The 72,089-nt window shown below is 41.4% G+C and overlaps 2 protein-coding genes across 2 annotated transcripts; one reads left to right on the top strand and one right to left on the bottom strand.

The window, feature by feature from the left end:
* The first annotated feature begins 17,322 nt into the window (after positions 1–17,322).
* LOC120312148 (arylamine N-acetyltransferase, pineal gland isozyme NAT-3-like) lies at positions 17,323–18,302 on the top strand. Its single transcript, XM_039352472.1, is given in 1 exon segment — positions 17,323–18,302. A coding segment is annotated over 1 exon segment (879 nt). The 5' UTR covers positions 17,323–17,423.
* An 8,832-nt stretch (positions 18,303–27,134) lies between these two features.
* MPHOSPH6 (M-phase phosphoprotein 6) lies at positions 27,135–38,116 on the bottom strand. The gene is made up of 5 exons (XM_039352358.1): positions 37,285–38,116; positions 30,714–30,826; positions 30,280–30,370; positions 28,977–29,077; positions 27,135–27,790 (listed from the first exon to the last, which is right to left on the bottom strand). Exons 1-5 carry the CDS (start codon positions 37,333–37,335, stop codon positions 27,649–27,651), a joined length of 498 nt encoding a protein of 165 aa, XP_039208292.1. The 5' UTR covers positions 37,336–38,116; the 3' UTR covers positions 27,135–27,648.
* Positions 38,117–72,089: the final 33,973 nt, after the last annotated feature.

The following is a 72,089-nucleotide window of genomic DNA, read 5'->3' as shown; positions in this document are numbered from 1 at the left end:
TTCTATTGGCTTTCAAAAGCCAATAGAATAAAAGGGAGTAACACAGCTAAGGAAAAGGGGAAAAAAATGGCGGACTGCATTGTTTGGAGACCCCCGTGAAATGGTTGTTTGACCCTAAATGGGGTCCCGACCCACAGGTTGAGAACCATTGATGTAGAGATTATTGAAAATCCAGATTATTTTTTTTCAAAATGGTCTCATTATTAAGATGAAGAGGGCAGGCAATTTGGAAAAGTTTGGGCTTAGCTGCAGAGATGACAATTTATTATGGACACTGTGTGTCTTATAATTTTCTCTGTATTGGTTTCATAGTTTTTTTTAATATGGTCATATGACTAATCAACACATTTCTTTTGTTGATGTTGGTAGTGCAGCTACCTGGGAAATTGCCTCCTTTGGGATCCAGCTTCACTGGGTTTTTAAAGAGTTATAACATGAGGTTAAGAACAGATAGATTCTCCTGAAATCAATTGAGGGAAGTTTGTTACGATTTTGTAAAGAATGTCTGTCTGTCTCTGTCTCTCTCTAAATAAAAAATTAAGAGTAAAATTGTTCTGAGACCCTTGTGAAGAGACTGCTCTTTCATATTATTTTAAGGGGAAAATTATGTAGTGGATTTCACACATGGCAAGTCTGTTTACCAAGCTTTTTCCATTGTTCCTCTTGCATGAAAACACTATTTTTTAATCATCTGAAAGAAGGATGAACACACCTTATTTATTTTTAATCCCTTGGCATGATGCCTATGTGAACTGGCATTCTTCCCAAAGTAAGTGAAGAAACCACTCCTGATTTCAGTCATAATACACACCTTATTTTTTAAAAAAGTTCTTTATGGCCCTTAAGTAATTACATGCAAAAAATAGGGTAAAGTTCCATCAAGCAATCACCACAAGATGAATAAGTGCCACTTGTCACTATTCCATAGGGATAAAATGTTGACTTACGATGACTTAAATATGTTGTCTAGTGTCACAAGGAAACACCTATATTAGAAGACCTGACCTTTATGGGTGAGTATAAAAGAAGGAACTATACTATAACATTTAAAAACTGGAACAGAGTTTCATATGATAGCTCAGAAATGTTTAAAATTTTGAAATTTCATGATTGAGAAAGTCTACGTCATAAAATGAAAATTTGCACCACACAAGCTAAAGAATGAGTAACTATTAAATAACAGAATGACAGAGGTGGAAGAGATCTCAGAGGTCCAACCCCCTGCTCAGGCAGGAACCTCTATACCATTTCAGACAAATGGTGGTCCAATTGCTTCTAAAAACCTCCAATGTTGGAGCACCCACAATAGTCATTCCTCTGATTAATTGTTCTCACTGACGGGAAATTTTTCCTTAGTTCCAGGCTGCTTCTCTCCTTGCTTAGTTTCCATTCGTTGCTTCTTGTCCGGCCCTCAGGCGCTTTGGAGAATAGCTTGACTCCCTCTTCTTTGTGGCAGCCCCTGAGATACTGGAACACTGCTATCATATAATCCCCAGTTCTTCTTTTCATTAAACTAAAAATACCCAATTCCTGCAACCATTCTTCATATGGAAGGGAAGGGGAGGGGAGGAGAGGGGTGGGGAGGAGGCATAATTTGTCAACTTGACAGTGAACCTGCTTTTCCATCTGGAAATATTTTTTAAAAATGATAAGAACAAAAAATAAGGAGAAAATAAGTTCTCTCCTTGCTTAGTTTCCATCCGTTGCTTCTTGTCCTGCCTTCAGGTGCTTTGGAGAATAGCTTGACTCCCTCTTCTTTGTGGCAGCCCCTGAGATATTTAAATACTGCTATCATGTCACCCCTGGTCCTTCTTTTCATTAAACTAGACATACCCAATTCCTGCATCCGCTCTTCGTGTGTTTTAGCCTCCACACACCCCAATCATCTTTGTTGCTTTTCTCTGCATTCTTTCCAGAGGCTCAACATGATGACCAAAACTGGAGGCCAGTATTCCAGGTGCAGTCTTACTAAGACTTTGTACTACGGCTCTTCATGCCTAACAACTTCTCCATTCATAATCTGGAAGATCCTTGATTAAACCATTCATGGTACTAATTAGTCAATCTGAATTCCCCTCTTTGGAAAGCCACACCCACAACACCTAGCCCTCTTAAAATTCCCTGATTTTTGGAAAACCCACTTTGTGTTCATACAGCCGGCAGGAGAAAAGGACCGATTCAGGCGCAGGTATTCCCAAAGATTAAGGTTTGTTGAATTCAGTTTTCTAAATCTCTGCTTTCTCTTTCCTTTAAGATCTAAGTTAACAAAGTCAGGGTTTGCTTTCCTTTGGGAAAAAAAATCCAGAATTGTTTAAATCTACATTCAATTCCCATTTTAAGAAGTAACTTATCGTCTCTCCTCAATTATCGCATCTTTATGCGCAAAAATAAAAGAACAAGGAGAAACACACACACCCTGAAAACCCTTAATATTCACATGTGCTATCCAAAATTGTGGGGTTGCGTGTGTGTATGCAACAGGTGAATATCTATATCTATCTATATGCATTTTTTTAAACAAACATTTAAGTCAGTTTACATAACAGGTTGCGGAAAAAGAAATTAAGCATATTTTAGTAAGTGAAATTTCTACGGACTCTTCTGATTAAGATTACCTGCCGTAAAATGCTGGTTTAGGCAGAGAAAGGGAAATAAAGGAGACCATCTGTAGTTCAGGGTTGAAACGAGGGGTCCTTGGTGCTCTCTGAGCTTGGTTGTTTTCTTTCAGACGTTTCATGACCCAAACAAGGTAACATCATCAGTGCTCCCAGCACTGTTGATTTCACCTAGTTTGGTCATGAAACGTTGGCAAGAAAACAACCAAACTCAGAGAGCACCAAGGACCCCTCAAAGCGAGCGAAGTGTTTCGGTCTATTTCCAAGCCATTGCTGTATGATTCAAGAGAACACAGGCATCGGCAAGACCACAGCATAATTAATATGTGAGATCCTTTCTCAGCAAGGAGAGCTACAATGGTGCAGGATCACCTGATGTGAATTAATGTGCCATTTTGAGCACTGCTGCATCCATCTGTTGAATTGTTTCAACCGGCTTGCACCGATGGTTTCAGCCAAGCGTCAGACTACAGGATGCGCATGCTTATCAAAAGATTAATGGAGAGTGCCATAAAATGGGACCACAGCCGCATTGGATCAGCCTTATTACCCAGGATTAACAGGCTTGTAATTTTTCAGGTCAGGCAAATAGGAAGAGTCGGACTAAATGCAATTTGATTGGCTCTGAATTAAGGCAGGGCTCTGAGCAGGCACTTTGAATGATTAAACAGAATTGCGTGGTTTGATGGCGATCATCTTCTCCACCAGTTCGGAGAAGATGGGACATTTCTGCGTTTGCTACTTTTTCGTCCATTGGTTTGCGAATCGGAATGGAATTCTTATTTAAACCATCTTTTCCTATACCCAGACTGATTAGATCAACTGGGTTGTTGTTGTTGTTGTTGTTTTCAAATCAGAAGGACAGTTCACCGAAGAATTGGATTCACAGGATTGCTACCAGATTAAACTTTGAACAATAAGGGAAGAGTTCACACCAGCAGACGGATTCAAATCTGCTGGATGAATCTGAGGATCAATCTATTGTGTGAGTCAAACCTACAAAGACAAACCGGGTCTGAATTTCTAAGGATCCAGGCTGAATTGGATCATTATGGTTAATCCCAGGTCTCCTGACAGCCCATTTATTTGTAGAACCCACAAAAAAATGGGGCTGGTTCCTACTTACCTATACGCAGATGAAAAGGTTCTCAATTTATCCGTCTTTCTTAATTGTCGTGACAGCGTAGAACTGAAGCAAAAGGAATGGGTTTTCTGCCCCTCCCAGCAATATTCATGAAATAATCCAGAAAAAAAGGGGGCTCAACTTCCCCGAAGTGACGAGCTGTCTTAATCCCGAACATTATTATGGTGGTCAAAATGGCTCATGTAGTAAATAATTCCCCAAATCTTCAAATAAACCTCAGAAAGAGAGCGACAAAATGAAGAAGGCACAGCTGGATGTCCAGAGACTGGAAGCTATTATTTGCAAGAGGGTTGCTGGATTTGACATTATTTTGTATTCAATGGAGGCCTGATTAGGTGATAAAGAACTTTGGTCCCTGTTTAATCATTGAGAAGGTAAGTCAACAGAGTGATCATCCTTCCAACTCAGCAATATCAGATTGAAACAATACCCTTTGTTCAAGGACAGCCACTTTGACATCAGCAACAAAATGTCCCAGGGATATGCTAAGAAAGCATGCATTATAAAGCGTGCATCGAGTTTGGAGTTTTCTATAAATGTACGTAAGTATAAAAGAAGAGCAGATGTCTACTTCCTTCTCAGCTGACCTTGATACAGATAGCTCTTGATTGAATATCTACCCAATGGACTCCATCCAGCTCACTAGGCCATTCATTCCAGCAAATCTGGCTCAGTTTCTTGTTTAGCCATAACTCCTTGCCTTATTTTCTTTCCATCATCATCTTAACAAAAAAATAGAATAACAAAAAAGAGAGTTGGAAGAGACTTTGGTGGTCTTCCAATCCAACCCCCTGCTCAAACAGGAGACCCTATATTGTTCCAGATGAATGGTTGCCCGATCTCTTCTTAAAAACCTCCAGGGTTGGCATACTCATAACTTCTGGAGGCAGTGATTAATCCTATGATTAAGGATTACAGGATTAATTAATTCTTACAGTGATTAGTTGTTCTAGGCTGCTTGTCTCCTTGATTAGTTTCCATCCATTGCTTTTTGTCCTGCCATCAGGGGATTTGGAGAAAAGGCTGACCCCCTCTTCTTTGTGGAGACCCCCTTAGATATTGGAAGTCTGCTATCATGTCACCCTTAGTCCTTCTCTTCATTAAACTAGACATACCTAGTTCCCACAATGTTCATTGTAAGTTTTAGCCTCCAGTTCCCTAAACATCTTTGTTGCTCTTCTCTGCACTCTTTCTAGAGTTTCAACATCTTTTTATATCTTGGCAACCAAAACTGGATGAAATATCCCAAGTATGGTCTTCCCAAGGCATTATAAAATGATAGTAATACTTCATGTGATCTTGATTCTGCCCCTCTATTAATGCAACCCAGGACTGTGTTATTTAGAGAAGAGAGAGAGAGATAACCAGAAGGGGGGGAGGTAAATTATGCAGAATTACTGGTTCCTTCTTCACTCTTATGCAAAGTGTTGTTCCAGGCAGTTATTTCAGCAGATCAGAGCAAGGAATTTGGACAGCCATGGTCCCTTAAGAGAAAAGTGCACACCAAATGTAAGAGCTAATTGCAACATGTGCACACCTGCAACCTAAAGCCAACATGCAAAATGAGTTCTGCACACATTTAAAGTTTCCCCACCCTCGACCAAAAAAATAATAAGAATGGAAATCATATACACACCCAAAGTGCATAGAAGAAGTGCAAAGTTTTGCTAACCTTTGCTCTGGAAAAGAGAGAACTTTGGGAAGCCCCTAAGCAGGGGTTGAAGAGGAAAAAACAACAACATTTTAATTGATGGATTGAGCACTTCCACGGAACATTTAGTACTCTGAGCGTAGCTTTCTCCAAATATGGAATTTGTGACCTCAATTGATTTGCGGAAATCAATCTGCTATAACAGTGGTGGCGAACCTATGGCACGTGTGCCAGAAGCGGCACTCAGAACCCTCTCTGTGGGCACGCGCGCCACCACTGCCAGTAGCTTGCGCAGGTCCATTAGGCTGCTGCTGTTGCCCGGGATGGCAGCCGCACCCAGCACAAAGAAGGCGAAGCGGCCAGCTAGCGAGTTTGAGTAGAGGTGGTACATCATGCCCACACCCAGCAAGCCAAAGGCCACCCCGAGCAGGGAAATCCAGATCCTCATCGGTGCCATGGCCCCCCAGTCCCAGCTAGAATTGTATGCCTCCCCCCCATCTATGCTGGGCCTCCTGCCCACCACCCCACTCACCAGAGAACCCCTGGATCTCCCCCAACCCTTCCCGGCCCCCACAGGCATCCCCCCCATGAGCAGCATCGAGGTGGCCATGCCCATCCCAACCACGCCCACCCAATCTTCTATGACAATCGCAGCCATGCCCACTCAGTGGGCCACGCCCCATGCCCCCCCCCCCGAGGGCACCGCAATGCCCTGGCACTTTGCGATAAATAAGTGGGTTTTGGGTTGTGGTTTGGGCACTTGGCCTCTAAAAGATTTGCCATCACTGTGCTATAAATAAATAACAACAACAATGTGACACCAGTTGTGGTTGGTGGGCTTGGTGCCATATGAAAACTAATCTAGAAAAGAACTTAGGTACAATACGAACCGACGGAATCTCAACTCATCAATTACAAAAATCTGTGTTACACCCCTATTACAAAATGTGAATAACAGCTTCCATATCTATTCATACCTATTGCCAAGGTCTTTAACCCTCCTTGATTCTTGGGAAGTATCCTGTAATCAAATGTAATAAATCAAGTTGGAATGAACTGGTAGATGATGATGATGATGATGATGGAGGAGGAGGAGGAGGAGGAGGAGGAGGAGGAAGAGATGAAAGTGAGGAAGAGGATGAAGATGAAAAACTGCCAGGTTAAGATGGCAGAGAAGTCTTCCCAGATTCATCTATAAGTTATTTTTATACTTTTTTTATGACCACTTCAAAACTCAGAACATGTGACTGCAACTCAAATGAAAGAAGTATTAACATTTTAATAAAACAAATTAACAGGCCAACACAAATAAGGAAAGACAAAGAAGCAGAATAACTTTACAAAGTGAGTGGAAAATTCTGTGGCTCAGTGACCTTGGCAGAATGCAAAATTGAACTGTCTCCCTGAGGCAAGCTATGAATTTACAGTATTGTAAATATTACAAGCAATATTTAAAATATTGATGTCCAATCTTCTTTCCAAGTCATCTTCAAATCAAGACTTAGTTCACAGCTCACTCTGATAGCCCTTTCTAACTGCCTGCTTCCCGAGACTTCAAAACAGGGATTGCTATTCTGTTGTTCTTTGATTGCATGGAGAAAGAAGAATCATGGATAATGTGGAGAAGCAAAACTGGCATTCCATTCCATCTGAAGAGGCAGTTGTCCATGGAATATCAGTAGAGAATGACATTTTCAAAGGCTCAAGAGATGCTGGAGTACTGCTATTCTGAGAGGATAGAATAGAATAGAATAGAGCCATGATGGAATGGAATGGAATAGAATAGACGAATGGAATGGAATAGAATAGAATAGAATAGAATAGAATAGAATAGAATAGAATAGAATAGAATAGAATAGAATAGAACCATGATGGAATGGAATGGAATAGAATAGACGAATGGAATGGAATGGAATGGAATGGAATAGAATAGAATAGAATAGAATAGAATAGAATAGAATAGAATAGAATAGAATAGAACCTTGGAGGTCTTCTAGTCCAGCTCCTTGCTCAAGCAGGAGAATCTATACCAGTGGTTCTCGACCTTTTTAATGCCGCAACCCCCAACCGGTCGTAAGTCGAGGACTACTCAACCAGTCGTAAGTCGAGGACTACTCAACTGGTGCAGCACCGTTTGCAGAATGGGACTTTTGGCGGGCTCAGCAGGGCAGAGACAGCCTGGACAATTCCTATTGGCTTTTGAAAGCCAATAGAATTAGACTCTATTCAAGAGAGTCTATTCTATTGGCTTTCAAAAGCCAATAGAATAAAAGGGAGGAGCACAGCTAAGGAAAAGGGAAAAAAAATGGCGGACTGCGTTGTTCTGGTGACCCCCGTGAAATGGTCATTTGACCCCAAATGGGGTCCCGACCCACAGGTTGAGAACCACTGATCTATACCATCTCAGACAGGTGAATGTCCAGTCTCTTCTTAAAAATCTCCAGTGATGGAGCGCCCATGATTTCTAGAGGCAAAGCTGTCCCACTGGTTGATTGTCCTCACTGCGCAGACATTTCTCCTTAATTCTAGGTTGCTCCTCTCTTTGATCAGTTTCCAACCATTGTTTCTTGTCCTTCCCTCTGGTGCTCTGGTGAACAACCTGTCCCCCTCTGCCTTGTGGTAGCCCCTCAAATACTTGAATACTGCTATCATATCACCCCTATTTCTTCTTTTCTGTAGACTAGCCAAACCCAAGTCCTGCAGCTGTTCTTCATATGTTTTAGTCTCCAGGCCTTTGATCATCTAAGTTGCTCTTCTCGGAGTTTTTTTCCAAAGTCTCAACATCTTTTTTTGTGTGTGATATGGAGAACAAAACTGGTTGCCGTATTCCAGGTGCGGCCTTACTAGGGTTTTTATAAAGCGTTACTAATACTTCATAAGATCTTGATTCTATGCCTCTGTTTATACAACCCAGGATTGTATATGTTGAATTGTATTGAGTAAGTACATGAACCCAAGTAGTCCTCTAATCCATATTAATCAGTCTGTTTACTTTGGAGTGAAGGGTCAAATCTCTGGGGTTTTTCAGCGTGAGGGCTCGGCAGTTAGAAACACTGAGCTTGTCATCTGGAAAGCTGACAGCCTGGGTTCAAGGCCCGAGAGCTGCGCAATAGGTTGAGCTCCTGTTACTAGCTTTAGCTCCTGCCCGCCTAGCAGTTTGAAAGCATGCAAATGCGAGTAGATAAATAGGTACCACTTTGGTGGGAAGGTAACAATGTTCCGTTTGCCTCAGTGTACAGTCATGATCACTAGCCACATGATCACTGAAGTATCTTTGGATAACGCTGGCTCCCTTGGCTAAGAAATGGAGATGAGCCATGCCCCTAGAGTTGGACATGGCTGGACAGGGGAAATTTTTATCTTTACTTTTACAGCTCTTTAGCAGCAGGAACTCAATGATGTTTATCAGAACCCTTGGGGACTTTCTCCTTTTGTTCCAGTGACATGCGTAAACATTGTAGGGTGGAAGAACTTTCGTTGCTTCCTTCTAGCAAAGGAGTACAGGGGAGGTGTGGGTGTGGATGATTGTACCGCCTTTGATCTCCACATTAGGCCCCTCAAAATGCCCCCAGGTGCAATGGAAGAAAATGTATAAATATTTATTACAATCACCTGAAAGCTATGTTCATTAACGATATAATTAACATTCATGTTATGGAGCATGCAAGTATTATTATGAACAGTGCAGGAGGAGAAGGGAGACAGTCTAAACATTTTCTCCCCAGCTACATTCTTTGGGCAACCTGTCCTCTCTAAGTAGCAATTAAAATTAGGAGGAACAAAAAAAAAAAAAAACCCCTTACCTTCCATTGGTGCCAATTGGACTTTTCTCCCTTAGCATGAATTCCTGCATTTAATGGGGCACAGCTGTTGATTTTCCTCCCCATGTCTTGGGGGAGATGGTTTAATTAAACCTTCCCTCACATTGTAATCTGATAGCAGTTCACACACTAGCCTGCACACCTGGTATTTAAATTTTAAGAGCCACGCCACAATGGCTAATTATATTAATGAGTGGGTAGGCAATTGGAAACAAACAAACCATTGTTCGAAAAAAAGTTCAAACACTGATTCACGCAACGGCTACATCCATCGGATCAAGTTGACTTACTTGGGCACTATCCTCCATTCTAGCGGAGTGGTAGAAGATAACCAAGGATGGCTGGTCAAACAGGAAGCAACTTTCTTGGCCAACGTTAGAGGAAGACAGAGATAAGGTTGGCAAAGTAAAGCAAGAGAGAGGACATGATGTCTCAATCCTGGGAAAGGTGGGACTCAAAATAATTCTGTCTTAGGGTCCTTGATGGTCTCTGAGCTTGGTGGTGTTCTTTCAGATGTTTCATGATCCAGGTAGGCAACACCCTCAATACTAGAAGGGACTCCTTTGTAACACTGAAGATATTCTCTAGTTGGGTCATGAAACGTCTGCAAGAAAACAGCCAAACTCAGAGAACACCAAGGACCCCACAGTTCAACCCCGAGCTACAAATATTTTCTTCTGTCAATAATCTTACCTTGATGGCATAGAGGTGAGCAGAGAAGAACTATCTTGCAAGAACAAAATTCCACTGATCCTTGTAAAGCTTGTTTCCTAGCCTGGCCTTTGAAGAACTGACAAAGATGACACCATAACTATTGGAAGACCGGTGCATTTTTCTTTCCTTTGGAAAAAAAGACATTTTGGGTTAATCAAAATTGGGAGGGGGGGGAATGTAAGGAAGGACATTCTTCTTTCTTTATGGCTGTATGTCACTTCCTCTTTCTTTATGGCTGTACGTCACTTCTGTGGAAAGTCGTGGCTGGCTAAGAGAAGTGGCCGCCTTTAGAAGTTGTGGGTACTCCATCACTGGAGGTTTTTAAGAAGAGACTGGACAGCCATTTCTGGGGAACTGCATAAAGTCTCCCGCTTGACCAGAGGGTTGGACTAGAACCGGGATCCCCAACCCCCGGTCTGTGGAGCAGTACTGGGCCACGGCATGCCAGCAACCGGTCTGCACAAACAAGCAAAGCCCCATCCGTAGGATGCAGGCAGCACACAAAACCACGCACTCTTTGGTCTGCAAAAAAACCTCTCTCCACGGAAGCGGTCCCTGGTGCCCAAAAAGACCTCTGGATTGGAAGATCTCCAAGATCCCTTCCAACTCTATTAATCTATATTCTATTCTTTAGTAACATTTTTCACTTTTCCTGCCCTAGGAAACTTGAGTTCTTTATGTATCCCCCACAACTGGCTCTGTAGCAAGTTTCCACAGGCTACAATCCACTTCAAACCCCTTCAAGAGTATTGTCCAAACCCAGCCAACATGCCACCGGGTTTGCGTGGCTCACTGCCAAAACATGAAAATTCCCATCAGGCAGACCAAGCATTTTGCTTAAAAAGACTCTTGCGAAGGATTTCTCTGAGATTTGGGGATAACCAACTCTGCTTTGGGCTTCAGCTGGGTTTCTTAACACTAAGCCAACTTTCATCTATTGTTTTAGGTTTCTACACAATATTTTAATTTCATAATTTGTTCCTTATCCCCTGAGTGAGCTTTCCCATGATGTATTGTGGGAGTATAACAGTTTATTAACTGTTTTTACCTCTGTTATACGTGCAGTCCTCAACGTATGATCACAATGGAGCCCAAAATTTCTGTTCCTAAGCGAGACTTAGGAAAAGTGAATTTTGCCCCATTTTACAACCTTTTCTTGCCACAGTTGTTAAGTGAATCTCTGCAATTATTATGCCAGTCACACAGTGGTTAAATGAATCCAGCTTTCCCATTGACCTTTGCTTCACAGAAGGTCGCAAAAGGAGATCACGTGACCCCTGGACACACTGCAACCGTCACAAATATGAACCAGTTGTCCAGCATCCAAATTTTGGTTACCTGATCCTGGGGATGCTGCAACGGTCATGTGAAAAATAGTCATGAATCCCTTTTTTTTTCCCCGAATCATCGTAACTTCCAATGGCTACTACATGAACTCTCGTAAGTCGAGGATTAGGCATACACTGCCCAGAGTCACTCATTTGTAAGATGGTTGGGTTTGTAAGGTGGCTGGGTATGTAAACTGGATTAATAAATAAAAATAAATACTCGAATCTGAAAAATAACTTTCGGGTACCTCAATTCCCTAAAGGAACAACAAACCCTTCAGATACCTCTGTGTGACAATATTTATGACTAAAGGAGAATAACCTTGTAGAAAGATTAGACCTGATGCTATAGAACAATAGCTCTTAGACTTATATTCCGCTTTGCAATCTGGACCCTCATTTTACTGACCTCGGAAGGATGGAAGGCTGAGTCAAGCTTGAGAAGGTCAGAATCAAACTCCAGGCTATGGGCAGAGTTTGCCTGCAATGTGGCCCTCTAACCACTGAGCTATGAGAGCTTCCTTCCTTCCTTCCTTCCTTCCTTCCTTCCTTCCTTCCTTCCTTCCTTCCTTCCTTCCTTCCTTCCTTCCCAACAGTCTGTGCCCTCATTTTACCGACTTCAGAAGGACGGAAGGCTGAGTCAACTTTGAGACGGTCAGGATCGAACTGCTGGCAGTGCGCAGAATTAGCCTGCAATACTGCGTTCTGCTGCCACACCATGGCTCTTCATATACAGTCTAAGGGTCTATCATTTTGCAGGGTTTTGTTTAGTTAAGAAGAAGAAGAAAAAGTTGAATGCAAGAATAATCCCAAACAGCCAGAAGACAGTGTAGACATTTATCAGAAGAGAAGTAGCCCCACAGATTATTACGGTGTTTACTTACAAGATTTGTTCAACCCCATTAAGGCCTGTATTACTTTCCTTGCACAAAACATATTATTTGGCTATCATTTCTGTGCAAAAACTAGAGTTAATGATTCTGTCCAACTCTACACCCAAATGTGAGTTCAATGCAGCGAAAGGGAAATGGCAGCGTGGATTTTGATTCCTGTCGGCTGTCGAGGAGATGGGGTGAGCTGCAGCCTACAGATATGTCACTCACACACGTAATGACCCCATAAAATCTTGGGGGTGGGGTGGGGAATCAGAAAGATTAGATTTCACAAATTGAGGAGCCATATTTTCTACAATTACAGGTAGCGTTTGATTTACAACAGTTCACTTGAAGTTCCAACTGTCACTGAAAAAAGTGATTTACGGCCATTTTCCACACGTGTGACCATCACAGCATCCCTACGTCATATATGATCAGAATTCAGACACATAAATTCAGACACTTTGAAGGTTGTGTAACCTAGAGACCTCAGTCAAATTCCACCAACAGCTAGAAATTGCTAAGGAGAAAAGAAACTACCAATCCATCTGTTAAAGGTGGCTGTAGAAACCTAGGGTTTTTTTTTTCCCCAGGTCTGCAAAAGTGTACATTTTAACACCCCACCGCCATCGTGCATCTGCCTGTAGCGCAGTGTTTCTCAACCTTGACAATTTCAAGGCATGTGGACTTCAACTCCCAGAATTCCACAGCCAGCAATGCTGGCTGTGGAATTCTGGGAGTTGAAGTCCACATGCCTTGAAATTGTCAAGGTTGAGAAACACTGCTGTAGCGGTTTCCATCTGGAAGAGAAGGTGCATCCCTTCACCTCTGATTCAAAGGAAAACTGAAAAGGGGGTCCCCTGCATTAGCTGCCATTAAACCATTCGTGGTACCCAGAAACTGTCCGGTCAAAGGAATTCCTTCCAGAATGAAAGTAAAACATCAATTTTGAAGCTGCCGAAAGGTAACAAGTGACATTATGGTGACATCTGCTGGTCATGAATGTTCTCTTCTCGTCTCGGGAACTGCTGATCTAGAGGAGCAAGAAATCAAAACCGGCAAAAAAAGCAGCCCAAGTCACATCTTAGAGTTAAAGCTTTGCTTTTTTCCCCCATTGGATGCAAGCTTTCCTCCTTGTCGTTAGCTAGTGCGAGAGAAAGTGCTGTTAAGTCCATCTGGCGGTAACATCTAACACTTATCGATCTATTGGGATTTCCTGGCTAAGGCCAGATATACTGTACATCTTATCCTGAAATACATTCCACCAGCATCTTCCATCGGTTCTTCGTACAATGCGCAATATATTGTAAGATTGCAAGTATCAATAAAGAAAGAATATTGGAACTGTGGAATCCTTGATGCTCTCTGAGCTCAGCTGTTTGCTTGCAGATGTTTCATGACCTAACTAGGGAACGCCATCAGTGCTAGAAGGGAGTGGGGTTTGCTTTTGGTTTATATACAAATGGCATGCCTTGTCGGTATTGAGGGAAGTGTTGGTTTCTTGTGGGGTCCTTGACGATCTCTGAGCTTGGTTGTTTTCTTGCAGACGTTTCATGACCCAACTAGGGAACATCATCAGTGCTAGAAGGGAGTGGGGTTTGCTCTCTGTTTATGTACAAGTGTTTTGCTGTGACAGTGTTGGTGGGACTGTGGTTTTCTTCTTGGTAGTTCCTTGATTAGTCTGTTATTTACTTTTGATTGCCTGAATTGGTAATACCTCGATTGGGGCATTGTTTACTGCTTGATTGTTAATTAGGTATTTATCCTGGTGTTAATCTCTGTTCGTTTAGATGCGGATTACTGGTGAAGAAGTGTTTTGATCTTTTTGCTTCCTTTGGGTTTTTTTGACTGTCTCCTATGAATGGTATGTAAAGGTTGTTTATCTCTTTGTGCCTGTGAATGGCTGAGTTGTTTAAATGCCAGAATTCCAAGAATTCTGTATTGTTTATGTGCTATTCAATGTTTTCTCTCCCATGATAGAAGAGAAAGTGGAAAAGATACTCTCAAACTGTGTTCCTACAATACGATTAACTGGGTTAGTTAAAAATCAAGTCACTGGAGTTGCATCGCTTGCAATGCTTGGTTAGTAGTTGATGATTCAAATCCAGAAAGTAAAGCTATTTAATAGCAATTTTTAGTCTTAGATGCTGACCCGTGCTACTCAGAGCCTTTGCCAAAAGAAAGCTGCTCAATTTACCATGTCATTTTTTTTTCTTTGAAGTGCAGGTTTTCCTGGTTGTGGGAATTGGGTGTCTGGTTTAATGAAAACAAGGATGAGGGGTGACATAGGCAATGTTCCAATATCTCAGGGGTTACCACAAACAAGAGGGTGTCAAACTATTCTCAAAGCACCAAAAGGCAAGATAAGAAGCAACGGATGGAAACTAATCAAGGAGAGAAGCAACCTAGAACTAAGGAGAAACTTCCTGACAGTCAGAACAATTAATTGTTAAATGACTTGCCTTCAGAAGTTGTGAATGCTCCAGCACTGAACATTTTTAAGAAGAGATTGGACAGCCATTTGTCTGAAATGGCATAGGGCCTTCTGCTTTTACAGGGGGTTGGACTAGAAGACCTCCAAGGTCCCTTCCAAGTCTGTTATTCTTAATCTGACCAATTCTTGCTTCTTTCATCTTTGATATATGCTTCCTGTGCTGAGAAAAATCCGGGCTGCTTATTGTTTTTCTGGCCAAAAGATGGGGTTGTTGATCACATTTCTGTATCTTCGTCCAAATATATATATATATGTATGTATGTATATATTTTCAAATACAAAAGCACGTTCCTCTTAATGCATGCAATTTTGGAGGGGATAATGGAAGGAAGATCAGAAATCAACATCATCTAGACTCTGATACCAAAGAGGCATATCAATGAAGTTGTAACATTTACCTTTTGATATATACACTGCTTTGCCTTGCATTAAATCTTTTTTTTTTCTTTAAAAGAAACACAACAGTGGCATGTTTGAAGGACATGTAAAACATTGCCAGGAAACAATTTTTTTTCAACACTGCTGGAGTGTTCATTGACCTCCACAGGGTGTTCTGCCTGGATATTTTGACTAACTTTCTTGTTCGTTAATATGAGAAGGAAGGAACAAATTTGGGCTTCCAGGCTCCACTTGATTTTCCTAAAAAAACAAAATTTGAAGAACTGAAATTCTGCCGGTACTTGGGTGGGTGCAACTGTTCAGGGCAAAGGAAAATCTAAAGGAATTGAGGGAGGCAGAAAATTGGCAAATGAATCAAAGCCAAAGTTGAACAGCAAAATATTGTATTGCTATCAGGTTTCACTAAGAGGTAGATAACAAAAGCGAGGTGTGTTCCTATGAAAAGAAAGGAAAATATGCCTGGGTGCACAAACTGTATATGGTAGCTGAAATGTGTGGAGTAGCAAACATTATATTCCAAACGCTCTTTATTTAAATGCCTTTAAAATATGTATGATAGGAGAAATGCACACAAAAAGGTGATTTGCATAGCATCTTTGTTTGTTTGAACTATTCGGAGTATGGGATGAAAACAAAATAATGGCAGCGGGGGGGGGGGATAATACTGTTTCATCCATACCGAAGTCTTACGCAGGTGCAGAGAACGGAACAAAAGCTGTTGATTATACAGAATCCCAAAATTGTTTTTGGAACAATTTCCTCTAACTGTTAAAGGTAAAGGATGACTTTTCTCACAAATTCGTGTCTAATGACACTTGGCCAAATAAATTATTCTATTCTATTCCATTCCATTCCATTCTATTTCTCCGATCCTATCCAATCCAATCCAATCCAATCCAATCCAATCCTATCCTATCCTATCCTATCCTATCCTATCCTATCCTATCCTATCTTATCCTATCCTATCCTATTTCTTCTATTCTATTCTATTCTATTCTATTCTATTCTATTCTATTCTATTCTATTCTACTCTACTCTATTCTATTCTATTCTATTCTTGTCAGAATCCAATTATATTTCATCTCTAGTTATCGACTATGGAAAACCCCATTTCTGCCCTCTCTGGATTCTGTCATACGATGAAGGGAAAGGGAGGTGAACAAAGGGGTTTTATGGCCCTCACTTCCTTCGGTACAACTTCAAAAGGGACTGAATGTGGATACCACCAAAAGGACTAACCATAACAATGGGGCCATCAGCTTTCATCTACTCCTCTCTGAAGTCTCCCTTCCACCGGCAGTGAAGAAAAAGGGGGTGGAAATGTAACGCCTGGGATTGTCGCTGGAAAGATGGTGGGGTGGGGTGGGGCTGCTGGGGACCCCTTAAAACCTTGAATCGTAGGACTTGGGCCCCAGGTCCTGTCTAGAACACCTGCAACCATTTTCTCTTAATAAAGGATGCCTGTTGGAAGAAATATTCCAAGAGTTCTGTCTTCTTATGATGCAAAGTGGGGTGGGTCCTTACAATTCTATTCTATTCTACTCTATTCTATTTTATTCTATTCTGTTCCATTCCATTCTGTTCCATTCCACTCCACTCTCCACTCCACTCTGGTCCGGTTCAGTCCAGTCCAGTCCAGTCCACTCCAATCTTTCAAGTTCTTTCCATTCGTAAAATCAAGGTAAATTAGACAAACAGAAATATGGCTTTAGCAATAGCAATAGCACTTAGACTTATATACCGCTTCACAGTGTTTTACAGCCCTCTTTAAGCAGTTTACAAATTCAGCATATTGTCCCCAACAATCTGGCTCCTCATTTTACCAATCTTGGAAGGATGGAAGGCTGAGTCAACCTTGAGCCGGTCAGGATCGAACTCCTGGCAGTGAGCAGTGAGTTATCTTCCAACACTGCATTCTAACCACTGCATTATGAATTATGCTTTTAATTCTAATTTTAAAAAAGCTTAAGAAATTATCTGCAAATTTTGGAAATCCAAAGCTCACTCCAGGGAGTGGAAATGATGCAAATCAATGTTTTTCAAACTTGGCAACTTTAGCATGAGTGGGTGTCAATTCCTAGAATTCCACAGCCAATTGGGAAATTGACATCCGTGGAGTTGACATTCAAGCATTTTCAAGTTGCCAAGTTTGAAAAACACTGGTTTGCATTATTAAATTTAATGGCGAAACATTAAAAGGCTGAATCATGACTCTTACTCTGTATGACGTCCCAAATTACAAATACAGAGGATAATGATACGACTTTACTTTGCAGGGGTTTCATGTGATGCGAAATAAAATCAATGGTGAAGATACTTTTATACAATTAGTTTAACTATTTGTTTCACTCTGCAGGGAGGAAAAAAAAAAAAGAACCGATCATGAATATTAAGGATTATTTTGAAAGGATTTGTTACAAAGGTTCCCCGGAAAAGATAGACTTAGGTGCCTTAACAGAGGTTTTTCAATATCACATCCGCGCGGTGCCCTTTGAAAACCTCAGTCTCCACTGTGGAGAAACCATTCAGTTGGATTTAGGATCGGTTTATGACAAAATTGTGAAGCACAACCATGGCGGATGGTGCATGGAGAACAACCAACTTCTGTTTTGGGCCTTCCAGACTATGGGCTACAAAGTGAGTCTTTTAGGTGCCCATGTTTATGACCCGGAGCGAAAAGCCTACAAAAAAGATTTCACTCATCTTCTGATCAAAGTCGTTCTCGAAGGTAAAACCTACATTGTGGATGGTGGTTTTGGAGTTGCTTATCAGATGTGACAACCCATGAAGCTGATTTCTGAGAAGAACCAACCTCAGACGCCAGGAATCTTCTGCTTCACGGAGAAGAAGGGAGTGGGGTACCTTCACAAACTGAAGCGCAAGAAATTCAGGATGGATTCCGAGAACAAAATTCTCTGTTCTGATCCTGTAAAAAACGTGAGCTGTAAGAACATTTATTTGTTTACCTTGCAATCAAGGACAATAGATGACTTCCGGCCGGTCTGTTTACAACTCCAAACTGACCCAAGTTCTTTGTTTTTAAGGAAGTCCATCTGTAGCCTCCAGACTACTGATGGATTTCTAGTTTCGATTGGGTGGGTGCTGATTGAAACCAAGTATAATTATAAGGATGACACGGATCTAGTAGTAAGCACTGTCCTGACGGATGAAGAAGTGCAGAAGATATTGAAGGAGCGATTCAAGATCCAGCTGGGCAAAAAGTATGTCTCTCTTAACACCTGTTCCGCAGCCGTGTTTTAATTCAGGTGGGCAACAACTGAATTTGCTCAACAACTCAGTTCAGCCTAAAGCAATGGTTCTCAACCTGTGGGTTGGGACCCCATTTGGGATCGAACGACCATTTGACGGGGGTCGCCAAACAAGGCTGTCTGCCATTTTTTCCCCCTTTTCTTTGGCCACACTCCTGGCACCCGGTGATGTATAAGTGGTTGGGGGTCACCACAACATGGGGAACTGTATTATGGGGTCGCGGCATTAGAAAGGTTGAGAACCACTGGCCTAAAGCAACTGAAATGAAATGGCAAAGCAACTTTTGGAGAATTCTCGCCACGAAAAGATCAGAGGGAAGTTGCACAAACACTTTAGAGAAGAGGATGGTGTATTTTCTTGGACAGATTCAAGTCAATTTAGAGAGCAAATGAAGTGCTTTACGCAAGTTGAACTTGCTAGGTCTAGACTTTGCCACAGGGTTAGGGTTAGCAATGTAAGTCTACTTTAAGTAGGAAAAGGGATAAGAAACCTTTGGCAAGATTATAGTTTGAGTTTTGACTGGGTTTTAGCTATCTCTAACTTCATCATGGTGAGATTTTAAATCAGTATCTTTCCAGTCCTCATCTGGTCTCTACGATATATAGGGAGTTAGATCAGGTTATACAAAGGCGTGGGATCTCCTGTATGTAACTACTCTGACTTTAAGATCATCTAATGAGGTTCTCCAAGAGAGGTGAAGGTGGACAAGGGCTTTTTCTGTAGTGGCATCCCAGCAGTGGAATTCCTTCCTTAGAGATGTTTGCTGGGTACCTGTATTAGCACCATTTTTCCTGGGCTTTTTATGTGGCTTGTTGTTGTATTTTGATTCTTATCTTCACAATGATCACAGTGCTGCTGCCAATTTTAGATGGCGCTTTGTGTGTGCTATTTGATTCGATTGTATGTGTTTTTTATGTCGTTTCTTCTGCGTGGGCACAGGGATTGGATTGTAAATCCCCTGCACAGCTTCGCCTACATGCTAAAATAATAGGAAAGAGTCTTGATGGTTCTCCCAATTAAATATTTCACAAGTGTTTTCTCTCTGTGTGTATGTGTGTGTGTGTGAATTCAGCCTGGATTTTTTAAAAAAAAAATCTGACTTCTTTTAAAAAGGCATCTGGGCTTGCATGCCAGTCATGAAACTATTAAGTCCCAAAGGGTCTGGTATAAAGTTCCTGTGAGAATACAGCACACTGCTGGGCTACGTTGAGAACAGCACTCCTCAAAGACAGCAGCGATTGAAACTGCTAAATCATGCCTGTAAGAGGTACGATTCTCACTATAGTCTTTGCCTCAAATGGCAAATTGAAAATCGCTTCTCATTTTCCAATTACCCAGCAAATTCTAATCTTAACTGAGTTAGAGCGTATTGGCTTATTGCTTTATATCTTGCCAGGAGCCACCTTGAGACCTCCAAGGGGTCAGAGAACATGCTCTGAGAAACCAAGAAGTGAAACTACAGTTCCTCGCTCTGTTATTCTCTGTAATCAAGATTTACTTGAACTGATCAAGTCATAAGTCACAGTCTAATGAAGGGGGATAAAGTGGTGTAACTGCCAAGTTTTGTCCTCCTGTATCTCAAATGCCTCTTGGTGCAGGTGAAAGACCATTTCTTTTGGACCCTGGGAATGATCTGTGTTTCTTGTCTTAGAATGTAGAACATTTAATAATAGGATTGGAAGGGACCTTGAGGTCTTCTAATCCAACCCCCTGCTCAAGCAGGAGTACCTATTGAATAGCAGAGGTGGAGGTCTTCTAGTCCAACCCCCCTGCTCAGGCTGGAAACCCTATCCCATTTCAGACAAGCGGCTGTCCAATCTCTTCTTAAAAACCTCCAGTGTTGGAGCACCCACAGCTTCTGAAGGCAAGCTGATCCACTGGTTAATTGTTCTCACTGTCAGGAATTTTCACCTTGGTTCTAGGTTGCTTCTCTCCTTGATTAGTTTCCATCCACTATTTCTTGTTCTGCCCTCAGGTGCTTTGGAGAATGGCTGACCTTCTCTCGTCTGTGACAGCTCCTCAAGTATTGGAAGACAGCTTCATGTCACCCCAGTTCTTCTCTTGGTTAGACTAGACATACCTAGCTCCCTCAAATGTTCATCATATGGTTTAGACTCCAGACACCTTATTCTCTTTGTTGTTCTTCTTTGCACTCTTCCTTCAGAGAGACTGATGTTGCCCAACTCCCTAGTTTTCCTAAAAAAAAAAAAAAACAGGATAGCTTGCCCCGCCAGTGTTGGTTGCTATTGTAATTCTTCCCAGTTCTTGGATGAGGGTATTGTTTCTGCTTGGTGATTTGTCCGGTGTTAATCTCTGCTTCAGAAAGTGAAGAGGAACTAAAGAGCCTCTTGATGCGGGTGAAGAAGGAGAGTGCAAAAGTTGGCTTGAAACTCAACATTAAGAAAACCAAAATCATGGCATCCGGCCCCCTCAATACCTGGCAAATAGATGGGGAAGAAATGGAGGTAGTGACAGATTTTATTTTTCTGGGCTCCAAGATCACCTCAGATGGGGACTGCAGCCAAGAAATTAAAAGACGCTTGCTCCTGGGGAGGAAAGCTATGGCAAATCTAGACAGCATACTAAAAAGCAGAGACATCACCCTGCCAACAAAAGTGCGTATAGTCAAGGCCATGGTTTTCCCAGTGGCAATGTATGGCTGTGAAAGTTGGACCATAAGAAAGGCTGAGCGCAAAAGAATTAGGCCTTTGAACTATGGTGCTGGAGAAGACTCCTGCGAGTCCCTTGGACTGCAAGGCGTTCAAACCGGTCAGTCCTAGAAGAGATCAACCCCGACTGCTCTTTAGAAGGCCAGATCCTGAAGTTGAAACTCAAATACTTTGGCCACCTAATGAGAAGGAAGGACTCACTGGAGAAGGGACTAATGCTGGGAAAGATTGAGAGCAATAGAAGAAGACGACAGAAAATGAGAAGGCTGGATGGAGTCACTGAAGCAGTAGGTGTGAACTTAAATGGACTCCAGAAGATGGTAGAGGACAGGAAGACCTGGAGCAGTGGTTCTCAACCTTTTTAATACCGCGACCCCCAACTGGTCATAAGTCAAGGACTACTCAACCGGTTGTAAGTTGAGGACTACTCAACTGGTGCAGCACCGTTTGCAGAATGGGACTTTTGGCGGGCTCAGCAGGGTAGAGACAGCCTGGACAATTCCTATTGGCTTTTGAAAGCCAATAGAATTCGACTCCATTCAAGAGAGTCTATTCTATTGGCTTTCAAAAGCCAATAGAATAAAAGGTAGTAGCACAGCTAAGGAAAAGGGGGAAAAAATGGCGGACTGCTTTGTTTGGCGACCCCCATGAAATGGTCGTTTGACCCCAAATAGGGTCCCGACCCACAGGTTGAGAACCACTGACCTGGAGGAACGTTGTCCATGGGGTTGCAATGGGTCGGACACAACTTCGCAATTAACAACAACAATATCTGCTTATCTGGCTGCTGGAGAGGATGTGTTTTGGTCATTCAAGCAAGGAATTACCAAGGAGAAAACCTCTCCCCCATCAACACTGTCAGGGGAAGTGCTGTGTAGAGAGGGAATAAACCCCACACCAATAATGATGACAATCCCTAGCACCAAGGAGCCCACAAAGTCAAGACTTTTGTAGCCTAGTTTTTCAGCACATAGGGTGAATGTTGGCTGTTCTTGCCTTTCCTCCACAATTTTTATTACAAGCCTGTTCTAAGTCTAAGGTAATGGTCTCCCTCTAAGGACGGTGGGATTTTCCAATGGCAAAGCTTGTATGGGATGCTGGAAAAAAAAAATTGCATTTCTACCTTGAGTTATTTGAGCCCATTCTTGCGGGGAAAAAAGTCTTGAATGGGCTTCCTGGAAGGCAAATGTTAAAAGAAACTAATTAACAATGATGGGACTGTGAAAAGCTTCTTGGGCTTATAGAATTCAGAGTGATGTTTCAAAGAAGTTCCAGAGATGAAGCTGAGAACCGTGGCATTAAGGGACCACTTGGCTGTAATTCATGATTTATGAGACCCAGCACTAGCCTTTGGTTCAGACGGCTTTCAGATGGATTCAGACAAATTCAGTGAGAATTCTCTTGGTTCAGAGAGAAAATGTAGTTGAAAGCAGTCTGTGGGGGAAAAGGCTGCAAGAAGGAAACAATTTTTTCCTTAACATTAAGCTTAGGACTTTCCTGGAAACCTCTGTATCCAAGAGAGCTTTCAATCCAGCCTCTGAACTATTTATATATATTTTAGGCCTGAGTGAAAGAAGCATGAAAAAGCAAAAGTAAAAATATAAATGTTCTATTGACCACATTCTTGAACGATGGAGAGCAACCGTCTTGGTTCATCTGTCTTCCTGATCAGAAATTATATATTTGGAACCTTAAATTTATACAAGATGAGAGGAAATGTTCTCCAACCCACATATCACTGGAATAATGGTAATAATTTGGAGGAAATTTCCTTTTCTCCCTGAGAAAATTCTTAGGGAAAAGAGAAATTCAGCATAATTTTGGAGGGCAAGCTTGCTCCCATTAGTGTAAAAGGATTGTATAGTACCTGGTGACATTACGCAGCATTATAAAATTGCAACAAGTTTCACCTTTAATAGCTGTGATAAAATTTAAAAAAATCGGCTGAAACTGGTAATATTTCTTAAGTGCAGGACAATCGCACAAGACTATTTAATGTTTGCTGCCACTGACCACTGGGGAAAGCATAAAAATAACAAACTAAGATATATTGGAGGGCAAAAAGTTAGAAGTATTTAAACGCTTCATCATAGAAGAAATGGCTTTTTGAATTTCATGAAATCACAGAATGTAAGTGCTGGGGAGCAGTTGGCCCTCCAGAAAATCTGAATTAGGGTTCTGAAGTTCCTCAGTTTGATCAAATATTTAACAACTCAAAGATGTAGTGCAAGATCAAAAGATGTGGAGAGACCAGGCTCTTAGAATCACCAAGAGTCGGACATGACTGAATGGATAACATCATCAACATCAGTGTCGGGCCCTTTAAGGCATGGTTGAGTAAACAAGGCACCTCCGGCTGTTCGAACGAGTCCCAAAGTTCTCGGTACTTCTAGCCATGTCCCATAATGGCGACGACGCTGTACGGAATCCAGAGTGAGCCTGACGTCTAACCATGGAACCGTCTTGCTGTTCTGCACATGCGCACAGGCAAAACGGCATACGGCATTCTGCGCATGCGCAGTTGCTATTCGGCGCTTCCGGACATGCGCAGAGCCTTCTGAACACCGCCGCACATGCGCAGACTACTGGACACTTCCGTACATGCGCAGGGACTTCTAAGTACTTTCGCACATACGCAGTGACTGATAGGAGCTGAACTGGCACTCGTGTGCATGCGCAGAGGACACTATTCGGGACAGATCGTCAGCTCCTGGGGAGTTTGTACAGAGCCGGATGGTGGTTTTTTTTTGGGGGGGGGGGTAATTAGGCGAAACTGATTGTTGTTGGCTGTAGGGGATTCAGATGTGGGGCTTGGGTGTGGTTATGTTCAAACGGTATATAAAGGCACTGAGAACGAAGAGTTCTCAGTGCCGACTTTATTCATGCATCCTATTATCATTAAAGCATTGTTCTTCATGCCTGCTGGTCGTTTATTACTGTAAACAAATCCCAGCCCAGGACGTCGTAATAATCAGGAGATACTAGGAATTATATTTCATCCACATTGGACAAGCCACAAGCCCTCAGTTTTCTGTTATAGTCATGGGGAAGCCTCCGTTAGCTGCCCAAAGCTTGATTCATACTTAAAATTATAAACACCTAAATATGTAGCAGGACATGTATACTGAAAGGCACGTCTTCTCGTTTCCTTCGTATTTTTGGAATATTTTGTAGTGATTGCAGAAGGAAACGTCTTCATTATTTCAGTTCTTCAATTCATATTTTCTGGGAGCACAAAGTTTGCAAAGAGCATGTTTAATAAACTGAGCAGGGAATGGAAATCCTGTTAAATCCTTAACAGGGGAGGAGGGGGCAAAGAATGATATCAGTTTAATTAAAAGTGCCAATATTTGCAAAGACTTAATTTCCAATCTCAATTAATTTCTGTTGATACATATTTTGGTAAGAATTAATTGTAACAAAGTCACATCAAGCAACAACAGTGTGTGTGTGTGTGTGTAATATTAAGTTGTTAAAATAATGCTTGAAATTTCCTAAGCTTCCTTTCACATCGTATGTCCATCCTTTTTCACCTGCTGCTTATAGTGCACCAAGGTCATAACGCAGGAAGAAAATTCCAAGGGCTGTTAAAACTGGGCGTGGTTGAGCTAGAATCCACCTCCATGGAAACCGGATCTTAAAATCCGGTTTCTGCAAAGAAAATAAAGAACAAGGACAACAAGCAGACATATTAGGCTTCTTTTGTATAAATGAAATAGAAGAGCATCACTGGAAGAGTCCATCCTCCTTCCTCCTTCGGTTATATATTCAAGATGGACAGTGATTAATATTTATATGCTACTTACATGTAAGGGTGTAAATCTATACCACAGGTCGGCAACCTGCGGCTCCGGAGCCGCATGCGGCTCTTTGAGCCTTCCCCTGCGGCTCCCAGCCTCCTCTGCCTTTGCAGCGAGAGACAGAGACAGAGAGAGGCAATTGCGCTTCCCTGCTTCTCTCTCTCTCTCTCTCTCTCTCTCTCTCTCTCTCTGTGTTTGTGTGTGTGTTTGTGTGTAAAAAAGAGAGTGCACTCACAGTGTTCTCCGAGGAGCTGAAAAGCTTACTGGGTGGAGCTCCTCCCTTTGCTGCATCTCTGCAGGAAGCAGGAAGGGCAGGAGAGAGCTAGCTAGCCCAGCTAGGCTGACTCAGGAATTCTGGGAGTTGAAGTCCATGAGTCATAAAAGAGATGAGGTTGCCTACCCCTGATCTTGTTGGACAACAGCCTGAAGCTTGTCAGGTGAGCAGCAGATAGGAGAGGGGGGGGAGAGAGAGAGAGAGAAAGAGAGAGAGAGAGGGAGAGAGAGAGAGAGAGGAAAGAGAGAGAGAAAGAAAGAGAGCGGGGGAAGAGGAGTGGCAGACCAAGGGCAGATAGGGAGAGAGAGAGAGAGACCCTTTTGACATCTAAAATGAAGATAACACTGTATATATCCTTTTTTTACCTGTGTGTGTGTGTGTGTGTTTGTGTGTGTATGTATATATATATATATAAAAGGAAGAAACAGCTAAAACCACACATTGCTGCTCAAAGCAAGAAGCTAAAAATACCAGCCTGAAGATGACGAATGTGACTTCGTCGAAACGTCGCCAAGACACTTCCAATTTTACGCGGGAGAAAACCCGAACAACCAAAAACCTATATACAAATACCCGCGAAAACCTCAGAAAACAAATATATATATATACATACATATACATATATATATACACACACACACACACAAACACCTATAATAAAGGTAAAAAAGGATATATGCAGTGTTATCTTCATTTTAGATATCAATATGGTTTTGCGGCTCCCAGTGTTTTGTTTTTGGTGGGAAACGGGTCCAAGTGGCTCTTTAAGTGTTTTGGGTTGCCTACCCCTGGGCTATACCATTGATGGCGAAACTTTTAGAGACCAAGTGCCCAAAAACCGGCCCTGCCCCGCCCCCCCCGCCTGCCTGCAGGGCCACTCACCACCTACAGGGCCCACCGCACATCACCCACGCAGCCCAGCAGCGCCATGGCAGCCATGCCCTCTGCCCGCACCCCACAGCATCAACTGTATGCAATGGGGCATGAGGGCAGAGTCTTGTCTACACTGTCTGGCTGCCATGTCCTTGGCTGCACTGCTTTGTGTGGGCCACGCTCAGGGGTGACTCTCCTCCAGGGGAGCTGCTGGTGAGGAGGGGGTCGTGGGGGTAGGCGAGGCTGGGGTAACGGCATGTGTGCCCACAGAGAGGACTCCGAGTGCCGCCTCTGGCACCCGTGCCCTAGGTTCGCCACCACTGGTCTATACATATGTTGTAGTTAGTATGTCTAATGTGTGTTATGCATGTGTACACTTCGAGAGCAAGCAACTAAATTTCACTTGTAATGCGTGCCGTTGTGTCCACAGTAAAATATGACAATAAAGATTATTTATCTATCATGAAGGTGGAGCAGCTTGTAAATTCAAAAAAAGGAATCCTCATTTCAAAACTTTCCTAGGATTGAAACATAAATATCTGGGGGTGTTGGAGGAGGAGGAGGAAGAGGAGAAGACGAGGAGAAGAAGAGGAGAAGGAAGAGGAAGAGGAGGACGGCAACTCTGGGAAGTGTGGATGGGGCTGGGAGCTCTCATCCCAGCAGATCTGGAAGACAACATTGGTGAAGATTGCACAGCCCTTTCCAGAGCTTCTCTCTGCTCTCCTAGTATGCAATATACAGTATATGACCGAGCACTTATAACCATTCGTTTAGTGATGGTTCAAAGTTGCGATGACACTGAAAAATGTGACTTGTGATCGGTTTTCACGCTTACAACCCCTGCAGCATCGCTATGGTCACGTGATCAAAATCCAGGCGTTGGCAACCGGCGTGTCTTCATATGACCCTTGCCCTCTCCCGGGCTCCCGCGATGACCATTTCTAATCTTCCTTAGCCGTCTTCTGGTAAGCAAAGTCAATGGAGGGAAGCCAAGTTTGCTTAACAATGGTACGATTCGCTTAACAATCGTGGCAAGAAAAGGTCGTAAAATGTGATGCAACTCATTCAACCACTGTCTTGCTTATCAACATAAGTTTCAACTGGGGTCCTAAGCCGAACTCTACCTATACTGTGGGCATAAATATATATCTTTTGATTTCGTGTTGTGAACTTCTTCCCCTGGGGAGAGAAACCCAAAGACCCCCACTTGCAATGGAATATAATTATTATTTATTTCTAAGTGATAAAAGGCCTGTTTGGCCGATACATTAGAAGAACCGATGAAGGATTTTTTTTCCCCACCCTGAAAAGAGGCTACAGCAAAAAGGTGCATTTCTTTCCTTGCGTTAACTCTCTTCTTTTGGGGAGCCCTGTTGTCCTCAACAAAAATAATGTTAAGGCACCTGGAGACATCTTCCGAAATTAAAAAGGAATGCCCCTTAGGAACGCATTTCTCACGAGGAAGCAGATAAAACCAGTTCTGGAATTCTGTTTCTTAAAAAGGAACTATTTCCCTACTATTTACCGGCATCCGCTTACATCTGCTTTTGTGCTCCTCAAAAGTTCATGCGCAAAGGAAAAGAGGATGTATGTATAACATCCATTAGGTATCGGGGGGGGGGGAAGGACCAGTCCATTCCCGGAGAGTCAGCGATTTATCAAAACATAAATGGCATTCTACGTTTCTGTTCCTTGTAGGAACACAAACACATTTTCCGACATTAATCCTGGGGTTTTAAAAACTCTTTCCTCACTTTGCTGGGCCTCCTGTTAGTGCTTTCCACCTCCGTAGGATCTTGCAGAACGTGGCGGTCTCTTTTCTTCAAAAATTTCTTCCCAATGGTTCCCACTAACGTGTCGTACCTGTGAACAATCATTGCAAATATGACAGAAACGTTCAAACATGGTTGCAGCCCTTGAGAAGATCACAAAAGAATCGTAAGATGCTCTTTGAAAGCAAACCTTCTCCAGTCTGGCACCTCCCAAAATGTAGAGACTTTCAGATTTCTTTTTGGATTCTCATTTTCTTTTTCACCCCAGTAAGAGAGAGGCAAGACAAGCTTGAGCTCTCCCTGTCGACCCCATCAGTTCAAACAGACAGAACTTCAATTAGTTTAGTTTTACAAATCTTCTCTTTGGCCCTTAACATAACGTATTTTTTGAAAATTTACCCAGAGAAAATGGAGGTTTACGAAACGAAAGCAGGACGTGGAGCAGCAAGGAGAAGAGAGTGAAAGTCTCAGCACCTTCAATAGATAAAAGAGTTTTATCCCATAATAAAGAACAGCCAAAAGGAGATGAGATCAACCGTCCAAAATTACTTGTCACGATAGCTCCATCATCCTTTCCTAACCGGTGTGTTTGAACTAGGGCATGGCATAAATAGCCTTACCATTTTCCATCAAATTTGGAGGGATAATTTCTGCAAACGTTTTTCGAACGAGGGCTCACCACAACTCTGTGAGGTAGCTTGGGCTGAGAGAGAGAGGAGCTGGACCAAAATCACCCAGCTGATTTTCATGCCTAAGGTAAGACTAAAACTCACAGTCTCCCAGTTAGACTAAACACCTTAACCATTACAACAAGCTGGCACTCTATTTTCCACTGAAGATAGCCAGCTTTTCATTTAAAATCCTTCTTCCCACCTCCGGCTGCAGCATCCTGTTTTGCACTCCCCCAGAGCCAAATGCATTAAAAAGAATTTTGAAATAATTTCTCCAGGAACGCCTATAAACATCTCCTCTAATGTTTTCGTTGGCTGTAAACCCAATAAAAAGGAAGAAAGTCAGTAAGTACTGGGGCTGATGTCTGACTGAGGTAGCCTGGAGAAAGCAAGCAAAGCATTTTTATTTGCTTTTTTTTTTTTAAAGAACTCATCAAGTCAAAAGCTTATTTCTGTTATAAAACACTCTCTTGCAAAACAAGTGTTTTGAACATGAAACGCCTGGTCATTGGGGAGAACTTTCATTTTAGACTGGAGGGAGGGGAGGGAGAAGGCTGAAAAACACATCTCGACAACGTTATTTGTGTTATAATGGAGAAGAAATACCTTCTAGCCATTTCCTCATCCGATACATCAGCTTCCTTTGCATTCTTTTCCTCTGCGGGATCTTCTGTCTTGTACCTCGAGTTCATCTGGACCATTAACTTCTGAAAATGAAAAACTGGAATATCACTTCAGGTGTTACACTCCTCGAAAGAAAGAAAAAAAAAGTCAAGGAGACCGATTTGGCAAGAATGAGGGAGATGAATAGAGAAGCAATGCAGACATTAAGCACCTCAATATTTTCTTTCCAGCTGAAGGGCCAAGTTTGATATGACACTGACCCTCAGAGAATATTATTATGGCTAACTGCTCAATTGCAGCATCTTTTCTTTGTGACTTATCGCCCCCGAAGGCCCTCCAGTCCACAGACGCTTATATCCCAATAAGAATGCCACAAAAATAATATTTATGGTGTCATTAAAAATATGTTAATCTTGATAGACCAAGATGAAAACAACTCTCACAATTTTTGCCCCCACAGATGAAGCAAAGATTAAAGCTTCTTATCACATTCTATTTGTTAACCAGTCAATCAATGGCAAGACTGTAAGACACTAACAGTCACTATTCAGAGGTATTGCTGTAATTCAGCTCTCCGGTTAAATTCTGAACAGATCAAAGAACAGTTCTACAGGTATTTCATCCGGAGCCCAAACTCAGAAAATGGTTAATACAGGAACCAGGTTAAGTGTGTTGCATGAATGCAGCTGGTCTGGAGAAGGTGCTTCTGAACTACTCATGAATCCTCTCTGATTTTATAGCTAGTGAATTCATCAAAGCCAAAAGTTACATCCACCCACCCATCCAATCTATCCATCCATCATATGTATCTATCCCTCCCTCCAATGTATGTATCTATCATCCATTCACCCATCCATTATATGTGTGAATGTATCCATCAACCATCCATCCATCCATCCATTCATCCAATCTATCCATCACATGTATCTATCCCTCTCTCCAATGTATTATCTATCATTCATCCACCCATCCACCCATCCATTATATGTGTGAATGTATCTATTAACCAATCCATCTATCCAAAAGTTACACTCACCCACCCATCCAATCTATCCATCCATCTATCCATCCATCATATATATCTATCCCTCTCTCCAATGTACGTATCTATCATCCATTCACCCATCCGTTGTTATGTGTGAATGTATCTATCAACCTTCCATTCAGTTATTTCAATATGGTACAAACTGAATCAGGGACTTCATTGATCTTGAACCGCCTTTGCAAGCCAGATCCCAAAAGGATGAACGAATGCTATAAGCCCCCCCCCCCCCAAAAATAATACCTCGACTTCAGGATTGAACCCTTTGAAGGACATTCTACCATACAGAAGATCTTCACACATCACGAAGCTTCTTTCCTCTCTGATGAGACTCCTGTGAAGAAATCATGGTTTCAAAAAGGGGATCGAACAAGCAAGTTGAGCTTAGCCAACCTCTTGGCAGGAAACCAAAAAAAGCTCCAGACTGATCTCCAACAGCAGAAGGCAATTCTTGTTTTTGGTTTTGTTTTGATGTTGTGAGTGTTCCATTGACGGAGATTTTTTACAAAGAAACTGGACAGCCTGTTTGTTTGGAATAGTAAAGGGTCAGCCGCTTGAGCAGGGGGCTGGACTGGAAGACCTTCGAGGTCCCGCCCAGCGCTATTATTCTGTTACTTCTGCTTTTTATCTTCCCATCTCCTCCCACAGATGCAAAGACGGACAGGCAGCAAACGTACTCTTTTTCTTTCAGTTCTGGTCGATCCAGAAACCAATGTTCTTCACTGATTATTTTCTTCTCCTCTTCCTCAAGTTGCTTTTTGGTTTCTGAATCCAAGCCCCTTTGCATGAACTGAAAGACAAGACGCAAAGGTTTTTCAAAATTTATTGAGGGAATTCCTACGCTGCCCGTCTTACCATCAAGCGACTTTGTGGGAGTTTACAGGTATATACACACACACACGGACTTACAACCATTCGTTTTGCGACTGTTACCCCGGCAGTGAAAAAAGTGACTTGTGATCACTCCTCCAACTTGCATTCGTTGCAGCATCCCCAAAGTTACATGATCCAAATTCAGCCATAGGGCAAAGGGGATGTATTCACGATGGTTGCAGCGTCCCAGGGTCACCTGATCGCCATTTGTGAACTTCCCAGCTGGCTTCCGACAAGCACAGCCAACGAGGGAAGTCAGCTTCGCTTAACAACTGTGTAAGTCACTTAACAACTTTCCCCTAACAACTAAAATGGCAAAATCAGGCAAAATTCACTTAAAAAACTGCCTTGCTTAGCCACAGACATTCTGGTTCCCAATGGATGGCTGTCGAGGACTTACTACCTGCATTGTTATGGCTCACGGACACGATGAATCCCTAGAACAGAAAGGTGACACACAACGAAGGACAAGAATGGCATACTAAAACTGCCACGTAACCTTTTTTTTTTTTTCCCCCTAAAGAAATCTGTCCCTTATTTGGAGCAGTGAAAATAAAAAGGGAAAAGGGGGGGGGGGAAGGATGCCAAACGAAGGCAAGGACTTTCTACCACGTTCAATTAAAATTCTCAGCGAATATTGTTTTTCCCCACACACACACAAAAAAATTATATATCCCGTTAACAAGTTGCTATAATCACCTGAAGAAGATTAAGCACGCAAAAACCCTTGCGATAAAAAATATGTAGCTCCTGATTTGAACAGCTGCGAGGCAAAGGATTAAGAGAGAGAGAGAGAGAGACAGAAAAGAATAATGATGATTTGTTTGCGCTTCCAGGAGGGAGCTTAATCTGGGGCAGGGAAGAGACTGCCTATCAAAGTGTGGAAAAAGGAAAGCCTGCCTGGGTAAAGGCTCCCATCCAGGTGTGCTGCAACCCCAGCCCAGCGCCGCTGCCTCTGCTTTTGACACAAGGTGCCATTTGCAGGGAAGGGAGCCGTGGGTGAGAAAGCAGCGGGGGGGGGGAGGAGGAAGCCAGCACGGGGCAGGAGGCGGCTGCTCATTTGCATATCATCTGCATACCGGCGGGACTGAAAAACAGACAGGCCCTCCTGCTGCCCTCGCAAATTTTTGAAGATTTCATCAATGGTTGGTTGTAACGTACGATTCATGACTGCAACTATGATTTATGACCTATTTATGGCCTATTTCTTCCTGTTTATACATACACTCCGAGCTTATGCACCGGAAACAAATTCCTTGTGTGTCTGATCACACTTGGCCAATAAAGAATTCCATTCCATTCCCATTTCAGTTCCATTCCGGTTCTGTTCCATTCCATTATACCTCTCCTCTCCTCTCCTCTCTCCTCTCCTTCCTTCCTTCCTTCCGTCTCATTCCCATCACCTTCCTTCGTTCCTTCTCATTTCCATCTCTCCTCCCTTCTTCCTCCTTTCCTTCCTTCCTTCCTTCCTTCCTTCCTTCCTTCCTTCCTTCCATCTCATTCCCATCACCTTCCTTCATTCCTTCTCATTTCCATCTCTCCTTCCTTCTTCCTCCCTCCCTCCCTCCCTTCCTTCCTTCCTTCCTTCCTTCCTTCCTTCCTTCTCATTCCTATCTATTATCTCCCTCCTTCTTTCCTTCCTTCCTTCCCTCTTCTGCCCTCCCTCCCCCTTCCCTCTGAAATTCAAGAAGGATTGGTCTTGAACCATGTCTGGGAACGTAAAGACTACCCGTACACACATTCTTGTGAATGTGCTTTCCCCAGGCCTGAAGAAGTCAGTATGTCTCCTGGCAGGCAAATTTATCCAGAATGGGCTATGGCATATTTTTCAAGCAAAAGCAATGTCAGTCAAACAAGGTGAAGTTAAAAAAAAACGCAAATGTATCTTAAGTCATGCTGGATTGTAGCGGAATCCAGAGAAAATAAAAATGAATGAAGGACTGGGATGGTTGAAGACAGAAAGGCAAGGCTTCTAGATGGCGGTCATTTGTATTTGTATTTAATTTTATTTATATGCCGCCCAATCCCAAAGGACTCAGGGCGGCGTACAGAGTTAAAACAATCATAAAACAATAAAATAATACAGTCATACCGCGAGTCCGATCATATCCCGCCTCCCCCCCCCCGGGGACATCAGCCCCAGGCCTGACGGAACAGGAGAGTTTTAACGGCTTTCTTAAAGGCCGGCAGGGTTGGAGTAGTTCGAACCTCGGGGGAAGTTGATTCCACCAGGTCGGAGCCACCGCAAGAAAGGCCCTTCCCCGAGGGCCCGCCAGCCGACATTGTCTGGCCGACGGGACCTGAAGGAGGCCCAATCTGTGGGACCTCACCGGTCTCTGGGAACTACGCGGCAGTATGCGATCCCATAAGTAACCTGGTCCTAAGCCATGAAGGGCTTTAAAGGTGATAACCAACACCTTGAATTGCGTCCGGAGACCCACAGGAAGCCAGTGCAGCTCGCGGAGGATAGGTGACACGTGGGCGTACCTTGGCGCACCCACAATCGCTCTCGCGGCTGCATTCTGAACCAACTGCAGCCTCCGAACGCCCTTCAAGGGTAGCCCCATGTAGACTTAGAAAGTATATCACTCTTCGGTCCTCAAAGATTTTGCAACCAAGTCTCAGCTCTCCTTGCCAAACCCGCTTTTAGCTTTACGCACAGGCACACACACATAGTCACACCTGACTGTAAAGAAGCCCTTTCTTCAAGGGTTGGAATTTGTATTCACCAGGGATGTCTAGCCTCTCTCTCTCTCTCTCTCTCTCTGTGACACACACCCCCAGCTTTGCAGAGAAGATCTGGGAAGAGAGCAGATTGTAGATCTGGAGGCAAGCTAGTCTGTCAATCTTGTTCCCCCACCGAGGGAATGGTTTCCCACTTTGATGCAGTTGTGCGAATGTGTGTGTTTGGGGCAGGGTAGGGGGGCAGGCCTTGTAGCTAGCAAATCGGGGTTGCTGGTTTTGTTCCTTGCCATATGCCTTGTTCGTGCCAAAGTCCCACCAGCCGGGATTGAAATAGCGAAACTTGGCTATGTCCAAACAAAATCTGAAAATGTGTCGCACAGGAAGAACATTAGGAGGAACTGCTAGTCTCCAAGGGATGCTCCATGATGCATTTAAATGGAGCCATCCCTGGGCCTGAGATAAGAACATAGGAACCAAGGCCCCGTACATCGGGCAGAGCTATAGAAATCGGCTGTTAAGTGAATTTTGCCCCGTTTGACAAGCTTTCATGCCTCAGTTGTGAATCTCTGCAGTCGGGAGGTTAGTAACACAACTGTTAAGTGAACCTGGCTCCCCCGTTGACCTTGCTAGCCAGGAGAGATCACACGACCCCAGGACTTTGCAACCGTCATAAATGTGAAGCAATTGCCAAGCATCCGAATTTTGATCACGTGGCCACAGGGATGCTGCAATGGTCATTAAGTGTGAACAAAAGTCCCTTTTTTCAATGTAACTCTAAACGGTCACTAAATGAACTGTCTGTCCCAGGTCTTTTTTCTCCCATCAGTTTTCTGTTTCCACGGCTGAGCCTGGAGTGACTCACTGATCTCAGCTATCCAGAAGACCCATCGATCCGACAGAAGGAAATTCACTTCCATGGGAAAGAGATTGTTAGGGTTGCAATCCTGAATAAAATCCCTTCGTGCGTGCTCAAGCCGCAGGAGAAAAGCCTCCCAACCTTTTTGTGGATCATTTACAGACAACCCATTTTAAATCACCCGTCAGATCTACCGGCAAACGTCTCCGCCAGGTAAGTAACCACTTGAGGGACTTGAGAAGGGAGAGCGAAATAAATAAATGGTGGGGTTTATTTTTGTGTGTTTTTCTTAGATCCTGCTCGGCCTTTGTTTTTTGTTTTTCCTTCTGAAAATATTTTTTTTTTAAAAAAAGCCTACAACTTAATGGCAGTCTCAAAGATGGGAGGTGAAAAGTAATGGCATCCACATCAACTTGAAGCAAACAAACCATGAAGGGCTGGCAATATTGAGCTATAAATATTTGATGAATATTTATGTTTTTAAAAATTAATGGCAATCCGGCTTAGATGGAAAGAAAGAAAGAAAGAAAGAAAGAAAGAAAGAAAGAAAGAAAGAAAGAAAGAAAGAAAGAAGGTTGCTTTTCAAAGACCAAGAAGTCAACTATTTTTTGATCTCTGGTCTGTAACTTTGGAAGGAGATATGGATCCAGATCTTGCACAGACATTGCAGACTATTTCAACAACAACAACAACAAGCTCAACTTATGAATGCCAGTCTAGGAAGGAAGGAAGGAAGGAAGGGAAGAAGGAAGGAAGATAGAAAAGAAAGGAGGGAGGGAGGGAGGGAGGAAGGAAGGGAGGGAAGAAGGAAGGAAGATAGAAAAGAAGGAAGGGAGGGAGGGAGGGAGGAAGGAAGGGAGGGAAGAAGGAAGGAAGATAGAAAAGAAGGGAGGGAGGGAGGAAGGGAGGGAGGGAGGGAGGGAAGAAGGAAGGAAGATAGAAAAGAAAGAAGGGAGGGAGGGAGGGAGGAAGAAAGGAAGGAAGGAAGGAAGGAAGGAAGGAAGGAAGGAAGGAAGGAAGGAAGGAAGGAAGGAAGGAAGAAATCAGGCACTGAATTGAGATTAATTTGGCTCTGAATTTAACACCAGATTCACACATCCAAGGACAACTGCCAGGTTGGGGTTTTTATTAACACACCCCACTCACTGGCCTGGTGCCTTAACGACTAGGAAGTTTTACTGTATTATTTAAATTGTCTTGCATTTTAAATTCTTCGTTTTCATGCTTCTTTTTCTTTTTTTGTTAGGTATACAAACAAAAATCAAAAACAAAGAGAAAGTGATACTTATTATAGTAGAACAAGGGCTGAAGTGCAAATATAAAATTAGAGATAAGACAAACAAGAAAGTGAAAAAAATGGAAAAAGCTTTGTAATATCCATCCACCCCCAAACTGCTAATTTCTACTTAAATATTTTTAAACTGTGTCTTGGACCTCTCTGATTATTGCTCATCTCTGTGTGCATCATTTTAATTCTTTTTCAAACAGTTTTAATCTCTTCGCTGGCCTGGCTATGTAATTTCATGCTTTTTTGAACCGGAAGTTGCCAAGAGTCGTTCTTGCAAATTGCAGAGCCCCCGTGCATGTACTACGTAAACAAATAAGTAGCAAATGGAAAAAGCAGAAAGCGTGAAAGAGACTTCCAAAGGCACAGAGAAATAGGTTTTTTATCCCAGCAAAAAGACCAGTGTTTCTCAACCTGTGGGTTGGGACCCCATTTGGGGTCGAACAACCATTTCACGGGGGTCGCCAAACAACGCAGTCCACCATTTTTTTCCCCTTTTCCTTAGCTGTGCTCCTCCCTTAGACTCTATTCAAGAGAGTCTATTCTATTGGCTTTCAAAAGCCAATAGGAATTATCCAGGCTGTCTCTGTCATGCTGAGCCCGCCAAAAGTCACATTCTGCAAACGGTGCTGCACCAGTTGAGTAGTCCTCGACTTACGACTGGTTGAGTAGTCCTCGACTTACGACCGGTTGGGGGTCGCGGCATTAAAAAGGTTGAGAACCACTGGCCTAGACCCAATTTAGCAACGTCTCCAACTACTTCAGGGAAAATACGACTTGCAAAGCAAAACCCTTCGAAAGGACTATACACTTTTTAAAAAAGTAATCTGCAATGCTTAAACCAGTTTTGGAGACTTTAAGAAGTGGATTTGGAATCCCAGAATTCCCCAGGCTGATTGGGGGAATTCTGGGCGTTGAAGTCCACACATTGTAAAGAGCCCAAGGTTGAGAAATGCTGTTTTAAAGTGATGCATCCACCCCATTACATTCATTTGAGGATGTAAAAAAAAAAATGTTAAGCAAGCAAGCTTAAGCACACGCTTCCCCTTCTTGCAAAATTATGAGTATTGCAGACTTCAAAGCATGCACAGAGTGCTTTCCTTGCACCCTTAAAAAATCCAGGCGAGCAGAAGCCCAGCACAAGCTGGGCTGGTATTCAGGTGGAAACTTTCTTTTCCTACAAGCAATTTTGCCGAGAATCCAATTCAATTCCTTCAAAGATTCAAAAGCAGCATTTCTAGGTCTGAGCATGCGCAGAGGGCGAAGGACTTCGCCACGCGCTCAGCCGGAAGCGCCTCGGCTCCGTTCGAATTGTTTACGAGGCTCCTCGGCTTTCCTCCCGCCCACTTCCGAAGCTCTTCGGTCGCATTCGGCGCCACGCCTCCCGGCTTCAATTGGCGGCTCTTCTCTCGTTCGTCGCGAGCCGAAGCCAATCGGGTTGTCTTCGCCCGCCGCCGGAAACAGTTCGGAAAGAGTCGCGGGTAGCCCCTCCCCTTTCCGAAGGCTTTCGCCTCAGCTCGCCCAGCGAGTCCGTTCAGACGTCTCTTACCTTCATGCGGAGAAGATTCTTGGATAGTTTGCTCTTCACGTCCCGAGCCATGACGACGCCAAGCCGGAATCCCCCCAAAGCGCAGCGCCGTTTACGTTTTTTGTCACTCGCCGTGCAGCGGTCCCTCGTCGTGAAATCGCCACTTTGTGGCGTTGGTAGTGACTGAGCATGCGCGATGGCCGACGCATGCTCGGTAGACCCCGGTGATGCCTTCCTCCTGGCTCATGCCCTTACTTTCTTTTCCTTGGCTTCCAAGTGTGAATGGGACTTTTTAAAAGCTTGATAAATGCAAAGTGATGACTTGAAAAATGTTCCTGGGAAGTTCAAAAAAAAAAAAAGTTTGCAAGAAGGAGAGCCAGAACTGGCAGGTATGGAGCACACTCACTATGTCCAAGTGATGTTCATTTCATGTCCTTTATTGTCTGTACACAGATCATCATAAATGTCAGATGAAAAAAAAAATGGAAAAAAACCCAATATTCTCCTCTCAAAAAAAAAAAAAAAACATGCGTGCCTGATCTTCCTTCTGCATGTCCCAGCCATTTGGCCTCTGCAGATAGACTGCTGCCACATATGGAGGATCTGTATGGAGCTGCCATGGATAACAGGTAGTGCTTGACTTATGAAGATTGCTTAGTGACCAAAGTTTCAACGGCACTGAAAAAAGTGACATGACTATTTTTCACACGACTGTTGCAGCATCCCCATGATCACGTGATTGAGATTCGGATGGTTGATAACGGACTCACATTTATGACGGTCGCAGTGTCCCGGGGCCATGTGATCCGCTTTTGCGACCTTCTGACAAAGTCAACGGGGAAACCAAATTCACTCAACAACCGTGTTACTAATTAAACAGCTGCAGTGATTCGCTTAACGGGGACAAGAAAAGTGGTAAAGTGGGGCAAAACTCACTGAACAAATTTCTTACTTAGCAACATAAATTTTGGTCTCAGTTGTGGTTATAATTTGAGGACTACCTGTAGTAATGCACAAACTTAATCCCATGGAAACACTTTTTCCCCCTCATTGGAGTCATGCCTACAGTGTGGGAACGTTTCAATGGGATGAATATTATTAAACGGTAAAAAAAGAAGAATTTCTTTAACAGCTTGTACAATTGCCAAGTGCTTGATTATGCATTTCATAACAAACATCCTAAAACTCCCTCTTTATCTCTGGAGAATTTTCATCTTTATTCCACTGCTGATTTATGAAAGGCATAATAGAAATCAATATGAAATGACCAGAAAAGAAACACTAAGGCAGGATATGTTTTTGATTCAACAAATAACAAACGTTCCATAATGTTTCAAAGTTCATAGAAACTTCAGCTATGCCTGAACTAGGATGGATTACTAAATTATCCCTAAAATAGCCTCCCTCCAAGCCCTAACCCTACCCCACCAAAATTCTCTTTCCACTTGAGACGAGGCATATGTCTATGATTGCAGACTATTTAGTGATAATAATTAGCAACACATTACTAACAAATAATTACAAAACTCTGAAGAATAGCTGATTGGGAAAGGATGCTGTGAATAATAAATAAGCATTTAATTAGTTCAGGCTAAGTGCTCTAAGAGGAAGTTAGGAAGCTAACTAACTAACTGTCATACAGATCCAGAAAAATAATATTGCCTATGCACAAGCTGAATGTAGCAATTAAGTCTCAAGTTACAGGCCAATTATCTTGGCCAAAGATTTTGGAAGACTGTCATCTAATACATCTGCTAGGTCCAAAAACTAGACTTCACGATTCAGCAGAATCTGCATTTCTAAAGAGATTAGTTGGATGGGACTACTAATCTACTAAAGATGGACCAGGAGTTGGATACTTTGGAATAAATGAATGCTTCACGCATTAGACCATAAAAGTGAACATCCGTAATGCTTCATCTCCAGATGGGGAAAGCAGGTAATTATGGGGGGAAAGAGCCACTGCAAAATTCCAGATGCACCAGATGTTATCCTGAAGCCTTTCCCAGTCAGTATGAATTGTGGTTTCCAAATTGTCCATGCTTAATTTTTTTTCTGTCTCAAGGCATGGGGATGAAATATAATGGTGTCCTGTAGAGCACCTTTCACCCCAAGATTTAAATGGCTCCAACTCTATTTCAAAAAGGTTTAAAATCGTGGATATTTCTTCGGGTGTTGGGCTGGGATGAGGCGAAGTAACGGTGTGTGGAACGGCCTTGGGAGGCAGGAAGAAGTGATGGTACCCAAGGATCAATCAGATAAGAGACAGCATAGCCCTCGGCTGCATCACAGTCAGAGAAGGAAATTCAGAAGGACTTCTCAGGCTGTAAAAGAGACAGCAGGAGCTGTGTACTTTCAGACTAAAAATATTTAGTAAATGCAGCTTTACAACAAAGTGGAATTAGCTCATCTGGTCCTGTTTTCTTTCTGGTCTATCTCTGAAGACTGACAGGCTGGCGATACATTTATAGGATGTTAGTATTTTTGAGGATCTCAACCACATTGTGATAACATTAGTTTTGGGCTTACGTTTACTTGAATTTAGAGATTTGATCATTACTGTTTCTTTTATTGTTAATTGCCGAGAGTTGGGCATGATAAAAAGCACAGTCCTCATTTGTAGATCAGGGGTGTCAAACTCAATTTCATTGAGGGCCGCATCAGCATTGCGGTTGCCCTCAGGGGGCTGGGTGGGTGTGGCCAGGGTGGGTGCGGCCTCCTAAGTGGGCGTGGATGGACTGGGTGTGGCCTACTGGGTGAGCATGGCCAGCTCTACATCGTTTGCGTCAAGGGTGTCGGTGGGGGCCTGGGCAGGAGTGGGACAGATCTGAGGGTCTCTGGCAGAAGCGGTGGGACCAGGGCAGAGCTCATCAAGCTGGACATGTGAAGTAGGCGAGGGCCATTTGCTGGCCACTTCCAGGCGATGGTGCATTTCTTCATTCCTCACAAAGGGTGACACCTCCCCAGCATGCACCCAGGGCGCGGTGCCGACGCAGCAGGGGCTGGTTCCTCGCTGTTTCCAAACGGCCTTGTGGAACTAAGACTGAATGCCTTTCAGCATAGATGGCCACCACAAAATTGTACATTGGCTCCTGGCCGGCCTGGGCCAGGGCCAAGGCAATGGGGGCTGTTCCCTCACTGTTTCCAGGATGGCTTCACGGGCCACATGAAACCACTTTGCGGGCCGCATCCGGCCCCTGGGCCTTGTGTTTGACATGTCTGCTGTAGATGAAGAAGGAATGACCCCTGCGTGGCTAGATTGTCTTTGTTAGATTTCTTTTGTTCTTTGCTTCCTCCTCCCTGTTCTCTCTCTTTTTGCCAAGGTCACCTTTTCCAATTTAAGAGTCTAAATTCCCCTTCTTTCTTTCAGTTTTGTTTCAGCCAATCTGGAAGTGTTCAGGCCATTCAAGGATATCGTGCAAGTAATAATCCCAAGCAATATGCAAAGGGGGAAAAAAAAATCACAATCTGTTTCAGACTGAGACTCTTTTAATTCCTAGCCATATTTCTGGGGGATTCTAAGCTGGGAAACAAGTAAGATTTTTTTTTTTTTTTTTTTTGACCTTAAGACTGAGGACAATCCAAAATTCAACCCACCGGCTTTGCAATTTCTGTAGTGAATACACTGCGCTTGACACTTTAATAAACATTGGTGCTGCAGGCTTATTTCAGAGTGATGGAACCTTCTAAAGTTTATAGGTTATTTTAAGTATTTTCCCCCCTGCAGGAATAGAGGTTGATTGATTAAATTGTCATTTTTTTTCTCTCTCACTTTTTTTTTTAGTTGCGCTTGATTTTTTTTTTAAATTTTTTTTTACCATAGTCGCTGAAATATATATCATATCCTGGTATTTTTAACCAGACAGTTAAAAAAAAAAAAGACAGCTTTGGTGAAAATAAGCCAACAGAGAATTTTTAACTGGAGGAACACAAGACAAAAAAAAGCAACCCAATCCAAGCTCTGGATAAGGAGTTTTCTTTATGCTCTTCTATTTTTTTTTTAAATATTTTAAGAATTATTTTGAATATGGTGAGCAGTCCAGATGTAACATCAGTGGCATACAAATCTACTAAATAAATTAGCATTTATTCATTCATTCATTCATTTACCGTATTTTCTGGCATATAAGACAACTTTCTAAACCATGCAAATTGTCTCCGAAGTCAGGGTTGTCTTATACGCCGAGTCATCTTATATGCCAGAAAATACGGTATATTAAATTTATATGCCAAAAATTTACTCTGGGTAGCTTATAAATGATATAAAAAAATGATTATAGAAACAAAACCTGCTAATACTCTTGAAAACTATAATCCCTCTATCATCCTGATGGTGTGCAATTCCTCTGGATGGGACCCTTATCAGTGGATATACAAAAAAAGCGAGTGGTACCCCAAAAGTTGTTAAAAGTTTAACTAAGTTGCCTGAGCTATTTTTACCAAGCACCGATTCTTCCTGTTTTCTAAGCTTCTACTCTGGAAGAAAAATTGATTGGATGTTGCACTACACGGCTTTACTAAATGTGAAAACTACCGCAGCGAGACACTATGATGGATCACGGCTTAGATCTGTCATGGCAAATCCTGTAGCTGCTAACGCTTGGTTAGTTAGCGGCTCTGGAAATTGCAGCCGGAGTCTGGGGTTTTTATATGGGGAGGGGTGACAGGGAAGGGGGTTCATTCTTTAAAAGAATCCAACTTCTAATAAGCCTAGTGGATCCCCCCCCCCGGTAAATGTATTAGTGATCGTATTGCCATAAAGATCAAAACAAACTCAACATTAGCTTTCATCAAGCAGTGACAGAACACTCTTCTGTTTCTTCCTGGATGATAATGACTGTATTGCTGGAAAAACGGATGAAAAGTTACAAATTCACGGACATTGGAATATTAGACATATCTATTTATTGCTTCCTGAAGTTGAAACTCAAATACTTTGGCCACCTAATGAGAAGGAAGGACTCGCTGGAGAAGAGCCTAATGCTGGGAAAGATGGAGGGCAAGAGAAGAAGGGGACGACAGAGAATGAGATGGCTGGATGGAGTCACCGAAGCAGTAGGTGTGAGCTTAAATGGACTCCAGAAGATGGTAGAGGACAGGAAGATCTGGAGGAACGTTGTCCATGGGGTCACGATGGGTCGGACATGACTTCGCAATCAACAACAACAATTTATTGCTATTGTGTTTGGGTGGTTGGTTGTCTTGAATGCTAGCCACCCAGCGTTCGTATGTTGTGAGCTGGAGAGCCTTGTAAATTGGTGAAAATAAATTAAAAATAAAAATAAAATATGGCGTGTTTTCCTTCTCCATAATGGAAGAAGGCCCAGGGGACTCTTCCCCATCTATGCTACTGGCAGCAGATTGAAAGGAAGAGAGGCAACAAGGCAAAAATGTAAAGAAAGCCCCAACAAGAGCTTTCTGTTAAACAGTGAAAACAGAGGGAAGGGATCGACTTCAAAGCACAGTTTTGTCCCAAATTTCCGTTGCTAAACAGAACAGTTGTTAAGCGAATTTTCCCCCATTCTATGACCTTTCTTGCCACAGTTGTTAAGTGAATCACACGGTTGTAAAGTGAATTTGGCTTTTCCCGTTGATTTTTCTGGTCAGAAGGTTGCACAAGGGGATCATGGGACCCCCCCGGGGACGCTGCCACCATCATAAATATGAGTCAATTGCCAAGAGTCTGAATTTTGGTCACGTGACCACGGGGATGCTGCAACCGTCGTAAGTGTGAAAAACGGTCATAAGTCACTTTTTGCTGTAACGTTGAATGGTCACTAAACAAAGGGCCACCTGTAATGGCCAGCTGGGGGGATTCTGGGAGTTGAAGTCCACACATCTTAAAATTGCCAAGGTTGAGAAACCTTGTCTTATGGTATTTGTTTCTTCTCTGGATTAGCTTGAAGGGCTCACATATTCATGCTATCACCCAATGTCCCTCTTATCTTTTATAAAGACGTCCTTTGTATTGCCTCCAATGGGGTTTAAATATTTAAATATTAAGTATTTAAATATCCAGAGACAGGTAGAAATACGGTCTCCCACCTACCTTGTTCTTCTGAACATTAAAATCTTTAGATCTTTCACTCCCATCCTCCTTGATTCAAAGTCTTGATTCCCAGCCAAGGTGGGGACGACTTCCAGAAGCAAAACCTGGCACCTTATCCTTCACCGTGGCTCCAGATCATTACAGGGATGGTAACGAAGTTATTGTTTGTTCCTCGCGTGCTTAAAAAAAGCAGAGCAAGAGAACTTAAGACATCACTTATGATTAATAGCAACAAAGGGCCGTGATAATTAAAAAAAGACTCTTCAGCAATCCATTGTTTAGGCTGTCATATCGCCTTCCAAATCCCAACTTGAGGTGTGAGAAATGTCTCTTCTGATGCCAAATCGAAGTTTGCAGGGGGAAAAAAATCATATTTTTTTTTAACCTAACACAGAATTTTGACAGAGTCAGGCTGATTAACATTTAATTGGATTATATTAATGCAACTTAACCTTAGAAATAAAATGAAAATGATTGCCTTACAAATAGCAGAGCCTCTTCTATTAATGCCCATGATTTGACCCCATTATTATGGTCCATCGCACAATCAGCCAGATGTTTAGATTGCATTTGGCACTTTTTATCCACCTTTCAAATCCTTCCCAAGGACCTTGGCGTGAACCTTTTTGGAGATAATTGTGGCAAAACAAGTTGTAAAATGGGGCACTTCTCATTTAACAACAATCTTCCTTTGCAAGGGAAAATTGGGGCTGAGCTGCAATCATAAACCAAGGATTACCTGTACAACAAGTCCAGAATTTCAATTTAGTAAATGTTTTTTTGCTAGCAAACATGGGAAGTATCCACCAAAGCTCATGTACAAAGCAGATCAAACTGTTGGACATGGCAGAGTTTCTTGGGAGTGACCCATCATGTTGAAATCTGTACTGCACCTCATTTAAAAATAATTGACACGAACAAATGCTCATTCTTCATTGCTGTAAAATATGTACAGATCCCTTGATTTGGCAGAGAGCTCGGCCATCAGTAATAGCAAAACTTTAATTTCTCACTCATCGTTATCTGCCGCTCTCAGTCTGCTCCTCAATTCTTGTGCAGAAAACAGTATAGTGAAAAGAAAGGAAAGCGGGGGGGGGGGGGAGGAGGGGAGAGAAAAGGGATTTTCAACAGTCTTTTCAAGACATCCACCAGTATGTTGGCTCCTTTCTCCAGAAACATTTAATCTAGGTCTAAATGTACCCAAACTTGTTCATTTTGTCATTCACAGATAATGAAGGTAATTGGGACAAAACTCATTAAGCTGGTGGCACCAATCCCAGTTTTTTGTTTTTGTCGGGGGTTTTTTTGCAACAGAGGCCAAGTTCGTCGTGTTGTTATATGGCCACGTTTGTGTTTTCCCCCTTCCACAGCTTCCAAGAGGGATTTGCACATTGCGACATTGCAAACTTGTCGATTTTTCATCTCAAGAGACCATAGCAGTTCCAGAACGGGTTTTAAAAGAAGAGGATGATGTCATGTTAGTCCAATAAGCTGGTTCTATTATTTTTTTCACCCATGCACCCCCTAATCTGTGAATTAGCAGATTGATAGCTGAATATACTGAGACAGCATCTCACGTGGTGGGTTTCTAGTTGAGAGGCAGGCATGGGACAACTGCAAAGGTTATATTTAACAACGGTGGCAAGAAAGGTCGTAAAATGGGGGCAAAGCTCACTTAACAATCGTCTCACTTAGCAACAGAAATATTGGGCCTCAGTTGTGTTTGTAAATCAAGGACTATCGGCATTACTTGGAAATAATTCGCCAGCTAGTCCTGATCTGTCCTTGGTCCTGAATGCTCAGCATCCAAACATAGTTAGAAGTTCCTCTGCTTCTAGGAAAATTTGAAGCCCAGATTCAACAGTGATAAAGTAATCAAAATAATGATCAAAATACAACAACAAAGTGAATTGAGCATCCTGTCATACAGCATCACAGTCTAGTTTGGAAGCATCCCTGCTTCAGACAGGAAGGCGGTGCAGAGAGTGGTGAGGACAGCGGAAAAGATCATTGGAAGTTCCCTCCCTCCCATCCAGGACATAGCACAGAAGTGTTGCTTGAGCAGGGTCCACAAGATTGTCTGGGACACGACACATCCTCTTCACAACCTGTTTTCCTTGTTCCCTTCTGGGAGGGGGGGGCTTTGTGGTATCCAAAGCAGAACATGCAGATTCAGCCAGAGTTTCATTCCATACAGCATTAACCTTGTGAACTCGCAAGCTTCCTCTTCCGTTATGTATTCAAGATGGACAGCTATTAATATTCATTTGTTATGTATATATATAGGGTTCTGGGTTTATACATATGTTGTATATAGTATGTTTAGGTGTGTGTCATGTATGTGTTTCACTTTGAGAGCGGGCAACTAAATTTCATTTTTGATGTGTGTCGTTGTGCCCACAGTAAAAAAATGACAATAAAGGTTATCTTATCTATGAATAGTCTAAATATGTTATTGTACACATTTCCTGCGGCTGTTGGTCGAGGGGACACATATATGTAACTTCAGTGATCATAACATTTCTCTATAACATTCACAGCGCCTGATAGAATATTCCCTTAAAGCAATGGTTCTCAACCTTTTTAATGCCGCGCCCCCCAACCGGTCGTAAGTCGAGGACTACTCAACTGGTGCAGCACCGTTTGCAGAATGGGACTTTTGGCGGGCTCAGCAGGGCAGAGACAGCCTGGACAATTCCTATTGGCTTTTGAAAGCCAATAGAATTAGACTCTATTCAAGAGAGTCTATTCTATTGGCTTTCAAAAGCCAATAGAATAAAAGGGAGTAGCACAGCTAAGGAAAAGGGGGAAAAAATGGCGGACTGCGTTGTTTGGCGACCCCGTGAAATGGTCGTTCGACCCCAAATGGGGTCCCGACCCACAGGTTGAGAACCACTGCCTTAAAGAGTAAAACATGCATCTTTGAATTATTCATTCCTTTTTACATAAGAAATGCATCTCTAACAACACAATAAATTTCTATATAAATGCTGTATACTAGAAGAATATATATTTTTTTCTGGTATGAACTACTTTCCTGGTATTTGTCAGGTTTTAATTTCAGCTTAAATAAATAACGCATGACAGCAAGCTGGAAGAAAGATAAAAGGTGACTTTCATATTCTTAATGGAATTAATAACTGCTTTAGTCAAAACTAAATTTCCAATTAGTTTCGGTGAAACAATATTGTGCCTCTTTTTTTTACAAGCATGATAGCTCATTTTGAAACCTTGTTTTGATAATATTATAAACATTTCCAGAACTGTATTATGCAATGGAAGTATCATAGTTACTGATTTTGCTATTATGTCTGAAGGTTCATCTGGAGTGAAATAATCTTTTCTTAAATTATTTGGTTGTATTTTAAACAATAAAGGGAAAGAAAGAGGAATCAATTCATAATTATTCTCAGTTGAGTTGACTGTCTGGAAATTTCGTGTTCAACAATTGGTTAATGACCAAAGGATATGGTCTGCTAATGAAAATACTTTCTAAATTATTACACTTCATTTCAGAAAAATAACAAACCTGCATTGTTTTCTTCTTCAAGCTACTCATATGATTTATTCTGTATAAATATGTTCAAAGCAGAAGGAGAAGCAAGATGGTAAAGTGCTTAAATCGGGTTCAAGATTTATTTATTTTTTTACATTTTTGAGAAGGAGGGAGAGAGGGAGGAAGGAAAGTAAATGAAATCAGGAAGGAAGGAAGGAAAATGAAATCAGAGGAGGGAAGGAAGGAAATTAAGTGAAATCAGAGAAGGGAAGGAAGGAAGGAAGGAAGGAAGGAAGGAAGGAAGGAAAATGAAATCAGATGAAGGAAAAGGGAGGAAGAAAGGAAGGAAGGAAGGAAAATAAAATCAGAAGGGAGGGAAGGAAGGAAGGAAATTAAATGAAATCAGATGAAGGAAAAGGAAGGAGGAAGGAAGGAAGGAAGGAAGGAAGGAAGGAAGGAAAATAAAATCAGAGAAGGGAGGGAGGGAAGGAAGGAAATTAAATGAAATCAGATGAAGGAAAAGGAAGGGGGAAGGAAGGAAGGAAGGAAGGAAGGAAGGAAGGAAGGAAAATGAAATCAGAAGGGAGGGAGGGAAGAAAGGAAATTAAGTGAAATCAGAGAAGGGAAGGAAGGAAGGAAGGAAGGAAGGAAGGACAACTAGAGGCAACAGAGAGAATGGAGTCTCTCATGCTAGAACAAGAACTTTAATAAAACTATATAGCAAAGTGATGGGGAACTCAGGTGAATTTAAAGAAGATGAAACTGTGTTCAGTCAAAGAAAAAAGAAAATGACATTAATAAATAGATTTTTAAAAAAACCAACATGTTACACCTTTTGCTGCCTGTGCATTTGTGTTTTGTACTTGCTGAAAATCAATTCAGATTCACAGCTGGGCAAACAGTGAGGAAAGTAAATCTGAGTATGTCTACAAATATATATTTTTTAAAAAGTCACATTTCAGCTTATCTCTATTTGCATCTCACTTGTTCTGTCTTTCAATGTTCTCGGGAGTGAAACTTTGTGGAAAAGTTCCAGACTGGTAGTCAAGGTTTCTACTGCACTTGTTTGGGATGGGACCATTAACAAAAGTACAGTGCAAAATAAGGAGAAATGGGGGTGGTTTATTCAATAAACAGAGGACTAATTCTATAAGGGTAGAAAGATTGATGTAGCAACAAGTCCTGTTGAATCAGATAGTATGAAAAGCTGTCTAAACAAATAGCATGCTGAAATTCACTCTCCAATTTCCTGAAACCAACCTTCCTCCCTCCCTTCCTTCCCTCCCCCTTCTCTCCCTCTCTCCTTGCTTTCCTCCCTCCCTCCCTCTGTTTCCCTCCCTCCTTCCTTCCTTCCTTCCTTCCTTCCTTCCTTCCTTCCTTCCTTCCTTCCTTCCTTCCTTCCTTCCTTCCTTCCTTCCTGGCTAAGAAGAGAATCTGGATTTCCCTGCACCTAGTCATCTTATCTAGTATGCCCTTCTCGGACTCACAGTTTCCGTTTACGTGATATTAAACTAAATAAATCAGCACGTCATGGTTACCTGTTGGAGCCTGAAGCCCAGCTCTTAAGATCTACAAGTAGTTTGCACAAAGGTGTTTTTTTTTAAAAAAGGAATCAAGTTTTATTAACAGAAACGGTAATTTGCATCTTGTACCCTGGTAGCTATGGAGATGGAAGGGGAAAAAAGCAAGATGCTTGCTTGAGAAGATGAAAAAATACAAAGAAATGCGGTGCAGGCTTGTTCAGACAAAGAACTGAATTTAGAACCACTTTTAATTCGAGATGCGTCATTTGCTTTGGGCTGGACAATCAGCCTCCTCTCTGACTATTTAGGACGGTCATCTTGTCTACAATTTCTTTTTTGAACCCGAGTAGCAGCGAATAAAGGCTGCTGATATCTGCAGAATGGCTGACTAGGGAAAAGTAATCACCATATTGAGAAGTACTTTTTCTTATTATGGGTAATGGGGTGATGAGCTAAAAACATGATGTCAGACACTTGTGTCTAAAAGCTCTCAGCCTGAATAAGCTTTGATAATTCAGAGATAATGCCAGCAAAAGAGATAATAAATTTAGCAAAACAGACAGTTACTTTCTGAAGGACATTCTCAGCGATGTTTCCATATGGACAGTGGTGCAAAAAAACAGGGAAATCAGGTGATCATTACTATTACTCTTATTAGTTGCACAAATTTGGTTTCCATTGAAAGAGGGAACGTAATTGTTGAATTGGACCCATCAATCAATTAAGCAGCCCTCTTAACCAGGAAAATGATGTTGGTCATCATTATTTTTTTGTCCGCACTAAGAGTAACTTTTACTCAAACCATTTTGCTACTTGTTAGGAATTTATGGAGGAAAACAAAGGTGGAAGGGAACAGGGGATGTTGCTAAAGACGACATGTGTATAAATCTAATTTCTATTAAAAGGGGGACTTCCTGAATTAATTGAAAGCCGAGTTAAAAAAAAAGTTTTGTTCTGCTAAAAGGTAACCCAATTAATCAGGCAACAGTCCCCATCATTTCTTCTAGAAGTTGCAGCTAAGGAAAACTAAATCATAGCTCAGTTTCTGTGTCAATAAATAATGTATCTTCCAATTGTCCTAAATATGCTTTTTCAAAAGGCAACTGGACTTTCCTTGTTTTTTCCTTGAAGGCGTTTCGCTTCTCAGTTCTTGCAACTGAAATATCTTGCAAGTTTTAAGGCTGTATATATCTTTATCAGGACAAGCAAGTGTTTTGGCTCTCCCATTTTGCTCTTCAAGGAGAGATATCAATTTCTCTGCAATATGCTTTTTTTTTTAAAAAAAAAAAATGGTATTGAAGTTTATCTCTTTGTTTAAATTTTATTTAAATTTACATGAGACTCATCTCACCAATAAGATGACCCTGGACCTTATTCTAAGTTCCAATTTAAATAGAAACAAAAATTGAATAAGTTAGAGAAGAAAGAAGAGCAGAAAGAAAGGGAAAGAAAGTAGCAACTTCTGACTTTTTTCAGTGCAGCTGAATATAAAAATATTACAATCTTCATTTTTGGTTTTGCGTTTCTAAATGTTTCAAGCCATTTCTATAAAAACAAGGTCATTCTTGTTGTCAAAACTTAAAATCAATGTTTCTTTTTCTTTCTTTTCTTTTTTTTTTGGGGGGGGGGAGAGTTTTGGGTACAAAATCCAGAAGTGGTTTCCAAATGGAAACAAAACTGGATAAATTCTTCTCTTTCATTAGAATAGTCAATGTAACTGTCTCTGCCAACTTTATCGCCTAATTCCTCTGCATTATGTAAGGCAACAAAGATTTTTGTAAAGTGTCTTTTTATAAATAGGAGAATTGGAGAGTATGCTGCCATTTTCTACAGTTTGAACAGTTTTATTAAGTTTGTGTTATTGTTAAGTTTGTGTTATTGTTTGTGTTATTGTTAAGAATAGTCGTAGGTCTATGCATGGTGAGCCAGAGGCAGTTATTTCTTTCAAATACTTGTTTCCTTCGGAGTATTAAATCTCTTTTTTGATTCTCATCCTCCTTCTCCAATGTTATCCAAGCAAACAAATATGGGAGAATAATATACATTATTGATTGCATGAATTAAAGTGCCTCTTAACAAGCATTCATAATTCTCTGACTTCTCAGTGAAACATTTTCCGTCTAAAAACCTTGAGCTTAATCAGAGTAAATAAAACTGCTAGCATAAACTAAAGAATAATGAATATACAGCCAACCTAGAATGACCAAAGAAAAATCGTACATGTGTATTTTCTTGTTTTTTTTAATGTTGTGTAATCTCTGTGTTAATATTTTTAGTTTTTTTAAAAAAAATATCAATTGTTTGGGCCCCGCTTTCTTTATGCTGGTCTGTGACTGCAATAAAATGATTTGACAGGTGGGCTGTGGAGGGTCGTAGAAGGCTAAATAACTCACAAAACGGTACATGGAAAAGACCAAATTGTTGCAAATATGCAGACTTCGCCCACAGTCTCCTAGATGCAATATTGATTTTAAAGATTAACCATATTTCCAGAGCTTGTGGTTGTCAAAAAATTAAGCCAGGTGTCCAACTATCCAACTATACAAGTCAAATGAAGCCTCAAATTAACATCCCAGTTGAAACAAATTCCTCTTTTGTTGTTTTTTTAATCCTGTTAGAAGCTCTGGGGAGGTTTATAATGCTCAACATCAATCTGCAGTCAACAAACAAATAAAACCCAGGTTGGATTAATGAATTTTGTTCCTCCATTAGGAACAAAGAAGTGTGTGTTTGTGTAATGGGGGGAGAGTGTTCTCTCTTGTTTCAATAATCCAACGGACCTGGTTACCAAAGTAGGAAAGAAGAAGAGGTGAACCCACCTATTTAATATTCAAGAAGGAATAAATGGGGCCAGTCAAAACCAGAAATTTGTTTTCCTGTGAATGGAAGTGCTTCACTAAACATTTGGAAGGTGATGAGGATTGAAAAACATGAAATGGATGAATGGCTAGAGAAAGAGAAAAGAATTTCTAGCTACAGATACTTAGCCAAAGGATGCAGACTTATGACATGAGGAGGAATAATAATAATAATAATAATAATAATGAGGTCTCTAACATTATCAGTGCTAGTGCCAGTGCTAGGACTATCATTGACATGTTACCTAGTTTGTGTAATGAAACATCTGCAAGAAAACAACTCACTCAGAGAGCACCAAGACCCATATTCCTCCTCCTCCTCTTTGCAAATCCCACTCCCTTTTAGCACTGATGTTACTTAGTTTGGGTAATGAAATGTCTGCAAGAAAACAATCAAGCTCAGAGAGCACCAAGGACCCCTCGTGTCAACCCTGAGCTACAAATATTCTCCTTTATTAGTACTTATGACATAGTCCTGGATATATTTTGAAGAATTTCTATTGTATCAAAATGCTTGTTTCCCCTCACATGTTCTGTAAAATTGTAAAAAAAAAAAAATGAAAACAAACAACTATTACATAGGGGCCTTACATTTTTAGTAGTTTGTCCACCCATTTTCCTATCAATCAATCAATTAATTATATATTATATAATTATATATGCCACCTAAGTGACTGGGCACTATATTATAATGCATTATAATTTGTACAGTTCTTGTGTACCTTCCAAAATCCACTTTCTGCCCATACTTCTAATATTTTTGGTTTTTGTCAAGCACTGAGGAAATTAGGAGATCCAGATAGTTCAAATGAGTATAAAGATTTATTGCAAGCTTCAGCTCTCTACAAATTTTGATCTACTAGGTCAAGGGAAGTGAGCAGGAATTAAGAATCAAGGTGGGCTGCACTTAAATCTCTTGCGGGCTTGCAGGGACTCATGACTTATGACACTTTTGACCCCTCCCTCAGGTTTAACCTGATCATCTCCTACAGTTTTCAATAGACTACTCTCCTTAAACTATACATATTGTCAGCCTACCTTTTCTTAAAAGATATATTTGGGCGCACGTATTTCTACAACTTTCGCAAATTCAGAGACCTGCACATTTTAGAAGAAGCTAACTCAGTTTTAGTTTGTCCCTGTGGTTTGAAAGAATAAAGCAAAGGTTGCATTTAGAAGGGAAGTAATTATTTTTCTCCCTACGCCTGCATTCAAGGTCTCAAGTAGATCTAAAACATACTGGAGCACTTTTTTCAAAGAACAGCAGGGAAACTGCAAAACTACCATTTCTCATTTGTTCTAAATTGTAGAACCACATAAGCCAAATTCAGAATTAACTTGGGGTAGAAGGAACTGCTTACCGCTCTCCCAAACTCTGGTTTAGCTCCTGCGTTAATTAAAGCAGCCAGGCTTGTTCTGCTTTATCTCTTATTTCTAATTGAGCCTGCAGATAAATTGTTAGAAGCTGCACAACTGTAACAAACATCCCTGCTGTTCCTTTTAGTGCAGCAAGAGCAATGTATTTCAGTGACTGTTCAGCACTCAGAACTTGGGGAGAAATAGAAATTGCCAGGTGTCTTCATATTTGAAGAAGCGAAATACTATATAAGCTGGCCTGGGATGATGGCCAAACAAAGGAACTTGCAACCTGGATCACACTATTACAACTATCCTTTTGACTACTTGAAAGTGGTTGCAAAGTTAGACATAATTAAGGCCAGGGAAGCTTTCGAGAAAATTTAAAAAGAAAAAAAAGGCAATTGGAAAAAAAGGCACATCAACAAAAGTACTATCCTGGAAATGTCAGCGAAGATTCCTAATTGATTGAAATATCCCTTGACTCAAAATATTCTAATTGCATAGGTCTGCAATCCTTTGTCTGTGTGCGAATCTACCAGAGCTAGGGTGGCTATTAATCTTCTTAATGGAAGTAGTTCACCTGCTGCAAATTAGTTATTTGGATACAAAATTGTTACCATGTTTGGGGGGAAATTATTTTTCTGGTCTAGCTAACTTTGAGAAATCTAGCAAGAAATGATGTATTCACAGAGTAAATGAGGTGAGGCAATTTAGCTGCTAGCTAAAAATGAGGCTCTGTCAGGACCTTGGAGAGCTCCTTGAGGTTGATTCCAGATGAAGTCAGCTTAAGTCTACTATGGCCTCAACATTGGTGGTCAACCAAAGACTAACAATCTCCTAGCTGGAAAAGCTAGGAGATTGCTTAGTTTTGACCCCAATTCCTTGCCTTTTCTAATTTTGGCATCTTCTAGATATGTAGACACTGACTCCCAGTGATTATACTGAAGTGGAAAGCCAAGGGATAGCCAGTAATGTTGTATGTCTCATGATGTCATTCCACAAGTGAAGCAAATGATGTCATTGGTATCAATCACTTCCTGATGTCTTGATGCAAATATTAGCTAAAAAGACAACAAAATATACAAAATACGTCTTTAATCAGAAGATGTTATTGGGGAAGGTACCAGAAAATAGAAGACAATGAGATCTAGTCCCGCCTTAGACATGGAAGCCAACTGGTTGACTCTGGGCCAATCCCAGGAGATAGTGAATTCTCATCTTACTTTAGGCAAAAAGCCCAGATGGATGACTTTGAGCCAATCACCAGGAGACAGTGAGTTGTAGTCCCTTCTTAGGCATGAAAGATGGCTGGGAGACTTTGGGCCAATCATTCTCTCTCTCAGCCAACCCACCTCACAACTTTGAGGGAAGTAGGAGGAGTGTCGTGATTCCGTGCCAGCCTGTATTCCCAATAGCTGAGTCTGGGGAATCTGAGGAGGAGGCATTTGGAGGGCCTTCAGGGTCAGAGGGAGGCTCTGATGAATTACAGGACTCACGGTCTGATGAAGAGCCTAGCCCCTCCAGTCGTGTTACGGATGAAGCTCAGCTGTGTGGGGAGAATGAGTCAGACTTGGAGGATTCACACCTGATGGACATGATTGATGCTCGTAGACCCAGGCAATTAGTGAGAGCAGATCAGCAGCAGTCAATACGACAACTCCAGGGGAGGAGGAGAAGGCACTGAGAGGCAATGCCTTGGGACTGCTTTATAAAAAGGGAAGGTGTGGACGGTGCTGGTTGCTGAAGGCAACTATTGCAAAGTACTTCATGGGATCATGTTCTGTTAGTATTGCCAGTGACTACTTTTCTGTTTTGCGTTGTGTTTCGTGTGGACAATTTCCTCCATTTGGATTATGTTTTGCTGCTTTTGTTTCTGGACTATTTGGCAGGTTTGTTACCCATATTAAAAGGGGTTTGTTTTCTTTTGAGTCTCCAGCCTATTTTCTCAACAGGGGTTTTGTCCTTGTGCCTTTAACAAGGACACCCATAGGCTGGGATAGAACAAGGAGAAAGGTGCATTATATATGTTCACCACCTTGAGTTGTTTGTTAAACTAATAAAGGCAGTATGTAAATTAATTTAATTTTTAAAATTAAGTTGGCTGCACCTTAAATGCCTGGATATAATATCCCTGAGGTATATAAGTAAGTCAAGGGAAATGTGGTCAGGCGTTCAACTCTGATGTCTGCCCATTGAGGTAAACCTTGGGTATAGACTACACAGATTTGACTGGAATGCTGTTAAACGAGGATATAATAACAATACCTTGAAAGCTTGATTATGTTTTTTCTTCTTTCTCTTTTATACTCTTATACTTTTATACTCTTGTGCTTGAGTTTCCTTCTCACAGAGCACAGTTAGTATCTCACTTCACAAATGAATAATCTGTGACATCTCTATCCATATTCTTGTCCCAATATTTCAGCCAAGTTCAACCAAAGAGAGAAGCAACCTAGAACTAAGAAGAAATTTCCTGACAGTGAGAACAATTAATCAGTGGAACAACCTCCCTCTGGAAGTTGTGGATGCTCCAATACTGGAAGTTTTTAAGGAGAGATCAGACACCCGTTTGTCTGAAATGGTATAGGGTTTCCTGCCTGAGCAGGGGGTTGGACTACATGACCTCCAAAGTCCCTTCTAACTTTATTATTGTTGTTGTTGTACTGTTGGTGGGCATGCTACCTCTTTGTCTGAACTTCTGAACACATAAATTTAACAGGTTTTATCTCCTTTCTTCCTTCCTTCCTTCCTTCCTTCCTTCCTTCCTTTCTTTCTTTTTTCTTTCTTTCTTCTTTCTTTCTTTCTTTCTTTCTTTCTTTCTTTCTTTCTTTCTTTCTTTCTTTCTTTCTTTCTTTCTTTCTTTCTTTCCTCCTCTCCCAGTGAGAAAAATATATAATCTTACATTGCATTCCGTTATGTACAATCTAGAGAATAATTGAGATTTGGCCAGAGGTTTTAATTTGTACTAGGGAGAGGGCATTAAAATGAGTTGAAGTCCAAACCAGGAAACGACTGATCTTTGCAATTTTATTTCTTTCAACCTAGTCACGACTGCATTTGGATTGTAGCCCGAATGGTTTATTTACTCCTTTATTGTGGAGATAGTTTAACGCCACATTAGTGAGTTGAGATTTGATCGTTTCTTTTTTAAAAATTAGAAATCATGTCAACATCGCAGGAATAGAGGTATTGCTATGCTTCTTACCTTGATTAACACTGAAGAGGAGAAACTGTCAATGAACCTTGGATGAAAACAATTAACAGACTCAGGAAAAACCTTTATAAAATCTTAATTTTCCTGCCAGTCTTGGCTTTGATGGTGGGATCACTTCAGATAGTCGTGGAAATAAATTAACAATAGATGGGATTAATTCCAAAGGCGGCTGGGAAGGCAATGCAGAATGAATATGAAAAGCAAGGCAGAATGAAACAGATTTCAAGTAGTTACATACTGGCCCTTGAATATTTGCAGGCAGTAAATGAGATCATAAGATTTGCATGCTATAGTGCAGGGGTAGGCAACCTTGGCTCTTTTATGACTCGTGGACTTCAACTCCCAGAATTCCTGAGTTCAGGAATTCTGGGAATTGAAGTCCACGAGTCATAAAAGAGCCAAGATTGCCTACCCCTGTCATAGTGGAACCAACTTTCTTTCTTCGAATCTACATATTTTTTCTCCCCAGCAAACCACTAAAAAGAGGAGATGCTGTTGAAAGGAAAGACTGCATTTCTAAAGTTCACTGCTGGTAAGGTTCAAAATAAATTCTCACTGGGGAAAACCCAGCATTTCCAGCTGACAAGATCCCTTACATTCCGGGAGAGAGGCTTTAAATGGATGAAACAATCAATATTGTCAGTTTTAATTTCCCCACCATTCTGACCGAGCTCAAGTGATTAGCATCTATCAAGCATCTTCCCCTCCCCTCCTAGAAACGAGAGAAAAAAAATATTTTTTTCCTCTTAAATAAAACATTACAGGAAGTTGCTGGTTATCTGATGTTATGCCCTAGGCTTGTAATTTGGGAGCTTTTTGCTCTGCTCTGGCGTTGCTAGCCCCGGGGGTTATGAAGAAGGATAAATTAGTGGAAGATGAATGCAAGGATTTAAAAATGATTACAGTTAAAGTATGAGTCACTTGTGCTGCTATGGATGGAGATATGTTTTTCAAAAGCAGCTGAGGGAAAGCCCTGGAGTTGGTTTGTTTGTCTGTTTTGCTTGTTCCTCTCCATTGTGGTTTAATTAGCCATACATAAAACTCTTTTGATCAGCTTTAACTAATTGGATGTCTCTCCCAGACAACCATGGGATTTTCTAAACCAGAGAGATTCCTTGCTCCAAACTTAACACTAAATTAAAGATGGGTTGGGAGTGTTACCCTCTCCAGAGCTTGTTCATCTACCAGGGTGGCCATGAGTGGAGGACACTGGGAGTTAGAATTCATCTCTCTCTGGTTCTTTCAAGATATTCTCATTCTTCTATTAAGAGACATTGGCTAGCTGAAACTTCAAACACAAGTTGGGTTTTGTTATCTGTTATATGGTACAGGAAAGGACGTGGAGCTGATGCTAATAGGGTCAAACCTATTCTGAAAGCAGAGGGGCAGCCGCAAGGAAGATGGGATCAGCCCATTTTCCAAAACACTGGAAGGCAGAAGAAGAAGCAATGGATGGAAACTAATTTAGGAGAGAAGCAACCTAGAACTAAGGAGGAATTCCCTGACAGTGAGAACAATTAATCAGCGGAATGTCTTGCCTTCGGACGTTATGGGTGCTCCAACACTGGAGGTTTTTAAGAAGAGATTGGACAATCACTTATCTAAAATGGTATAAGGTTTCCTGCTTGAGCATGGGGTGGCTTTGGAGACCTCCAAGTCTGCTATTCTGTTAATTCTAACAGTTCACGATTCATCCACCTGTCCACAAGGTAGCAGATGAATTAGGAGAAGGTTTGCAGAAGTTTGAGGAGAACCACCAAGGTCTTCCTGAAATGTCTTGAATGGCTGACAGCCATTGTTTTAGGCTGTACTATTTACACAACCAGTTGTTGATTACAAAGGCCAGAATCCTGCTTTCAAACAAATGCAACCAAATTCTGTTTTCCCTAAATGGAAACTTCTTAGCCACTCAACTGTCCACTGGATGTCACTATTAAGTCAAGCAAAGATGGCCTCTTTTCTCGTCCCTTGCCACAGCTTAAGAAGAAAACCAGCTGCTTTTCCTGCTTAGATGAGCTTCCTATATCAAGGCAGGTAGAATACATTTTCGATATGAAGAATTCAAGACCATTTGTAATTAAATAGGACTGGAATTGCCCCAAACTGAACTGCTGGTCAAAGGGACAAAACTGATCTAGATCAACCAAAGCTGAGACTGAGCAGATGGCAAGGCAACCAGTGCCAATGGATGGGATTACAAATGCAACGTTTCCCACAAATTGTTGTCACTGGTTCTACTGGCTGAGCTTGACCAGAGCTAAAATCTAATCCATCTAGAAGACATAAGGCTTATCCTCCTTAATTTCACTTCTTATTTCTCTTCTTCTTCCAATAGTGTCCTCTTGCATAACCCCAGGAAATTTTTCAAGGTGCCCCCATTTTATTGAGAGCTCAACAGTGCTGATAAGTGCCGGAAGACCTGAGCATTTATACACCGATGTCGAAATGTCAATTTCCACTGATTCGAAAAAGCTTATTGCAATCAAGCTTTAGGCAACTTTGGGATTTATCGGTTGGTCTCCAAAAGCATTTTCCTGATTATTTGTACCAGATAAAAGTTTCGAGGAAAACAGTCTTCATTAAAAGTAATGTGAGTTTAAGGTAAACAAGCCCATAAAAATAGAAGAATTGTGCCTGAGGAAATGTGGATAAAACGCATAGCGCTCTAGGATGAAATGAAAACATGGGAAGTTCAGGAAGAGGTTCAGTGGCTAAAACAAGACCAATAAGAGGCATTTAAGCTGGGCAAACAGAGACCTTGTTGGCTTGAGGTCTACTGTAAATGGAGAAAGACCAGCATTCAATTTGGAGGGATATATAGAATTTTAAGGGTGAAGGGGTGACTTAAGACCATCTTAAGAAGATCCATTTTATAATTTCTAATTTCTATTCCAAAAGCTGGGGGGGGGGAAGGTGTGTGTATGAGGACTTTTTGATCCCACTCAATTTGGAAGTCTCTGACGACCGCACAGTTTTGGACTTGTTTCCTCTCTGATTTAAGCCAGCCTCTTTTGTCCTGCAAAGCCTTCCTTATTCTGTGCAGATAATCCAGCTTTGTGTGAAAGGAAGTTCTATAAAGTTAGTTCCAGGCTTTGGGGTCGGGAACGGAACTCAGAGAAAAGCTTGTCTCTTCGTACTTCATTCAACCCTTTGGGAGAAGAATCTTAATTGGAAAAAAACAAACCTGAAATTGAGAGGATTACACCTTTTAGTTCACTGAATAAGAATTTCCTCCAAGGTTGAAATCTTTGGCCAAGTAGTTCCTTTGTTATTTCCAATAAGTAACTTAGTTAAATATCGAACAGGTTTACCAGTTAAAACTTCCGATGGGCTTCAAGATTTGTGGATTGTTTGCACCTCTACTTAAGCACTGGCTAAACAGATAGAGGTCAAATAATAATAATAATATGGAAGCCTTAACAGAATAACAGAGTTAGAAGGAACCCAGATGTTTTCTAGTTCAAAAATCTTATACCAGTTTGGACAAATGGTCTGAGAGCCTCCAGTGTTGGAGCACTTACAACTTCTGGAAGCAAGTTGTTCCACTGATTTAATTGTTCTAACTGTTAGAAAAAGTCTAGGTTTCTTCTCTCCGTGATGAGTGTCCATCCATTGCTTCTTGTCCCGCCTTCAAGTGCTTTGGAGAATAGCCTGACTCCCTCTTCTTTGGGGCAGCCCCTGAGATATTGGAAGACTCCTATCATCTCAATCCTAGTCTTTTTTTTCATTAGACATACCCAAGTCCTGCAACTGTTCTTAAATGTTTTAGCCTCCAGTCCCCTAATAATCTTTGTTATTCTCTTCACTCTTTCTAGAGTCTGAACATCTTTTTTTATTCATTTATTTTGTGCCAACCCAAACTGGATGCAATATCCCAAGTGTGGTTTTACCAAGGCATTGTGAAGTGGTATTAACACTTGATTCTATCCCTTGTGCCTTATGCAGCTATTGTGTAGTTTTGCATTAGGAGCCCCAATAACTGCTTCCCACTTGCAATTATTGTGACTCAGCCTGTGAAGAGACATTGAACAAATAGCAATGAAATCTCAGATCTAAAGCAGCCTTCAGTTGTGTGAGTCTTCGGCTAGATGAGAAGAGACATTAGCTCATTATTTTTTTAAAATAGCAAAACTTGATTAAAAACATTCAGCCGACTTTCAGGAAAGGAGATTGCTTTCATGCCCCACTAATTTTATGGTTCTGTTAAAACATTACGACCACCAAGATTATCAAGGAAGGAAAGAATTGGAAGTTCTCAGGAACGCTCTCCAAACCAATTCTCAAGTTTATCATCTACAGTACATGGTTAAATCTCCCCAACTTCATTTTCATAATAATGGCTATTTGGGATGGTACGTATTCACAGTGAGGCTATCATATTCTGAGAATCTCTTGAAAAAGCATAATATTGTGTTTGTCTGCATAGTCATCCTATGGAGAGAGTAATTACCAAAATGTTAACAAGCCCTCATCAAATAGATTCAGAAGGAACAGACTGAATGAGAGAGCAAGAGAGAGAATATTGGAAAAAGAAAAAAACACCAGTGAGTTCATAGAAATTGCACTGTTATATTCCTCCCAGACAAAAGTCCTTCATTTCTTTTTTAGATTAGGTCCAGAATTTTAAAGGAAAGCTGTGCTTGAATCTCAAGTTTTATTCTTCTTTTTTTTACTCTCCTATGTTCCTTATAAGCTCAGCAAGCTGGCTGATCATGGCTGAACTCCAAAAGCTACATTGTGCATTGTGCTATATAATAACAACAACACTCCTAAAATCCCAGTGGCAAAGTACTTCTCACATAGATGTGCATGAAATTATGGAGTTGTTCTCTATCTCTGCCTTAAGGAAGGATGGTAGGTAGGCCAATCACATACTTGAGTAACAGCTGCCACCTATTTCATTTTGGATCCACCACATCCTGTGGCATCTGTTCAGAGATGCCTTCTGTGTTGGTACGGAAGCTCCACTTCCAAATAGAAAAATCCATAGAAGGAACTGAAATGCAGACCCAGCAGTTACCTTTAGACATGGTGGGCAGAGACCAGAATGGTTTAATTTCAGCTTCAGTTTCCTTAAGCAAAGACAATTTGGTTCGTTGGTGATAATAGTAAGCCGAAGAAGCTAAATATTCTCGAAGGAGTAACTGGATAACTTGAAGCAGACTCTGAACTGATCCCTAGATTGACGGTGAGGAATCACGGGATGCCAAGAACTTCCATTTTGTTGGCACGAAGAGAAGCTGTTGCTTTTTGATGGCTTTTAGGCGAGCAGAAAGGGGTGTGATGCCTCAGTGGTTAAAGACACGGAGCTTAACAACTAGAAAGCTTAACAGCTAGAAAGCTGAGGTTTGAGACATGAGTGTTGCATGACTGGTTGAGCTCCCATTCCTTGCTCCAGCTCCTGCCCACCTAACAGTTCAAAAGCAGGCAAATGCAAGTAGGTAAAGAGGTAACACTTCAGTGGGAAGATGATAGTGCGCCTTGGTGTATAGTCATGCTGGCCACACGACCCTAGAAGCATCTTTGGACAACATTGGCTCCCTTGACTAAGAAACAAAGATAAGCACCACACCTTAAAGTCAGGCATGACTTACCTTTACTCAGAGGAGCAGAGTAAAAAACTTGTCTGGTTCCTTGTCTCATGCCCTAGGTCTTTCAACATTGTCTCCAAAGTGCTGTAAGCTGCACTTGCTTTTAAAACAGGCCTGTTTTCTTTGTGTAATTGCTACTAGGTCCTTTAATTTATTGTTTTACGTAACTTTGCTTTTCCTGGTGAAACTATGCTTGTTTTAATTGTTTTAAACTAATTGCTTGGAGCTGTAAGATTTAATTCTAAAGTGCTTCCAGATTTCTTTTAATAGGAAGTGACATAGACCTCTCTCTCTCTCTCTCTAAATAAAATAACATGGAAGAATTCTGCAGTGATATGTGTGTGTGTGTGTGTGTATCAGCCATGAAGAATTCAACTATATTATTACTTTATTTTGTCCTGTAGGATAAATAACAGTTTGGAAGAAAGGGAGGATATAACTCAGTTGGGAGAAAGGTGAAAAATAAGGGGTTAAGAATGAAATTCCATGGGTTTTTTTTTTAAGACCCAAGGATCATTGATATGGGTTACAACATCACAATTATCTTTCCATACTGCCTAAGCTGATCCTAAAATATCTTAGATGTCTAAAAATTATAGAAAAAAAAGGGGGAAAAGAAGAAACCAAGTCATGGAAACATGGATATTAGGGCAAGTCTTTGGAAATGAAAAACAATGGTATTTGCGTTTTAATCAGCCAACAAATCCTGATGCTTGCCAGAGACATCTGGGTGGTGGGGAGAAGGAGAAGCAGTGGTAGGATTCAGCCAGTTCACACCACTTCGGCAGAACCCGTAGCTATTTTTTTGTTGCCAAGGCCCAGAATGAACTTCCGGAAGCGGCATCCACACAGAGAACCAGTTGTTCACCTATTTGAATCCCACCATTGAGGAGAAGTACATGTCAAAGTGAGCTTTGCCTCCCATACATTGTGATATCATTAAACCATGACATTTAATTTGTCATTTTGATGTAAATGGTGATCCTTGAAGATACCACTGATATAATTACTGTTTGGCAAGATTTGGTGAATGTTTGCTAATTTAGAAGATTTTCCTATTCAAGTTTTCTCTCAAAGGTGTTTTTTTTCCCCCAAAAAAGGCAACTGGACTTTGCTTTTTCTGGAAGATGTTTTTCTTCTCATCCAAGAAGCTTCTTCAGTTCTCACTGATGAGAAGTGAAACGTCTTCAAGGAAAAACGAAGAAAGTCCAGTTGCCGTTTGGAAAAAAAACAAAACACCTTTGAAACAACCATGACATGGATGACTGAGAATCTCCATAGAGTTTCGGGTTTTGGCAAAATCAAGGCAAGAAAGCAGACAGAGATGGCCCTTCATTTTGAAGTCCAAAGGTCCCAACTAAATTTCGGATGTTTCAGAATTTCAACCTACAATTTGAAAAATCTCACCCCTTTGGGCAAAGAGCTAGTTCATCTCAGCCCTTGCAGTTTCTCATGGAAAGTCTTGAAAATTTCACCTCGTTCTTTCTTTGGATTTGCCCCAATAGTGGTTTTGCTCAAAATCCTTATTTTTCTTTTCAGATGAAAAAAAAAAAATCTGAAAAAACAAAACAAGGCAAATTGCTTACAAAGTCATCATATGCAACAATGCAGCACGCAGAATTTTTCTCCTTCTCCCAATTAACTTGCCTCAACATCTACAGTTTGAAAGCAAAGTGTGGTGTTCCCCCCCCCATTCTTTTTATGAGTCTCCTGTTCTCCCTTTGCTAGAAGGAGAGTAATTGGCCCCTTCCTTCTAGAAGAGATAAAGAAAGAGGAAAGAGGCCGAGAATCAGCACAGATATGCAAAGAGGCACAGGTACACTATCTAAACCCAGTCAGGAGCTTTTAAAGAGATCTTAAAGAAGCACTGCATGTATATATATTTACTAGCATGGCAGCTGATGTGTGTTTGTATGTACAGGACGCCACGGGGATAAAATGAGAAGCAGCAGAGGGCTATTGAATACTATAAATTTTCACAGCAAGCCAAAAGAAAATTATTTAGCACTGGATGCAAGCTCTAATTTCATCGAGATCACAAAATGCAGCAGTTTTCTTATCCAGAATATGGAGTCTCCTCTCGGAATCAAATTCATCCCTGAGTAAATGCAGGATGGATGTTCTTCACCATGGAGAGGAATACTTGGATCGCTGCTCAAAGCGAGGTTCAAAGTCTCTGATCAAGGATGCAGTTCAACCGAAAGTAGGCCACCCCAATCTTTAGACATCACACGGGGGCTGACAAGTACATGTACTAGCATTTGGGCCTGTTAACCGAGAGAGTTAGCCCTTTCCGCCATCAATCTTGTTAACATCCCCTGGCGCCCAAGGATTACTGCCAACTGGGCTTCCGATGAAGGAGCTTTGCATTAATCCTCAGCTAAATCCTCACTCCCAACTATAAACCCGACTTCCTCTTTGATGTATTGTTTCACCCTATGAATGTTAATGGAGGTCAGGCACCCCATTCAGAAAAAAAAAGAGGACGTTCGGTCTTTAAGAACCCTGGGGAGACTGGGGCGAGATGGAAAACGTGAAAGGAAATGATTAGCGTGGACACTTTTTTTCTCGAATCCCAATGAAGAATTGTGTACTTTAGGAAGAGGAAATGAAGAGCATTTTCCATTATACTGGGAAAAATTTTTTTGAATGTTGGTGTGATAAAATTAGTAGGGCTTGTTCCCCATTAGTCTTCCTTGTAGGAGATGACCAGGCAGCATCAAACATGTCATCAGTTTGGAGTTGTTACATTCCTACAAGAGACCTAAATCCCCCCCCCCATGGCACCAATTTGGCTTGACCATTAGTAGATCAGATTCTTGTGTCTAGTTAGCATGAAATATATTTGTAGTGCTTTGAACTCTACTCCTCTTCCTGTTTTCCTGTGCCTGACATTCCTATTGTAAAAAATGAGTCCCTTATCTGCCAGATGAGGAACCCCTGGTTCTTCAGATGTTTCTGAGATATGGAGGTTGGATGCTGTTGTTTAACAACTGTTGGAGAACCATGGGTTCTCTTACCTCTGCCTTAAATGAAATATTACATGTCATCAACACCATTGTTCCTATGTTCCTTCAAATCAACTCTGATACTTGGGTTGTTCCTGGGTAAAGTCATCACAGTTTTCTTGGCAGAATTTTCAGAAATGGCTTGTCAATGCCTTCCTTCTAAGACTGGGAAATGGGATCACTGCTCCAGTCATCCAGCTGGCTTCTGTGCCTAAGACAGGGCTACAAGTCAAAGTTTCCCTTCTTCTAATCCAATGCTTTCAAGGCTTACCAAGCTGTCCGTCACCTTCCCCAAACCCATCAGTTATTAAGCACATCCTTAATCCAGTTAGATATTTAATCTTTACATTAGAAAGTTTACTATCTTATATACCCTGTTCGATAAAGACCAACTAGGTAGCAACATCTAATTAAACTTTTGATCTCAAATCTCAAAAAGTTGATCAAGGCAAGACCAGGTTAGTATCTAAATGAGAAATCTCAGGGCTGTAGAAGAGAGTAGAAGATCAAAAGAAAAGAAAAGAAAAGAAAAGAAAAAATCTTTTAAATATTTCTAGTGAAAAAGGACAATGTTGTTTTCATGCACATTTGTAAGAAATCCCAATAAACTCAAATCTCAATAACTACATTTTAGAGCTAAGCTATTGTTCAACCATCGTTTGTTGACTAAACCCAACCATCCAAGTTTAAACAATCATATTATGAGCTCTGGTTTGCAGATCATAAAACCTAGGTTCTAACAAGAAGGTTTGCAGTGATGGATGCCAGCTTCAAAATGGTGTCTGGTGGCAAGCTATCGAAGGCCCGCCTTTTTTTTAAGTTGCCCCTTCCATTTTGAAGCCAATGACTGTCATTATGAATTCCTGCTTCTAAAAACCCACCAGGACAACTTCAAATTATATTAAGGCAGAGCTTGCTATGTGAAATGAGGAAAATTCTACTTTGAAAGGCAGCATAGCAATATTCAAAATATATAAATAAATAAACTTGTCAATAGTAATTGGGTTGTAAATGTGCTGTCCTTGAAGACTGCTTTTTAATGAATGTTAACTCTGCACTAGCTCTGCTTTTGTGTGTGGGGGGGGGGAAGGATTTTTAACAGGAAGGAAGATTGCCTTCTACCTCTTCCTCTTTTGTTTTTTAAGCCAAGCTTTAACAGATAGTGGAAGAAGAAGAAGAAGGAGGAGGAGGAGGAGGAGGAGGAGGAGGAGGAGGAGGAGGAAGAGGAGGAGGAGGAGGAGGAGGAGGAGAAGAAGAAGAAGAAGAAGAAGAAGAAGAAGAAGAAGAAGAAGAAGAAGAAGAAGAAGAAGAAGAAGAAGAAGAAGGAAGAAGAAGAAGAAGAAAATAATGACCATTCTAGCTAATATATCCTCAGACTAAAATATCTCTGGGGTGTACAATTATTATTTTGCATGATGCAAGGCCAAAGAAGCTGCAGGATTCCTGGAATACTATTAAATGCAGTATTTGTCCTAAAGGTGGTAGGAAAGGATTTAATAACGACTAGCAGAGTAAATTGGCTTATAATAATACCCTCAAATTATAGGCTGAAAATCTTTTTCCGGGGAAAAAAAAGTAAAATAAAAAACAGGGATGATTGCTGTATATGCCGCATTTAAATTAATTTACACGCTACACTAAATAATCTGGTTATTCATTGCTCTGAGCAGATTAAGCGCATGGCATGATTTTACTTTCCTGCTTGGAGTGAGGGTAATTTTTAGCACAGCTTAAATAGAACAAAACTTTATGAAGAAAATTTTCAATCTGAAGCATTTTTCTTGGTAACATCAAGGTGAACTTTCTTAGTTTCTGATGAATGGCCAAATTTGAAAAGGGCATCTTTTTTTTATGCTTGAGGTCTCATCTATTCAACATCTGCATGAAACATCTGCAGAAACAACACCCACAGAGAGAGGGTTGTAAGGCCACTGCTGGACTTGATATCTCATCACTTTTGTGGGTAAATGAGAAAGCAGAGTTTCAGAAGCTGAGTTAAATGCTCAAGGGAGGCCTAAGATTGAGGAGTCCCTGATGCTCTGTGAACTTGGTTGTTTTCTTGCAGATGTTTCATAACTCAAGGTAGTTTCCCTTGGTAGTTGCTTGATTAGGGTATTATTTTCTGCTTGATGGTTTGTCTGGTGTTAATCCATGTTTATCTGGGCTTCTCTTTCTATGCAGTCTTTGATGGTCTCTGAGCTTGGTTGTTTTCTTGCAGACACTTCATTACACAACTAGGTATCATCATCAGTGCTGGAAGGTAGTGGGGTTTTCTCCTTGATTATATACTAGTGGTTTGATTTTCCAGTGTTGGTGGGAGTATTCTTCATACATAGAGATTAATACCAATATTAATACTAGACCAACAACCAAGAAGTAAAAAATACCCCTATTAAGGAACCACCAACTCAGTAAACAACATCCTGATCAAGGAACTATCAAGAACATTCCAACCAACATCACTTGCAAACCATTTGCCAAATCACCACATTCTCAGTTCAACCCTGAGTTACAAATATTCTTTTCTCTTGGTAGGATTAGGATTACCTGCCTCCATTGTGTAATGTGATTAATCACTGGGGAAACCAGGCTGCTTTTATCATCCAGAGATAACGGTGTGCAACACATTATAATAATCTGAAACTGATGAACAAGAATTTTCTCTCCGTTGAGAAGTCCTGAACTTGGATGGTGAGAGGACACTGGATCTTTTCCGAGACTAAACCAGGAAGACAATAGGAACACAGAAATGCATCCTGGAAACCAACAAGCAAACAAACAAATAATAGAGAGGTCTAATTTTATACCACTATCTCACCATTCATAGGATTCTTTTTCCTTTCGCACAGATCGATCAATTATATCCGCTATTTTGGCTGCCTTGCCTTCTCTTTCCGCCTGCCCAATGGGTTATGCCAGAGGTTATCGATTGATGCCTGACAATTACCTCTGTGAATTTATGTATCCATGTCAAAATTACAGCAAGGATATGACAGTGATCGATGACATCTGCAAAGGTTTTAACACGAAGGGTGGCAAAAAAGGAGAGAGAGACAGAAATACAGAGATGATACACTCATAGAAGAAAAAGAATGCTCAGCAGGTTGTCTCCTTGTTGAGCGTTGTCTTGAAATAACTCTTTGGACCTCAAGAATGAGGCTTGCACATAACCAAAGAACACAATTTGGCATAAGAAACCCCCCCCTAAAAAAACCCCTTAACTCTGGAGATTTCTGCAAATTTAGCCTTCTCGTAGAAACTCAGGGTTATTGTCTTGGGGGAGAGTCTGAAGAGAGACATAAATATTTCAAATCAAACTGCCATTTGCAACTCACTGATGATTATTTTGTCAATGCCCTTTAACAGAATAATAGACCTGGAAGGGACCTTGGAGGTCTTCTAGTCCAATCTCCTGCTCTAGCAGGAGACCCTATACCAGGGGTGTCAAACTGCCGGCCCGTGGGCCGGTTGCATCATATGGAGGCCATGCCCACCTCAGCTCTGGCAATGCAAAAAAAGTCACGATACATCGCGACACATCACGTGATGCGGCGAGTGTGACTCCCGTGCCCTATACCATTTCAGACAAATGGCTGTCCAATCTCTTCTTAAAAACCTCCAGTGTTGGAGGACCCACAACTTCTGGAGACCTCACCCTTAGCTTTAATGTGGTTTCCTTGGTTCCTGATGTATAAGATATGGCTTGTGACTGTAATGGTATGTGAGAAGGACCTTGGTAGATAGGCCAATGAGAAGCAACCAAGGGAACAGTCAGATAAAAGACAACTGTGCCCATAGCACAGTTGTGGGCAGGGAGAGAGGCTGATAAGAGCTCATCCTTGGACTGTAAAGGCAATGAGGAGAGAGAGAGACGGTTTCAAATTTGTAAGATTTTGTTAATATAATCTTGCAATACAGGTAGTCCTTGACTTACAACCGATCTGAAAAAGGGGATTTATGACCCCCATCCAAAGTTCTGATGGTGGCCCCCTCCCTGCAGTGACAGGATTACACTACAAGTACTCAGCACCACAACTCATTTACAGCTGTTTGCAACCTCCAACAATCACATGACCACATTCTATGATACTTTGCTGAAAACCAGCACTAAACGATCTCTGCAAAAATGTTACAAAATCGTTTAACTACCATTACAAGTTATGATCGTAATGGCCAGGTTCCTTTACCGTTGTAACTTGAGGACTTCCTGTAAAGTAGGATTTGTTTGCCTGGTCTTGTTTCCTGTTTGGACTGCCTCTTAAGGCTGACAATGGCTTAGTGTGTAGTGCAGATTCACGCAATTAGGGTTGATCCCATAAATAATGGTTAAGAAAAACAATGCCTTAGCATGATGAACCCACATTCGTATCTCAAACCATAGTCAACAAATACGAGATGACAAGGTTACAAGGTTATTGAATAAATGGAAGCTTGAGTCATCATGCATAGATTCTTAATAATCTCACAAATAAAGCAGAGATGTTATCTCAGGTTCTGTATGCTAATCCCTAATTCTTGGCGGTAAAACTTGTTAAACTCCTTGTGAATCTTGCTTTCTGGATCAACAGAAAGGGCAAATCAAAAGCAGGGCAATACATTTGCAGTTCAAATACTGAAAAAGAAAGTATTGTAATGATATTGATATGCGATACAACAAAGCTATGGGCTGCAGCACGAAATGAAAGGAAATATGAGTTATTGCAGTGGAAAGCGGGTCTTATCTAGTAAATTATCATCTTTCCCCAACCATTTTGTGTTAGCCACAGTTTTCATCCTATCAAGGTAAGATACTTGCTGCTGTCTTGCTGGAACAGATTGGATGGGAGAAAATTATACTTTTGGAAAAAGGGAAATCAACCATTGCTCAATAAAATCTTTCGAAAACACATTGTGAGAAGAAAAGCAGGTTTTAGCAAGTAAAATAGCAGTGGCGCAAGATACTTAATCGGCATGTTTGCATTTGAGAAATTAAATATAGTTCAGAACCCTGCAGTATGATTCATTTGTTGAAAATTAAATGAATTGCAAATTTGGATGTAGCCCGCGTTTACCGTTCATGTGTATTAATATGAAGGTTCCACAGAGCATTATGATTCAGAAGCTGATTGAGATATTGTACTGTATAAATTAAAGCAGATGCTTCAAAGTGGGTGCCAGTTTTAGATTGGCTTAGGCAACGTTGCATTGCCACTAGTGGACAAATTCCTTAATTTTATGATGGCTGGTGGCCATCGTTATAGACTACGGCAGTCTGTTTTATAAGGCAGTGACATACTGAGTGAAGCATATTTTATCTGCCCTCAGAACACGTTTCCTTTGCATTTTTTCCAGCTGATCTTTTATTTTACTCTTCTCTGTTTCTCTTTTTGTCAAACAGAAGGTCTTCTCCTGACTTCTGTGCTCGGTGTCCACCAAACCTAGCTTCCTGCTTCTTGCTTGACCTTGATAAGAGCTTCAGTGGAGATGTGTCAACTTGAAAAGAAGGACGAGGGGTGAGATGATAGCAGATTTCCAATAGTTGATGGGCCACAACCTATTCTCCAAAGCACCTGAAGGGTTTGGAAGCAATGGATGGAAACTAATTACAGAGAGAACCAAAATTGAAATAAGGAGAAATTTCTTAGAAACAGATCAAATAATGACTTGCCTTCAGAAGTTGTGGGTGCTTCATCAGTGGAGGTTTTTAAGAAGAGATTGTACAGCTGTTTGTCTGGAATGGTATAAGGTATCCTGCTCAAGTAGGGGGTTGGACTAGAAGACCTCCAAGATCCCTTCCAACTGTGCTGTTCTGTTCTTTTCTGTTCTGAATGTTGTAATGGTGTCTTTCTACCAAAGAACCACATTTCCAGGTCTGTGTGACAAATTTATAGGCAGGTTTAGCTCATCCTGCCTTAGTAGACTCAATGAAGCACATGACAAAGGTTAACTAGCACCTCGTTGCCTGGGATAGAAGTGTCTTTTGAAAACGGTCCATGACTCATGATATTCATAACTAAATGATTATCCGCAATGGTTCTTATTATTAATAAACGCATTGCACGGTAATTATAGACTTTTTACACATCACTCAGATTCATCTCTGAAGCTATTTAAAAGATGGCATTGCTCCGAGAGAGGCATTGAGCAACATCTGCAGTGTTTTATTGGAAGATGAGGGCACCAATAAAGTGATTTGTTAGACTTACAAATAATGATGTGGCCAATTTGGAAGGTCTAATGTTGCTCATTTTAAGTGGTGCATCCTGATGCCAGCCATGCTCAAGCCATTTGGCTGGTTTGGATTTGCAAGAAGTAAATTGTGATTTCAAAATTAAGGCAACATGTTCCTGCAACTTCTAGGTTGTTTTTTGGATTTTTTTCTATTCATCTTGCCAACAGTTTCATAGTTTGTCTTCCAACTGAGTAGAACGCAGGAGAAAACTCATTTTATTTCATCTCTTTGAGGAAGATTATAGTGAATGTCTATGGAGCTTCCCAATCATCCAGGTCATGGTTGTTCCAAAGGTGCTTTTCAAAAGGCAACTGGACCTTCTTGGTTTTTCCCCCTTCAAAGATGTTTCACTTCTCCTCCAGGAAGCTTTTTTCAGTTCAGTTAGATCATAGTGAGGGTGTCATAATGAGCCCGTGACCAGACATGAAGTATTGTAGATAAGTGAGAACATAAATCTTGGAAACTAGAGTAATTCAGGGCTTTCTGCTCTTTCGGAGGTGATCATAAAATGTTAGCATTTCACAAGCTGAAGAAAAGAACACCTTGTTTAGTTTATGTTCTTGCATTTACTGTCTCTCAAAGTTGTCCATCCCACCTCCTTTTAGATATTGCCAGTGAAGAAAGACTTGTTTTCAAATGGAAGTCTGATTTGAAATGTCTCTAATGTTCAGCTAAAATTTGCCTTCTTTCATTTTCAACTTAATCTTGTGAAAAGAAGGACCGGGAGTGAAATGAGAACAGTCTTCCAATATTGGAAGGGCTGCCACAAAAAAGAGGGGGTCAAGCTATTCTCCGACGCACCTGAAGGCAGGACAAGAAGCAACGGATGGAAACTAATCAAGAAGAGAAGCAACCTAAAACTAAGAAGAAATTTCCTGACAATGAGAACAATTAATCAGTGGAACAACCTGCCTCCTGGAGTTGTGGGTGCTCCATCTCTGGAGGTTTTTAAGAAGAGATCGGACACCCATTTGTCTGAAATGCTATAGGGTCTCCTGCTTGAGCAGGGGGTAGGACTAGAAGACCTCCAAGGTCCCTTCCAAGTCTGTTATTCTATGTTCCATGTTCTAATTTGCTTATTCTAATCACAAGGATTGAGTGAAGAATGCATGAAGGGTGTGCACGACACAAGTTCAGAAACTATTGACAATCTGAAACACAAATAGCCAAACAAGCAATCAGTAAACAAAATTAAGCAATAATAGAGTCAAATGCTTGTTTAAAGTGACCTTTCCCCTTTGGAGAGGATATTTCTGGCTGGGATATATGGGAAAGAATTTTCAAAACATCCTGCCATGGGTGCCACCCACTGTGTTTGGAATAGCATGGTGCCAACTCTTTTTTTTTCCTGGCAAGTTCCCCACCCAGTATGAAACAAATCTGTTAAATGTGAACCGATGCAGAGGGATGGAAGGAAGACAAACAACACAAAGCAAGCACCCTTGCATTTTGGAAATAATGAGCACGGGGAGAAGAAAAGCAGATTCGTTTATCTTTTTTTCCTGCAACTGTCCTCT

This window comes from Crotalus tigris, unplaced genomic scaffold (assembly GCF_016545835.1).
Source record: "Crotalus tigris isolate CLP2741 ecotype Arizona unplaced genomic scaffold, ASM1654583v1 scf7180000018432.44079421565:4894166, whole genome shotgun sequence".
NCBI classification, from domain to species: Eukaryota; Metazoa; Chordata; class Lepidosauria; order Squamata; family Viperidae; genus Crotalus; species Crotalus tigris.
Note: the sequence above shows the minus strand (reverse complement) of the source record. Positions and strands in the feature narration are given on the sequence as shown.

What these genes read in the sequence shown, in the direction of transcription:
- MPHOSPH6 (XM_039352358.1), bottom strand. Translation starts at nt 37,335, where the DNA reads ATGGCTCGGGACGTGAAGAGCAAACTATCCAAGAATCTTCTCCGCATG. An exon ending in CCAGAACTGAAAGAAAAAGA is followed by an intron (nt 30,371 to 30,713) that starts GTACGTTTGCTG and finishes ATTTCTTCACAG; the next exon opens with GAGTCTCATCAGAGAGGAAA. An exon ending in GGTTCAATCCTGAAGTCGAG is followed by an intron (nt 29,078 to 30,279) that starts GTATTATTTTTG and finishes TTTCATTTTCAG; the next exon opens with AAGTTAATGGTCCAGATGAA.